Raw genomic sequence first — 52,852 nt, forward strand, 5'->3', positions numbered from 1 at the left:
AATGGTGCTCATCAATTTCTTTTTGTTGCCAACAATTACATCCACAGAAGTAGTGGCATGAACACAGTTCCCTTCACCTGTTCACTTTTCCCTTTTAAAGTCTCAGGGGGCTGAGCCATGTCTCTGTCATGGGGCAGTTTCTCCTGCCCTGCCCAGGACTAGTTGCCTTATCTTGCCCAAGACCCAAGCTCATCTTCTAGGTTGCTCTTCCTGTCTTCACTGTCTTTCTCAGCCAGCTTCCCTTCCTTTTCTTTTCCTTTCCTCTCCCTTCTTTCTTTAGTTTTATTGTTTAATACGGGGGTTCTCAACCCCCGGCCCGCGGCCCGCCATAGTATTGGGCCAGCGGCGGCCGCACCTGCCTCCCCCCCGCAGGAAGAAGCTTGCCAGGCTGCGAGCGAAGCAGCTGCGAGCGAAGCAGCCCGGCTAGCTGCTTGCTCTGAGAGGGGGGGGGGGAAGAGGCAGGTGCGGCCGCCGGCATGCCAGCGACACAAAAGCGCACGTGCGGAGCTTCCGTGCATGCGCGTTTATGCACCCTGATGGTGAAAATGCGCATGCGTGGCAACTCTGTGCATGCAAGTTTACATGCAGCTGCCATGTGTGTGTGGCGGCTGGGCCGCCGGCTCTCCCCCAACCCCGGAGGCGGTCTCCGACCACAAAATCACAAGATGTCATAGTCCCATTGTATACGGCACTGGTCAGACCACACCTGGAGTACTGTGTGCAGTTCTGGAGGCCTCACTTCAAGAAGAACGTAGATAAAATTGAAAGGGTACAGAGGAGAGTGACTATGATCTGGGGCCAAGGGACCAAGCCCTATGAAGATAGGTTGAGGGACTTGGGAATGTTCAGCCTGGAGAAAAGGAGGTTGAGAGGGGACATGATAGCCCTCTTTAAGTATTTGAAAGGTTGTCACTTGGAGGAGGGCAGGATGCAGAGGAGAGGACACGCAGTAATGGGTTTAAACTTCAAGCACAACGATATAGGCTAGACATCAGGAAAAAGTTTTTCCCAGTCAGAGTAGTTCAGCAGTGGAATAGGCTGCCTAAGGAGGTGGTGAGCTCCCCCTCACTGGCAGTCTTCAAGCAAAGGTTGGATACACACTTTTCTTGGATGCTTTAGGATGCTTAGGGCTGATCCTGCATTGAGCAGGGGGTTGGACTAGATGGCCTGTATGGCCCCTTCCAACTCTGTGATTCTATGATTCTTTGATTCTAAGAAGGTTGGGGACCGCTGATTTAATACATTATCAGGAAAGGATGAGTATTTCAGAATCCATTTTCTCTTAAATTTATCTCTCTCTGCTTCATATATTGGACAGTAAAAGAGAACATGGGGTAATGAATCAAGTTCTGCCAGTTGGCATTCCTAGTTGGTTCTGCCATTTGGCAGTTGATCTGAAGGTATCTGAAGACAACGATGGTGCATTTGAGCTGCTGGTAATGCGTTGCAGCTCACAAGGCCTTAAGACTGACGCTGCCTCTGTGTCATATGATATTAACAGAGAAATAGAATCACTTCAGTATTTCGCTCCTTCTTAGCACCTTGGATAGGATTCTCAGATCACATATTAAAATGGATCCCATAATGCTGTATGGTGAATTAGAATCCAATCTGCTTTTTCACTGACACAAAAGGGGCAGGGGAGGATCCACTTTGACCACCAAAACAGCTCTTCTGGGGGTCATGGGACCCTCATGGACAAAAGTCATATGGGGCAGGGCTGTGATAAAGTCAGTGCTGTTTCATCAGATTGGAGGGAGGTGAGCAGGGCTCAGTACTGGGTCCAGTTCTTTTCAACATTGTTTATCAATGATCTGGATGAGGAAGTGGAGGGACTAAGTAGATTTGAAAATGACACCAAACTGGGAGGAGTAGCAAACACAGCAGATGATATATTGTTGAATGAGATCTGAACATGCTGGAAAAGTGGGCAAATGAAAACAAAATGCAGTTCAATAAGGATGAGTGCAGAGTTCTACATCTGGGTCACAGAAAATGAGAAGCCTGCATGCTGGATGTGAGATACACTTATAAGTAGCAGTGTGTGCAAATGAGATCTTGGGGTACTTGGGGATTGTAAGCTAAATATGAGCAGACAGTGTGATGTGGTGGTAAATAAAAGGCAAATGCAGTCTTGAGCTAGATCAACAGAAGCATCACAAAATATCATAGTCCCACTGTATACCACATTGGTCAGACTGTACTTGAAGTACTATGTGCAATTATGGAAGTCTTACTTCAAACAGGACAGTAAATTCAATCAACTGTTGTTGAAACAGCAGTTAAACACATACGACGCAAGAACCCAGAAAAAAGATCAAAATGGCTCTCAGATGAAATTATAAGAATAACTGAATGTATAAAAGCAGCAAAAGCTGCAGGGAAAAGGGAAGAAGCGAGAAAATTAAATGTAGATTTTCAAAGGATAGCAAGAACACGCTTACTGGAATCAGAAATGCAAAAAGTTAGAAGATTACAAACAGGGACACCCGAGAAATGCTTTTGCCATTTGCTGCTCTCAAAAGCATTATCAAAGATAAACAAGGGAAGCAACTGACTGACAGAGCATCAAGAACAAATGGCGGGAATGCACAGAAGATTTGTATGCATACAGAACGGAAGTTCACTCTCTTCAAAATCAAAAAGAAATAAAAACAGAACTTGAACCAGCCATTCTTAAGGAAGAAGTTGAATGAGCCTTGAGTCCATTTCCAAACAACAAGACCCCAGGTATTGACATCAAAGCTGGGGAACTGCTGAAATGTGTACTAATCAAAACCATTACAGCTTTGTACCAGAAAATCTGGGAAACTAATAACTGGCCAGAGGAGTGGAAACGATCTGTGTTCATCCCACTACCAAAAAAAGGGCGACTCTAAAAACTGTTCCAATTACCATACAATAGTCCTCATTGCTTATGCTAATAAGATCCTGCTCAAAATCATACATTAACACATAGCAACACCTATTGAAAGACAATTACCAGCAGTTCAAGCTGGCTTTCAACGGAGGCATGGCACGCCTGATCACATAGCAAACCTGCTTTGGAAAAGTCACAGGCATATCAGAAAGATGTCTACATCTGCTTTATAGACTACAAGAAAGCTTTTGATTGTGTGGATCACAGCAAGTTGTGGAAAGTCCTGCAAAATTTGGGGGTGCCAGTGCATTTGATCAAACTGTTGCAGTCACTCTACACCAGTGGTTCTCAACCTCGGGGTTGTGACTCCATTTGGGGTCACTTGGCCCCTTCCACAGAGTTGCCCTGTTGCTGGCTGCTGCCGTGGCGGCAGCAGCAGGCAGTGGCGGGCGGAGGCAAGTGGTGGCGGGCGGAGGCGGCGTAGCCATGGCACTGTCCGCCTCCATGCCGCCTTGATTGTTGTACACCTGCATGCATGTGCGTATGCATGTGCATGCACATGCTGGACACCTGTGTGCATGCCACCACCAAAATTGGGGTCACAGCAAGAAAAAGGTTGAGAATCGCTGCTCTACACAAACCAAGAAACTACTGTATGTATACCATTTGGTGACACTGGCTGGTTCAAAATAGACAAAGAAGTAAGCTAAGGTTGTATTATTTCCTCATTCCTGTTTAATTTGTATGCTTAGATCATTAAGAGAGAGTTTGAACTCTAAGAATCACACTGGAATTAAGGTTGGAGGAAGGAATATAAGTAATGTTCAGTATGCTGATGACACTATCCTGTCAGAAACTAAGGAAGGACTAGAACAGCTGGAAGGTCAATGGAAATAAGCAAGAAATTTGGCCTTAAACACTAAAAAGACAAAAATAGTGACCACTGCAAAAAAACAGACATGTCACAATAACAATTGATGAAGAGATTAAATGTGTTCCAGAATTCATTTTTCTTGGATCACAAATTGAAGAAGAGGAAGAAGAGTTGGTTCTTATATGCCGTTTTTCTCTACCTGAAGGAGGCTCAAAGCGGCTTACAGTCGCCTTCCCTTTCCTCTCCTCACAACGGACACCCTGTGAGGTGGGTGAGGCTGATATCACTATTCGGTCAGAAGAGCTTTATTATTATTATTATTATTATTATTATTATTATTATTATTATTATTATTATTATTATTATTAGATTTATAGCCCGCCACTCCCTTGCGGCTCGTGGCGGAAAACAATATCGCAAATCCCCATTAAAACCCCATAAAACAATAATATCACTTTATCAGTGCTGTGGTGAGCCCAAGGTCACCCAGCTGGCTGCATGTGGGGGAGTGCAGAATCAAACCCGGCATGCCAGATTAGACGTCCGCACTCATAAACACTACACCAAACTGGCTCTTGATGTGAGTGGTGATTGCAATATGGAAATAAAAAATGGAATTGATCTGGGTCACTCAGCAATTATGAGCTTGAACCAAACATGGAAAAGCAAGGACATAAGCCTGACTACCATATGTAGATTAGTTAGATCTATCATATTCCCAATAACCACTAATGGCTGTGAAAAAATTAGACAAGAGAAGATTTGATTCATTTGAACTCTGGAGTTGGCGAAGACTTCTGCGGGTTCCATGGACAGCAAAAGTCACAAACAAGGAAATACCACAACGCATAAAGTCCAGTATATCATTAATAGACAAAATCACAAATCTCTGGCTCACTTACTTTGGCCCCATCATGCAATATAACTCAGTGGAGAAAGCAATTCTGCTAGGATTGGTCAGTGGAAAAAGGAAACCAGGCTGACAGAGGGCAAGGCACGATCAAAGTAGACGCCAGCCAGAACATTGCATGGCTGAAGGAGGCGATGCAGGATTGGTGATCATGTTGTGTCATGGAATCGCCGAGAGTTGGACACGACTGAATGGCTGACAACAACAACAATTTGACTGTTATAAAAGAATTTACAGAACTGACAGAACGGTTTCTTCAATCTTTAGAATGAATGAATGAATGAATGAATGAATGAATGAATGAATGAATGAATGAATGGGATGGAAGAGCAGTTGGGGAAGCTGCTTAGCGGTGGTAAGTTTGGATAAGGAAAAACAGCTGGGAACACCCAACTGCAACTCCCCCACCCTCACCACTAATCTCTCATCATTTGAGTTTGCTACTCAAAAGGGACAGCCAAGGTGTAAAGAAATTGCCCAGTCAAAACCTGATATTCCAAGGGACAAAAATATAGGGGCCAGACTCCCTCTTGGAATATCAAACATGAGGTCATTAAACATTAAACATGAGAAATTTACTCGGGGGAAGTGATATTTATCGATCCTATAGCCATAGAAGAACTTAACGACCTGAATCAGATTCGAAAGAGGATGCTTACCTGTAAGACCAAGATAATTCCATCCTTGCTCGTAACACAGAGACTGGGACTGTCTCAAAAATGAATATATCCAGCACAGGTATTTTAGAACAAAATACACCCTTTATTCCCATGCCTCTCCTTAAAGAAATGGGTGGCTAAGGAGGCTATGGGTAAAAGGAAAATAACAAGATGTTAAATCAGGATGATTTAATAAACTGGACTGAACAGCCTATAATACCTTCCAATAACGTCAATTACTTGGATAATTTAATTGAGGAGGACCTAATTCAGTCTTCTGCAATTCTACCAACTGAGAAGCAAAAGGCCATCACAGACAGATTAGATGACCTCAGAAATAAACTATTACAAATTAAAGAGGTTTCTAATGCTTCGGATCACTTGGTCCCAATGGATTTTACACAGTTATCAAATGCCATCATACCAATGGTGCCCTAAATATTGTTGGACAACATGGAAGAAGTTAGAAGTTTTTAAATTAAGGATGGAGATAATTTGAATAAACAGCTGGTGAAGTAAGCAAAAGGAATTCAGCCCCCACCTGAGGATTTACCCATCCTTGAAAAGGGAACTGTAATCAATAATGGGTGTATCTTTTATGATACAATGGGACAACTGAACCAGATTGAAGATTGACTCTCAAGGGAAACTCAAGACCTGCCCCATTGCAACATATATATATGATGTTTTATGTGAACTGTTGCAAGCCAGTTCTTGAGAGCAGCGATATACAAATATAATAAAATAAATAAATATCTTTCTAGATTTGATATAGTAATGATTCAGTAGATATGGTTATTACATCCACCTACTCTGGGTGGTTATGTTACATATGCACTGGCGGCAGTAGCCTCCACATGTGGCAGAGCAAAAGGAGGCTTGGGTATTGTCTCCACATCAATGAAGGTAGAAGTAGTTGAACTTCCCCCTTATACTCCTCTGGTAATGGCAATTACTATATACTATCAACAAATATATTACTTGCTTATAAATATCTATGCCACCAGGAAAAAACCAAAGTGCAATTGGATAATGAGTGAAAAGGTTTGATAATATATATAACTGAATTCATTAATACTTTCCCAACAGCATATGTAATTCTTGGAGGTGACTTTCACCCAAGAACGAGTCCAGCAGATAGTAAGTTATATGCCAATCATAAGACGTATAAATCAGGGAAATAAGGTTTTGCCATATGTAAGATAATCTAAGGCAGGGGTAGTCAACCTGTGGTCCTCCAGATGTCAATGGACTACAATTCCCATGAGCCCCTGCCAGCAACCACTGGCAGGGGCTCATGGGAATTGTAGTCCATGGGCATCTGGAGGACCACAGGTTGTCTACCCCTGATCTAGGGATCCTAAACATAACCATGCAGGCTCTCTTTTGATCCAGATGTTGTCTAGAACGGATTTATGTATGTTAAATGGTTCAGTAAGACCGTTTATGCACTGGAGGTTTCGTGCCAGGCTGCAGGCTGGAGTTTTAGTTGTGGCAGGTAGCCCCACCTCTTCCTGCACCCACATGGGGGAGCATTTGGCCCGGTGCACCTCAATCAACCCCAATCTGTGCTCCTGCATGGGGGGTGGGGCAGTGAAGTTCCCAGTGCATAAACGGTCTAAAAGGGGATTATCTGGCTGAATACACATTTTCGGCTGGGGACAGAAGAAATGTAATTGACTATATTATAGTATCTAATTTTTTTTTCAGTTTGTTAGCTCATTTAGAACATCTTTTCATGATAATGATCATTTCCGTCTCGATATGGAATTTAGTCTTCAGCCAACCTGCAGATAGGGGAAGTGTATGACGGAGCAACAGAAGCAGACAAAGTGACATTGTTCTAGGTGGAATGCAAAAATTAACAAGACCATGTAAGTTTTGATTTATTTTATCTGTATATATTCTGTATCCTGGTCAAGTACTGTAGCAAATCTAATCTAATAACTCCTGAATTATAGGAATATTAGTTTGTTTCCAAGGTCTGCCATACACCAACCTAGTGGTGTTTATCATATACAATATACCGTATTTGCTGGTGTATAAGACGACTGGGTGAATAAGACTACCCCCCAACATTTCCACTCAAAATACAGTACAATGGGCCATTATGGGCAGCTATGTCTATCCCAACTGAAGTGCACCCGGCGTATAGGACGACCCCCCCACTTGGAGGCATGTTTTTCAGGCGGAAAAAGTAGTCTTATACGCCAGCAAATACTGTAATCATTTGCTGATCAGCAAAGATCTCAGGTAAATAGTTCAATAATAGTATCTCTGGTTTACAGTAGATTTGTATCATTTTTACCACCTGCTTCCAGGTGGTACACAAACCCACCACATATGAAAAAGTCTGCTTCTTTTTGTGTTTATTGATTTTATGAAATAAGTTAAAGTGCTAAATACAAAAATACAAAAAGATATTGAAGCCCTGTATGGTTATTTACCCTTATTTGACTAATACATTGGTTTACCACCTATCTATATAGTCTGTGTAGTAATGCCATTGTTCTTTAAATTCTTCTGATGATCTACCATTGATCAGGCTGGTCAGCTTAGCTAGATTAGATAGGTTTGTCCAACCAGGCTATTATCTTTGGTAAGTCCTGTTGTTTGCAGTTTTTGGCTATAAGTATTCCTGCATGTAAGAAAAAAATAAGCATTTCGAGAAATATTAACTGGCATCACACTTAATAGCATATGATCAGGGTACATAGGGAATTTATTATTCAACGTTGTTTCTAAAATACTATGCATTCTTATCCAAAATTTTGTAACTTTTTTACAACTCCACATATGATAAAAGGAACCAATCTTTTCCCTGCATCTCTAGCACTTATAATCTTATTCTTTAGATATTTTACTGATTCATTTAGGTGAATATTAGGTGAATATTCACCTACCACCTATAAAGCATTTTATACCAATTCTCCCTTAACAACTGACAATTTATGTGTTTTATAGTTTTGCCCCTCGATAGTTCCTGTTCTTCCAGAGGAGCTTCTGGGGAGGGCAGTATATAAATTAAATAAATAAATAAATAAATTTATAAATAAATAAATTCTGCATCCATTTAATCATAGTCTTTAACCTGTTTACTCTCATATTTTTAACAAAAGTTTGCATATTTGCCCCTGAAGATGTGGTTTAGCATGAAATAAAATAATTCAGTTAAAATAGGTCCAATAGCTATCTGTTCCATATCTTGAAACTCATCCTTAAATCTTGTTGTAATCTGAAAATATGCAAGCCACCGCATATCTATCCCTTTTTAAGAGTGTCACTGCTTTTCAGTATTCCAGAGGTTGTCAATACATCCGTGCACATTACATTCTTTTCTGTTGAGCTTTGTCAAAATAAGCCTCTACTGGAGATTTCAACAAAGATGAATTGCGTGTTACTCTCTGTTTAAATTTTTTTCCAAATGTTCATTATATTTCTAGCCCAGTAATCTTTGACCAAAAGAAGGAAACAGGATTTCACCCTTCAGAGAAACATTTTTGTAAATAAATGAAAGTTTCACTGTGTAAAAAAAAAAGAGAGAGAGAGACAGTTTGGTGTAGTGGTTAGGAGTGCGGACTTCAAATCTGGCATGCCGGGTTCGATTCTGCGCTCCCCCACATGCAGCCAGCTGGGTGACCTTGGGCTCACCACAGCACTGATAAAGCTGTTCTGACTAAGCAGTGATATCAGGGCTCTCTCAGCCTCACCCACCCCACAGGGTGTCTGTTGTGGGGAGAGGAATGGGAAGGCGACTGTAAGCCACTTTGAGCCTCCTTTGGGTAGGGAAAAGCGGCATATAAGAACAAACTCTTCTTCTTCTTCTTCTTCTAAATTCAGACTTTCTCTTAGCCTTATCTGTGGGCCATAAAAGGCTATGTAGACCTTCTTCTATGCCGAACTTCTCAAACACCAAACCTCTTGAAATCAGATCCATTATCCAATCTGTTAACCATGTTAGCACTGCAGCGTAAAGATACAATTTTAAGTTTGGCATGCTTTGTTCTCTTTTCTTGTCCTGCAGGACTTTATACACTATTCTTGGTCTTCTGTTGTTCCATATAAATGTGTTGATAATACTTTGCCATTTGCACAGTGTCTTATCCTAAATTTCCAGCAGAATCACTTGGAATAAAAAATTCAATCTGGGTAAAATATTCATTTAACAGTTGCCATTCTTGCTGACCAGGAAAAGTTTATTTTAGAGTCTAGACTATATTTGTCTCTTCCATAACAAAGTATAATTATTTTCAAATAGGCTTTGAATATCTTTATCTAAAACAACTCTCAAATACTTGATTTTTCCTGGATTAACTTCACATTCCGTTTCTGTCTTCAAGAGTTTTTCTGACGCCCCAATCACCCTTATTTTGGTTTTTGGTATATTTATTTTGTAACCTGAATGTTGACCAAAATCTTTCAGGATATTTAATAATCGTGGAACTGATGCTTCAGGACTAGTAAAAAAAAACCCTACATCATCCACATAGCTTCTCATCTTAAACTCCTCTCCTTTAACATGCAGCCTAGAGAGTTCCGTTGTATTTTTGTTGCTATTGTTTCTAAAGCTAAATATACCATCTAGTGCAGGGGTAGTCAAACTGCGGCCCTCTAGATGTCCATGGACTACAATTCCCATGAGCCCCTGCTAGCGTTTGCTGGCAGGGGCTCATAGGAATTGTAGTCCATGGACATCTGGAGGGCCACAGTTTGACTACCCCTGATCTAGTGTTTCTGGGGAAGATGACTGAAATTTTACTTTTTCTTCTGGTCAGCTGTTACCTTCCAGTGTTAAAACACAGGCTCATTTTCATCATCTTTTGCAAAGCTTGGCAGTATTTGTATTGACAGATCCTGCCTCATTCAATTTAAACTTCTGAGACACTGATTGTCTTAGTGGCTTACTAGAAGGGAAACAAAAGTTCAAGTTACCTATCTCTTAACTTTTGCAAAGACCAGTTCGAACTCAGGTACCCATTTGGCTTATTGTTTATTTATATTTATTTATTATTATATTTATATACCGCCCTCCCCGGAGGCTTTGATTGTCTACAAGAGTGAGTGCAGATTGGTTTGAAATAGATCCTAAAACACTGTCCTCATTGCCTTTCCATGCAACAGGAGACAAACATGTTCTCTCTATGACCGTTTATGCACTGGAGGTTTTATGCTGGGCTGCAGGCTGGAGTTTTAGTCAAGGCAGGTTGCCCCACCTCTTCCTGCACCCACATGGGGGAGCATTTAGCCCAGTGTGTCTCATCTGCCCCTGATTTGCGCTCCTGCATGGGAGCTTGGGCAGTGAAGTTCCCAGTGCGTAAACGGTCTATAAGTGGTTTCCGTGTTGCTTTGTGTCCAGTGAAGGTGCCATCTCCTTCGTACAAATTGATGAGATTTCCCTTATCTCAAGGTCAGGACCCGTCACAGAAACAATTATCTAAGCCTGATTGTGCTGTCACATCCTGACCGAGTGACTCTCGTCGTTGAACCTCCAACAAACCCTGAAAGTGGCACTTTGGGATATTTAAAGGAGATTCCATTCTGAACAGCAGAACAGATTTGAGTGACTCATCGTGCCAACAAATCAATTCTGTTGGAAGTGCGTGGGCTCAACAATAATAATAATGTTGTTCTTTGGCTTGCTTCACAGATCATGACAAATGTCATCGAGGTCGGCAATTCCCCCAAACTTTACAAATCCATCGGGCTCAGATGCTGAACAGCATGCCGGTAATTGCCGCAACACAGGAAGTTTTCTTTCATCTACTTCCTTGAACTCTCTGGGTCTTGTCTGTGTATTGCAATGAAGACTATGCTGTAAGTTGAAATTTTTTTTGAAAGGCTGAAATACTTGCTGGGGGTGGGGGAAGGACGAAACGCCTTTAATGAATTCATGTATTTATTTGAGTTTTATACTGCCCCTCCCCCCAATGGGTTTGAGGCAATTTACGTAATAAAATACCACAATAAAACAGTTTAAAAACCAATTTTAAAAACTTGAATACAACTCAGAACAACCAGGAAGGGTTCCCCTGCCCCCTGCCTAAATATCATCTGCTGATTACCCTGATTGGAGATGATATAATGTTGGTGGGGGGGGCAAGAAGAGGGAACAAAGCCCATCTAATTTCAGACCATCATGGTCTCAGCCATAAGCCTGGTGGAAAAGTGCTGGAGACCTAGTGGACATTTTTAGGGACAGGGATTACCTGCAAATTCATATTGGTAGAACACAGTGTTCTTCGGGGAACGTATCAGGAAAAGCCATCCTGCAAATTCACAGGGTCCAGGCGTACAGGGCCTTGTAGGTCAATACCAAGACCTTGAATCTGATCCAGAACTCCACTAGTAGCCAGTGTAGCTGCTTGAGATCAGGGAGAACATCAGCCCTCCATAGGGTCCCTGTAAGGATACATGCAGCTGCATTCTGCACCAGCTGTAACTTCCAGTTCAGGGCCATGGTTAGCCCCACATAGAACAAGTTACAGTAATCCAGCCTGGAGATGACTGTTGCATGGATCACTGTGGCTAGATCCCCCAGGGTCAGATAAGGCACTGGTAGGTTTGCCTGGTGCAGATGGTAAAACACCTGGTGAGCTAATTTCATAACCTGCATCTCTATTGATAAGGAGGCTCACCCCAAGCTCTTGACAGTGCGCAAAGCTGTTACTTGCACTCCGTCAAGGCAGGGAAGGCACACTTCGTCTTCTGATCCCTTCTTCCCTAGCCACAAAAACCTCATTCTTCAAGGGGCTGAGTCTCAGGCAGTTCTGAAGCAGTCATCCTACCATGGCCTCCAGATATCTGGCCAGCGTTTTTTCATCTTTGCCAGGCAAGGCTACTAGCACCCCATCTGTCCTTGGATTGCTTAGCCACAGTCATCCATGCAATGGTCACCTCCAGACTGGACCTCTGTAACTCGTTGTATGCAGGCCTGCCCTTGTCTCTGACCCGGAAATTGCAGCTGATACAAAATGCTGCTGGTAGGGTCCTCACAGAAACATTTTGGGGGACCCATATCCAGCCTGTACTGAGGCAGTTGCATTGGTTGCCGGTTGCTTCCAGGATCAGTTTCATGGTTCTGGTATTAACATATTTATTTATTTATTTTATTTAGATTTCTATACTGCCCATTTCTTTGCAGCTCTGGGCAGTTAACAATGAACATTATAACTAACAAGAAACATTATGCAGACTATAGCATCAAAACAACTTTCAATAAAACATCAAAAGATTACAAAACCACAATTATAATATAATAACAATTTAACTTTGGGAGAGTCATGGGCAGGCGTCTAGGGGACCAGCAGGTGTTCTGACTTGGTTGGCCTCAAGTAAATGCCTGGTGGAAGAGCTCCCTCTTGCAGGCCCTGCGGAACACTGGATGTTCAGGCATATATAAGGCCATCTGTGGTCTGGGCACCACATATCTGTAGGATTGCCTGTATCCTTATGCCCCATCCACCGCAGGGCACTTTGCTCTGTGGGTGAAAATCTATTAGAGGTGCCTGGCCTGAGGGAGGTTCACCTGGCCTTGACCAGGACCAGGGCTTTTTTGGCCCTGGCCCCCACCTGGTGGAATGAGCTCCCAGGAGAGCTGAGGGCCCTGCGGGAGCTTTCTGCATTCTGCAGGGCCTGTAAAATGGAGCTCTTCAGGTCCTTGGCTGAGGCCAGGGCAAGTTAGAACTGGGCCCTTCCATGAAACTAGGTATGTCTTGAGCCACCAGTTCGAAGCCTGTGTAGTTGGGGGAGGTTTACTGTTGCTGCTATGAGTGGATTATACAGGGCAGAGTGGAGTGTGAAGCTGGGCCTTCAAGGCAAAGCAATCTGACAGTGGCGTTTAATCTTGAGCCTTCGGGGAGGGCGGTATATAAATCTAAATAAATAAATAAATAAATAAATAAATAAATAATTTATAGCCATCCAATCAACATCCACTCCTGCCCCAAAGATCAGACCCAGGGTGCATTCCACTTGATTGGTGGGGCCAGTAACAAACTGGGAACCCCAGTACTGTCATGGAAGGTACTAGGTTCAGACTCTGACTAGACACAGGCTCATCTGCATGGATGTTGAAGTCTCCCAGAATGAGTATTGTGTTATTACAACATCGAAGCAGCTGTTGCCTCCAGTAGATTCATCAGGGTGTCTGCTGGTGCATTAGGCAGCCAGTACACCAGCCAGATGGACACAAACATAAAGTCAACTGAATGTGAAGAGCACATTCCCTGGGAATAAAAAGGTAAAGGTATCCCCTGTGCAAGCACCGAGTCATGTCTGACCCTTGGGGTGACGCCCTCTAGTGTTTTCATGGCAGACTCAATACGGGGTGGTTTGCCAGTGCCTTCCCCAGTCATGACCGTTTACCCCCCAGCAGCAAGCTGGGTACTCATTTTACCGACCTCGGAAGGATGGAAGGCTGAGTCAACCTTGAGCCGGCTGCTGGGATCGAACTCCCAACCTCATGAGCAAAGCTTTCAGGCGGCTGCCTTACCACTCTGCGCCACAAGGGGCTCATTTCCCTGGGAATGATTAGCCTTTTTTTTAATGCACTGGTGTTTCCCCTCACTTTCACCATGCATATCCATCAGATTTCCTTTGTCGTTTTACATTGATTTTCCTTTCTTAATACTTTTGGATAGCCAGTGCTCATGATGGGTAGATGCAGTTGAGAATAAAATAAAATTCTCAACTTCTCCCTCTGACCAGTACACCATTTGGGGCGACAAATAAATACTTAAGCAATGGGATCCAGCCTCTTGCAGGGAACTTGGGCTCATGTTTATCTGGTGGTCGGGAACCACAGCCAAAACTTTGTGCAAGAAAACTATCTTTACACTTTAGAATCTCCCATATATCGCAGAGCTTTCACCTTAACCCATTTTAATGGTCTGACCTCAGTGCTACTGGAAGGGATATGCTAACATATTTCCTACGCTCAGGGCCTGTGTTCCCACCAATTGAATGCAGCTGAAACGGTGGAATATCCATTCCACATATCTTACCTCTACTCTTAAGTTCCTAGGAAGATCAGAAAAATTCTGCGCACGTCTCCTTGCAGACTGCTTCAATGAAACCACCTATAAAGTGACCAAATTCTGTGCTGACACTATTTCCATAAGAAAGCAGATGCCGTACGCTCTGCAGGTACTAATTTATTGGCCATTCCCGGCCCAAGGGAGGCTCACCTGGTGGAATTAGCTCCCGGAGGAGCTGCGGGCCCTGCGGGAGCTTTCAGCATTTCACAGGGCCTGCAAAACGGAACTCTTCTGCCAGGTCTATAGTTGAGGCCGGGCGACAAGGACTGCCACTGGACTGGCGGTACTGAATGTCATCAGCACCCTCTTTGCCCCTTTCCCCTCAGGATTAGTCGGGAGATTTTGGGTCCGGGAAGTGTTTTTTGTGCTTCAGCATCTTGTTTTATGTGCATTTTATATTGTATTTTATATTGGTTTTTAAGGTTGTTTGGGGTTTTTATATGTGTTGTAACCCGCCTCGAGCCTTTGGGGGGAGGCGGGGGGGGAAGGGGGGGGAAGGAATTAGATAATGATAATGGTAATGATAATGATAATGATAATCCAAAGTTTTAGATAATTTCTGTGTAATTACTTATAACACAATAAGGCTATGAATATTGATCTCTGTATACTAATTTTACATTTGTATGTAAAATGTGCTGTTGAACTGTTGTTGACTGATTTCCTGAATTTAATAAATGATGATGGTGATGATTGCTTTCAACAGGTTTTGGGGACACTGAAGCAGATTTTGATCCCATCCATATCCCTGGAAAAGAGAAGCATGTTGCTAGAACTTTCTTAGTTAAATCAGTGTGGCAGATGTCATGACACACCTCTGATTGTCTAAGGCAGCAGTTCTCAACTGCCCTCGTGCCGCAACCCCTACAGCATGGGCGGTGGTGGCGGCGCCCATGCGCTGGCATGCACACGTATGCATTGCCACCCGTCCTGCTTGCCCTGACACTCCTGTAGCACTGGCCTCCACGCCACCTCATTGAGCTTTGAGGTGGCGCGAAGGAGGCCAGCACCATGCTGCTTCCACCGCCATGGCCTCTGCCGCCACCACTGCTGTGGCCATGGCCACCACCAGCAACCCCCGGGAACGGGCTGAACGACCCCTCAAAGGGTCGCAACCCCAGGTTGAGAACCACTGATCTAAGGCTCTCTTCATCCTGACCTGCATGGCACAAGTTAGCATAATCTCATTAGACCTCAGCTGCTAAATACCGTCAAGCCTTGGCTAATACTTAGATAGAAGACTACCACAAAAGTCAAGGACTGCTATGCATAGTTAGGCAATAGCAAACCACCTCTGTTTGTCTCTCGCCTTGAAAATATGGATTCCAATCTGGGATTAAACCACGATGGAAATCTCAGTTTGCCAGGAGGAGATAAACACCAGTTTCCTTGCCTATCCTAAGGTGTCACAGCAAACAGAAGTGTGCCTGAAGGTTTCCCAAATGAGGACGTTTTCTTTGAGGTTCACACTTGGGGAAGGGAACTCCTGGAAATGTTTGTGTCGGTTCTGTTCATGAATTGGATTGGCTGAAACTAGATTATGTGAAAAAATGTCATCAAGCAAAATCTGCATCGACTCCCCCCTTGAACCATTAAGGGCAGACTTTTTTTGATCAGGGTTTTGTGAAACCCAGGGGTTTCTTGATGGCCCTGGAAGGGTTTCCCAAATGGGTGGGAGTTAATTATTTTAAAATATATTTTAAAATTTGTTAAACATTGATCATGTGATATGGCAGGGGTAGTCAAACTGCGGCCCTCCAGATGTCCATGGACTACAATTCCCAGGAGCCCCCTGCCAGCAAATGCTGGCAGGGGGCTCCTGGGAATTGTAGTCCATGGACATCTGGAGGGCCGCAGTTTGACTACCCCTATGGTCATGTGGAAAACCTCCCTATACACACACACACACACACACAGATACAGCAATAGGCCTGCAGGAGATGGGAAGGGGAGGAGCTCTGGGTGGGCATGTACACATCTATGTTTTCCAACCAAACTCTGCATGATTGCCCCACTTTTTGGCCTCCTCAAAGCCTGAATAATATTTCCTGGCCTTCTCAATGGTAAACAAAAGCTGAGAAAGGCTGCTTTAGGATTAAGCAATTTACAGCAACTCATCCTTGTGATAACTCTGACCTCTGCCTCAAAAAGGGTGATTGAGTTTCTCCCCTGCCCCCAGTCCAGAATCTTTGTTCATCGAGATGCTCATAAACCTTATGAAAATCCTGAGAAACAGGAAAAACATTTGTATTTGACCGGGGCACCCACTGCTGGAATAACTAGAGTATTACAATCCACTGTGAAATTATGTAGCTTTGGCTTACTGAAATGTTTACAGATATTTTTTGTTATGTAGCATCATGCATATTATTTAATGGATTGTCTATTTCAATGTATAATACATAAATGTTATGCATTAAATTGGCTAACCCATTAATACTTTTCTTAACCTGTCAATTTTAAGAAGAGTTGATCTAGTATTTCGGATTGATCCATTCAGAAGAAAATATCAATGGCAGGAAGCAGAGGAGGATACAAAGGACAGAACAAGAAAAAGGCATTTTGCGTTGATTGCTGTCCCAATTCTAGCTAGTCCTGGAAAATATTCACCTCTGTCTTATAGCTCAAACAGCTTTTTGAGTTTATTTCCTGCCACTTTTTCCTTTTATCATAAAACCTGAGATTACGTCAGAAATCATCCACTTTTCTTGCAGGCCCTTACAAAAACATTCCATATACTCAGAGGTGCCTTATTTGTGGAGCAGATGTTATGGCAGAAATTTCCCCATTATTTATTTGATTGCAGTCTATGCGCAGAAGCCATTTTATACCTTCATCGCTTTCTCTAGTTCTGCACATTTCAGTTTGATTTCCCAGTCCCAAAATTTTTTTTTGAATTGGACAATAAAAACAGGCCAATAGCAAAGACAGTAAGCAGGTCCTGTTATATGGAGGAGGGTGCTACAAGGTCAACAATATTCACATGGGCCGATTCCTCACAGAGGGTGTACTGTCAGGCTGCCTCTTGGCATTTCACCCGGGAGGAGGTGGTCAGGAACTTCTTACCGCCACACGTGGTACTGTTCCGCCAATATTTCCCATGTGGCTTGAAGCACGGCAGCCACATGAGGTTACTGTGGTAAGTCAGGAGGGTCCGTCACTGTTACTGCTGCAGAACTCTAATTGTCTGCCGACACACAGGCATGTGCTCTGGTTGCCTACTGAAACTCCAAAGACATCTGCGTTCCCTTGCCCTGTGGATTCTGGGTGCCTGGGGTCCTGGCCGGTGTTGACGTCAGCTGGAGTCGGGACTTTTCCCCACCTCCCAACGAGTGGTACATCGGGGCATCTTCCCTGTGTGGAACCGGCCATGGTAAGTTATTTGGTTTTTTAACTGGCTTAGATAGTTTTGTTTACAAACTTCAACTTAACGCTGTATTTAAATACTTTAAATGTTTGATTTGTAAGTGTTTTTATTGTTGGACAGTTGTGCATTGCCATGGTTTTCTAGATTATGACTTTGTAAATGATGTGTGTTTTGTGGCTGGCTTGGATCTGCATTACATTAAAGCTATGAATCCACCTATATTTAATTACAGGTTTGCACTTCTAATTATGCTGTGGATAGCTGCTTTGTTCTTTACCATGAAGACAACAGAACTATTTAATTGAGTACAGAATTAATTATGTACAAAGAAGCAAAAGTAAGGATTTTAGTGGAGAACCAGAAATGACAATCTTAAAAAAAAATTTAAAGTTTTTAATACAAAAAGGTAAAAATTCTATATACGAGAGGGAAAAAAAGAAAGAAAAATCAACAAATAATTATTTACAAACTGAAATATGATAAAAATATAACACTTTTTTCAGTTTCACGTGAGAAATTCAGAGTGGTAAAGAGATTCAAACAATAAGCTTTTGAGTTTTCAGTTGACCTGGACATATGCAATTACTAAATAATTCAAATTGATTAATTTATATCAGGGTTTATATCAGAATTAGTTACTTATATTAAGATTTTAATTATTCAAAAATAATTTTCTCGAGTTCTTAAAACAGCAAATCATCAGATCCCTTCCCCCTTTTAAGCAAGCAATCCAATTAGTCATTAATTGGATAAAGACTTCCAGATTCTATCACAAGCAAGGCAGATGCATCAAAAGCTGGGTTGGGTGACTCTTTTCTGCTAGCTGTGGTGGCTTTGGCTGGCTGGACCCAAGGAACTTTGCTACAGCGGAACAGGTGTGCCCCACCAGTGGAAGACTCCTGGCATGGGAAGAATGCTCTGCAATTAATGGAATAGAATAATATGATATCACCCACTGTTTTTTAAGGACACTGTATAAGTGATCATTTTTATGATTGATTGTAGAACATCTACAAGAGCCATACAAAACTTAGTATGTATAAAGAAAAACAAATGTCTGTTTGTTTGTTTATTGAATGGATTTGTTACCTGCCACTCCCAGGCAAGCTGGCTCGTGGCGGGTTATAGAGTAGAAATAAAGCCCCACAATAAAAGCCTATTTTAAAATAGTATAATTTACCATCAAAAAAACATTTATTGGTGACGAAAACTGCTATCTGCTCAATAGACCTCAACCGTAGAGTAAGTTACAGAAATCAATCCCAGAAGTGATCACTGTGGCTAGGTACTCCAAGAGTAGATAGAGTACTAGTAGCTTCGCCTGGCATAGATGGAAAAACTCCTGGCAGGCTACTCTTGTTACCTGCGCCTCCATCTACAGGGTGGCATCAAGGATCAGACCCAGATTCCTGGCAGAGGGTGAGATGTTAAGCTGCATCACCACAAGACTGGGCAAATCCCTCCATTTTAGAGGGATTAAGTTTTAGGTGACTCTGCTCAAGCCATCCAGCTACGGCTTCCAAACATCTGGTGAATGTTTCCAGGGGAGGGGGGAGTCCAGGCAGCCATCCATCAAAAGATAGAGCTGGGTGTCATACACATATTAGTAACAACCCAGCTTATAGCTCTGGACCAGCTGGGCCAGAGGGTACACATAGATGTTAAATAGCTTGGGGGAGAGAATCGCCCCTGTGGAGTTGAAAGGGGTGTGATCGCTCTTCCCCCATTGCAACCCTCTGTGTCTGGTTCCGAAGAAACGAGTCAGCACATCTTATGATGACTTGTACTGAATGAGACCATTGGTCTATCAGTCAGTATTGCCTTCTCAGACTGGCAGGGCCTCTCCAGGATCTCAGGCAGAAGTTTTTGACATCCAGTCTTCAGAGCCTGGCCTAATCCTGAGTTCTACAGATATTTGTAAGAGCCTGGCTGAAACTGAATACAGGCTGCCTCTGCTGGCTCACAACACTGTAAACCGCTGCAAAGCTACCACTGAGTGACAGCGACAGATCACACTGATTAGATTGAGTGGTTTTGATCACCTGAGATTTCCTAGGCATGATGAATGGGGATACCCATACATTGAAAGCGCTTCAGCCATTCAGATCAAATAGACTGGCAAAGTGTCCGATAGTGTATGTGTTCTCATTTTATAACGGTTCCTGTGTTTTACTTTTTCTGGATATCTCTTTTTCTCCCCCCTCCCTCCCCCCAATACTCTGTTCTCTCTGTATATTGACCTCTTCAGAGGCCAGATTGCACCATTCTGATAATTTGGAGAGGTGTAAAAAAAAAAAAAAGATTCAGAGTAATAGCATTTCCCCCGCAACATACTTTGGCTGAAGGTTGGCTCCTACGTGACACTTAACGGACACGGAAAATAAGATGATACTTTTGGCCATTATATTGCTGTGTAATGTCATAACTAGAATATCGGAATTTCTAATAATTACATACTTATAAACTTTATAGGTGCCTACCTTGAACAGGGCCTGCTTTTGAAACATTAGAGGCCTCGATTAGTTTTATCTGGCCTTCTGTTCCACAGAATTGGATAGTAAGTAAGAAGCTTGTATGTCTTTTTTTTAAGTTTCCCTAATTGATTTATATCATGCTATTATAATACAGCTTTTCTTCTTTTTTACTTTCAGAGATCCATAGTGTCCTCAGTATATAATATCACTTTATCTATAAAAGCTAAGTATATATAACAATTCTTGTATTTCTTGTGTTTTATGTATGCTGTTGTTATGTATGCTGTTGTTATGACCATTGATAAAGGTGGTAATGCCAAAACACATCTGGTCAGTGGAGGTATTGGTATGCATGGATGCACTGCTTTTATTGAGGCTATGCTATAAGCCTTGAGTTTTTAACTTTAATAAATATTAGTACTAAATTTTAAAATTGTGTTCTACCCTACAGAGCTTAAATTAATTTCCCTTATTTTGACCTTTTTAGGACCATGAGGCTGGGAGTTTGATCCCAGCAGCTGGCTCAAGGTTGACTCAGCCTTCCATCCTTCCGAGGTCGGTAAAATGAGTACCCAGCTTGCTGGGGGGTAAACGGTAAAGACTGGGGAAGGCACTGGCAAACCACCCCATATTGAGTCTGCCATGAAAACGCTAGAGGGCGTCACCCCAAGGGTCAGACATGACTCGGTGCTTGCACAGGGGATACCTTTAGGTTCTTGACTTTGATTTGGGTCAGTATATTTTCCTCTTTTTGCTTTGGAGATACCCTAAGCCAAACTTTCTCGACTTTTTTATTGTTGAGAAACTACTGAAGCATTCCTCAGGCTTTGACAAACCCCAGAAGTGTTGCCCTTGTGCAGAATATGGTTGGAGAGCACAGCAGTATACACACCCACTCAGGGCTCCTCCCTTTCCCACCCTCTCCAAGACCAATCATGGCCATTTTGGGAGGAGGGGGCAAATTGACATGATCATATGTGGTCATATCACCTAATAAATGTTTTACAAATATAAAAAATATATAAACATTAATTAACTCCCACCCATTTAGGAAACTCTTCCAGGGTCATCAAGAAACCCAGGGTTTCATGAAACGCTGGTTGAGAAAACCTGTGCTAGAGAAAAACCATCTAAGATTTTTAATATTCATTAGGTAAGGAGCAATGACGATATTTGACCATGATTTTAGGTTAAAGTCAGGAGCTGTAAATAAGAGAGTCTTATTTTGTGCCTCTTTATCCAAAAGCCGCTGTTGAATTGTGCATTTTGCTTTAGTTAGACCACCTTCTAACACTTAAACCAAGTTCAACCCAACAGACTTTATTTTACTTTCTACTTTAACTAGCCATTGAGGGACAGCTGTCAACAAAAAGGGGATTAGACCAGATGGTTTTAAATGGATTCTAATACAGTAGTAATGGATGCAGGAATTGCATGCAGGAGTTACCATCCACATCTTCTGCATTTGCTGTGTAAAATGTGTCAAAGCCTTAATACTAGGACATTTTCCTGGCTTCTGAGACATGCAGTGCAATATTCCAAAGAGTTCCAGCATCCTGCCACAGGAGGTCACCATAGTAAACTGATTAGAATTACTAGACTCATGCATTCTTGCAGGCCTGACTGGCCTCAAAGCCTACATTCAGTAGCATTCACTTTTGCCTTTATTTTAAGAATAAGAGTAGGGTCCATTACACCATACAGTAAGTGCAGTTCACAACAGCTCTGAATAATTTATGGCGAGTAAGTAATTTCCTTTGTAGAAATCCCCAGATGCAAATATCTCTTCTAGGTAAAGACAGAATTGTAATCTGCAACTTCACCTGAAATAAAACATGCTCATGCAATGATACAAGTCTACAAGACTAAACGTTTTAACTGTTAAACCCTTAAATGGACCAGCATACCTGTGGGACCACCTTTCCCTTTATAATCCCCCAAGAGCGCTGAGATCTTTGCAATAACATCTGCTCAGGGGCCCAGGCCTGAAAGAGGTGAATTTGGCCTTGACCAGCCTGATGGAATGAACTCCCAGAACAGAACAGGGCTCTGTGCAACCTAAATCAGTTCTGCAGGGCCTGTAAAATGGAGCTATTCCACCAGGCATACAGTTGAGGCCAAAACTAACATGCAGAATGGAAGCTGGCCTCACCGCTAAGAGAGGAAGGAGATAGAAGATCAGCATCTGCCAAAGGGATTTTAATTGCATCTGGGATTTTTAAAAAATTTTAATCTTTGTGTTTGTTCTAAAGCTAATTATTATTATTAGCCTTAAACATATTATTATGAAATTATAAAATATTATTTTTATTATTTTCCCTAAACAACGTCACACCCTTCTGAGACTCCAGTGGTTTTAAAAGGGTGTCGTTGTTAGGAGATGACCTTTCTACTGGCCCCATCCTGCCCCAGAATAAAGAAGATACTGTGAAGGATTTGCTCTGAACCTCCTCTTTCTATGTTTCTGCCTACCCATTCAATGCAATACAGTCCAGATATGACTGTACACAGGGTTGCCAACTCTGTGTTGGGAAATTCCTGGAGATTTGGGAGGTGGAGCTTGGGAAGGGGAGAGAGCTTGGCAGGGTATAATGCCTTCAGCCTCCAAGGTAGCCACTTTCTCCAGGGGAAAGGCCTGCAGATCAGTTGTAATTCCAGGAGGTCTCCAGGCCCCTCCTGGAGGTTGGCAACCTTATCCAAGTTGTAAACCTACCTCCATCTGCTTGCTGTTTACCTTTTACTCCCATTTCCTGAACAGACAGACATTGATCACCAAGAAGTTTCAGTTCAGAGATGGAAAATGAAGCAAGCGAGCTTTGTTCAGTTTAGGCAAGAATTGCGTGTAAGAAAACTAGAAAAAATAAAATATTCCACCTGTGAAGATATTCTTCCCCTCCTCTTGTAATCTTCAGCCTCTCTTTCCTCTTTACACGCCATTTTGGGAGAGCGTTTTTCTGACCCAGTTGCTCCTTTTAACCTAGGTAACAAGTAGTGCAAATTTAAAAATAATATAAATAATAACTCCCACTCATTCAGGAAACCTTCTCAGGGCCATCAAAAAAGCCCAGGGTTTCACAAAACCCTAGTTGAGATAGCCTGCTTTAGTGAATAAAGTGGCCTTGCAGTGCCTCTTTTAAAATTTAAGGTCGTGCCCCCCCCTTACTTCATTCCAGAGCTGGTTCCATTGTGTGGCCGCTAGCGTAGGACTTCTTCTGACTCAGACATTAGACTTTGTTCAATCTGGATTAAGTAATTTGGTTTTGAAGTTTCATTTGTGACAAAAAGCATGATAACCTGATACACAAGATCAATGCGAAAAATCATTATTTACAAATTGAAATGTGGTGATAAAAATGTAATTCTTTTTCCACTTCCAGTTGAGAAATTCAGTGGTAAAGAGGTGTCTTGATTCAAGCATGTTATTTCACAGCCTTCCCTATTGTTAATATTTGCTTTAAATATTATACCGAAAGAACTGTTGGCAGATTTGGAACATGCAAAGAGGATCAAAACACCAGGCTGCTAAAGAGAATAAAATAGTTTTATTTAGAAGAGAAATAACTTTGTATAGCAAGAGAGAGAGAGAGAGAGAGAGAGAGAGAGAGAGAGAGAGAGAGAGAGAGAGAGATTCCAGTCTAGTTGCCCTGTTCTGCTGATTCAGTCTATTCTGAAGGCAAGCAGGAAGGAAGTATGCTCAAAGGAACAGGAAGTCCCCAATTGAGCCAATCAGGAGGAGATCATTTGAAAAATACCAGGAAGTTCCTGACCTAACTATGCTAACTACACATCTCCTCCAATGTTCCCTGTAGGATATTCTTCAGAGAATCATAAAATCATGGAGTTGGAAGGGACCACCAGGGTTATCTGGAGCCTCAGAGGAGAGCGGGATATAAATGTAAATCAATAAATACATCTAGTCCAACCCCCTATACAATGCAGAAAACTCACAACTACCTGCCCACCGGCTATGACTCTAATTTCATGCCCAGAAATCCAGAATTCTTGGCCAATCTGGCCTGGAGGAAATTTGCCTCCCGACCCCAAAGTTGTGATCGGCATTTCCCTGGGCGTGCAAGAAAGAGCCACAAAAACCAAGCACTGACACAGTCCTTTTGCCCACCCACTCACAATCTGCCTAAATTCACAGAATCAACATTTCTGTGAGGTGGCTATCTAGTCTGTGGTTAAAAATGTCTGAAGAAGAACTCACCACCTCCCAAGGAAGCCTGTTCCACTGATGAACTTATCTGTCAGGAACTTCTTCCAGATGTTTAGCCAAAATTATTTTGAATTAATTTCAACCCAATCTGGTCTGATCTTCTGGGACGACAGAAAACAACTCTGCTCCATGCTCTATGTGACAGCCCTTCAAGTACTTGAAGATGGCTATCATATCACCTCTTAGTCGCCATCTCTCCAGGCTAAACAGACCAAGCTCCCTCAACCTTTCCTCATACGTCTTGGTCTCCAAATCCCTCACCATATATGCTGTTGAATCATGCACATGACAGATGTTGCATAATCCAACAAGCACAGAGGACAGCTGGCTACATTGTCTGTTATCTTTTCTACTTTTGATAGTTTTACCCCCCAAAAAAACCCCCAACAACTCCAAAACACTAATGAAGATTGATTTTTGAAGTGTAGCTATTAACAAAACTCTGCAGGAAAGATATGAGTGTGTGTTTTCTTTTTTCCCAGACTTCTTTTTCTAATTTAAAAAATTAACTGTGGGAGGTAGGATTCACAAATCACAACTGCTTGTAGAAAGGTAAAAAAAAGTCCTGTTCCTAGCAGAAGCTTCAACAAGATGTTATTTACCGTATGCTACAGTTTAGGTATAAGCTACAAATGGCTTCAGCTTCCTATTACAATACATTTTTTTCCAGGCCTGCTGGGAACTTCAATTATTCTCTAAAGTCTTCTCTTAATTTTTTACTCTCCATTTCTTTTCAGCTAATAGGGTTTTTTTAAATTGGGGTCTGTGTGCTTTTTTTTTTAGCAAATATTAAAATTAATGGTTCAAATGTTAATGGTTCTTTTATATTAAAATTGAGTGGAGACTGCAGGGTTTAGTATTTATAGAAGGGTTACCAGGCCCTTCCGGGCCAACAACGGGGGGTGGGTGGTGGGTGGTGGGTGGGACGAGGTGGGTTGCTAGCTCCAGGCTGTGAAACTCCTGGAGATTTGGGAATGGAGCCTGGGGAGGGCAGGGACCTCAACGGGGTACAATGTTACCCTACAGCAGTGGTCCCCAACCTTTCTGAGGTTGGGGACCGGCAGGGCATCGGGGCGCGGCCCGCGGCCCGCGCGTGGGCCACGCCCACGCACCGGCCGCGCCCGCGCATTGGGCCGCGCCCGCGGGTCGCGCCCACGCATCGGGCCGCACCCGCGGTCCGCGCCCACACGGGCGCGGCCGGTCCTGATTCCCTCTCCCCGCCCTCCCACAGTAAGAAGCTTCCCGGGCCGCAAGCTTGCGGCCTGGGAAGTTTTTTACTGCGGGGGGGGGGCGGGGAGAGGGAGCCGCGGCCCGGCGCCATGGCCTTCGCGGCCCGGTACCGGTCCGCGGCCCGCAGGTTGGGGACCACTGCCCTACAGAGTCTCCATTCTTTCCAGGGGAACTGATCTCTGTAGTTTGGAAATGAGCTATAATTTCATGGTCTGACCTGGAAGGCGCAAACAGGAACGGCCTGTCAGGATAGCTTGAAAGCCAAATGATGAAGATGCTGGACGTGGAATCACAAAATCAAATCTCCTTTAATTCAGGTGGTTTTTTAGAATCCCCCAAGGGCCCTGCTCAAGGTCATCTGCTCAAGGTCCCCAGTCCAAAAGAGGTGAAATCAGCCTCTAAAGGTAAAGGTATCCCCTGTGCAAGTACCGAGTCATGTCTGACCCTTGGGGTGATGCCCTCTAGCGTTTTCATGGGGTGGTTTGCCAGTGCCTTCCCCAGTCATTACCATTTACCCCCCAGCAAGCTGGGTACTCATTTTACCGACCTCGGAAGGATGGAAGGCTGAGTCAACCTTGAGCCGGCTGCTGGAATCGAACTCCCAGCCTCATGGGCAGAGCTTTCAGATTGCATGTCTGCTGCCTTACCACTCTGCGCCCTTTTCAGCCCTCACCCCAGGCTGGTGGAATGAGCTCCCAAAAGATATCAGGGCGCTGCAGGACTTAAGCCAGTTCCACAAGGCCTATAAAGTGGAGCTATTCTACCAGGCTTATGGTCGAGAACAAAAATAGCATCTACCATAGGGCTGGCCTCTCCACTAAGGTAGGAGAGAAGGAATGTTGAAGATCGACTCCTGCCAAACACCATCCCTGTTTGGGATTTTTAATATTTCTTCATTATATTTGTATAACGCCCTCCCCTGAGGCTCATGGAATGTACAGTACATAGGACTTTGTTTCAGCATAACATATAAGATGAACTGCAACCATGATAACAATAACAACCACAACCGAAAATAACAGTCTAATCAGGATAACGATTGAACAAGTCCATGGTTCAGATCGGGTGTAAGGATTCCAGGGGAAAAGGCTCAGGAGCCCTGCGGGTGTTGCTGATTCCCAATGCCTCAACCAAATGCCTGGCGAAAGAGCTCCCTTTTGCAGGTCTTGTGGAACTGTTTTATTTCAATACAGATTCTAGTAAGGGGCACAAATTACAGCAAATTATAAATTGTAATTTGTTTCAATGTTGTTAACTTCCCTGAGCGTTGGAAGGTTTGGGTATAAATCTAAAATGTGTTGTTGTTGTTGTTGTTAACAACTGGGCAATTACAGCTGAGGTTGGGTTAAACGGGTTGTTAAGATCTATGAATAGTACTAAATTAGCATACAAATACAAGAGCTAATGAACAGATGTGACAACTGAGTTTGAATCCAGGGGCACCTCCAAGACCTGCAAAGTTCAATTCTTAGCATGTGTTGATGCCCACTTCTTGGATACATTGGAACAAATTACCTCAAATTTTAGATACACATGTTTTTTGGGGGGCGTTAGTTGCCAGGAATGGCTACTTAAGACCAAGGTAATGGAGGAATGGCTACTTAAGACCAAGGTAAGACCTGTGTATAGCAGGAAATTGGCATAGAGATAAAAGACTTAACAGATGTGAGAACATCTGTAAGACCAACAAAGTTTAATTCTGGGTATAAGCAAGAATTGAGTGACTTAGCATGTGTGGCAAGATAAAAAGCCGGTATTTCTGTTAAGGCCCGAGAATTCCATTTTCCTGAGGGTTGTCATAATTTGTAATTCAACCGTCTCCCATTCCAGTCTTTTCTGAAAATCCTTTGCAATAAAACAGCTATTTTGGAGCCTCTCACTGAGTGTCCTGGGAGGTTGAAATGTTCTCCAACAGGTTACTCAGTCACGTGATTCTTAATGTCAGATTTGTGTCCATTTATCCTTTGGTGTAGGGTTTGATCTGTTTACCCTTGTACAGGACTGAAGGTCATTGTTTGCATTTAATGGCATATACCATGTTAGAAGATGAGCAAATGAATAAGCCTGAGATGATGTGATGGATGTCCTATGATTGTGTTTTCTGGGGGTATGTGGCAGCAAAGCTGTCAGCTGGGTTTGTTGCAAGCTCTGGTACTAGTGTCCATGTTCAAATTAAAGGTAAAGGTATCCCCTGTGCAAGCACCGAGTCATGTCTGACCCTTGGGGTGACGCCCTCCAGCGTTTTCATGGCAGACTCAATACGGGGTGGCCTTGCCAGTGCCTTCCCCAGTCATTACCGTTTACCCCCCCAGCAAGCAAGCTGGGTACTCATTTTACCGACCTCGGAAGGATGGAAGGCTGAGTCAACCTTGAGCCGGCTGCTGGGATCGAACTCCCAGCCTCATGGGCAAAGCTGTCAGACGGCTGCCTTACCAATCTGCGCCACAAGAGGCTCTGTATGCTCAAATTAGATGTATTATTGTGGGCGAGGAGCTGTTTGAGATTGAGTAGCTGCCTGTGGGCAAGAAAAAGGTTTTCCCCCCAATACTTGTATGAGAGTGCTGTCATTATCAAGTAGAGCTTGCAAGCTGCTGCTGATGCTTTGAACTGATCCTAAGGGTTCTTTCCTGGGAGTAAGCCCCATTGTGTACCATGGGTTTTACATCAGAGTAGACCTCCCATGTTTGTTCCCAATGTTAGGGGAAGACCATGGCCTCCATGTTCAGTCTGCTGGCAAAACAGGATGCTGCATTAGATGGACTACAAGTATCATGTACAAATACACATCATGACCAAACGAAGGAGTCGGTTTTTATACCCCAATTTTGACTACTCTAAAGAATCTCAAAATGCCTCACAATCGTCTTCCCTTTCTCTCTCCACAACAGACACCCTGTGAGCCCTGACAGGACTGCTCTATGAGAACAGCACTATCAGGGCTGTGACGAGCACAAGGTCACCCAGCTGGCCTCCTGCGGAGGAGCAGAAAATCAAACCCGGCTCCCCAGAGTAGAAACCACCACTCTTAACCAATATGCAACACCGGCTTAAAATGTAAGTAATGTCTACCTATATTAAAATTCTGTTAACATATATATATATTTCTTTTATGACTGTATCCAAGTACCGACGCATGTGTACATGTAAAGATTGCACAGGAACCATTCCCATTCTAAGATACAGCTTGGTACTGATACAAATCTGTCCACATTATCAAATCACCGCATTTCCCCTGACTCATATTTTGCCTCAGTGTCTGGACAGCATTTTTTTTCTGCAGTCTCTTTGTCTTTTGCATGGAAATTATCCAAAATGCCTTGGACTGAGCTGACCTTTCTTGCTGGCAAAAGTATATACACCAATCAATACAGCCAGCAAGAGCTAAGAATACCTACTTGGTAACCAGCTCCAACCCTCTCTAAAGCCAGACTTCAGTACTGCAGTCCTGGCAGGTATATCCAAGAGGACCACCTGGAGAATAAGACGAGGACAGTAGAAACAGCACCCTGCTGGGACTGTGCCGGAGGGACTCCAATAACAAGGAGGAAGCTGCTACTGAGCATCACAAAATCTGGAGCTTTTTTTTCAAAAACCCACCAACCACGTGGACATCATTACAGGTAGAGACCCTGCAGGTACAAAGAGACTCTCCTGTAATGCTGCCAATTTGCCTGCTCTCACATACATCAACAGAAAAACAAGGAACCTTTCCAAGGCAATATACTTGTGATAATGTATGTATTGAATTCCAATACAATTTCTTTTGCCATTTCTTTTATATACAAGGAGAAACAACCATAACGGTTTCTAGATAATTTCCATTTTCAGTGACTTCTTCAGTGGTTGAGTCCTAAATTCAAAATGTACAAATTACTATCCATACCATATTAGTCAAATTAAACAATGCAGCAATGAATTACTACAAATACACATACCTCCAATATCAATTTGTTGTAACAAAAGTGGAAAAATCCTACTGCCTTTCCTACAAAATTAATAAGATGAATATGTAATTTTCTATATATCAATACTTAAATCCATATTGTCAAACCACAGTGAATATTAAAGTCTTATCGTATATTACTGTTTTAGTATCAGTAGGCCATTGGCTCAAAGGTACCGTGGAATGTTAGTCAAAGACCATTCCCAAAAGTTTACGGCTGCTATCTGAATATCCTTATCCATGTTTCCTCTATATATTTGTGAAACAGCCTGGGGGGTGGAATGTGTCCAGCTGTCCAAGTTGGAATAGGGCCAATCAGGGTGCAGCCAGCTAGCTGGCTGCACCCTGATTGACCCTGCCCCTGCAGCTCCCGCCCTCTGTCCCTGGACTCTAGCCTCTTTGCTCTCAGACACACCTCAGTGCCTGGAGCCAGCAGCAGGTAAGGCGAGAGGGCCCTGGGCAAAGGGCTGTGGTGGAGGGCCTGCTAACAAGGGCCTCCCAGCCTGGTAGGCTGGGCCTGCTAATGAGCTGGCCAGTCCCTGCCCGCCCCACTTGTTCTGGCTGCAAGCTGCAGCCCAAAGCCACTTTAAGCAGCCTGGCCGGGGACCAGGAGAAGGGGCTCTTTCAAGGCCCATTCTTAGGAATGAGCTTTGAAGCTAGTAAATCAATAATCTTACCAGACCCCACTTACAGAAACATTCTTAACGGTACATTACTATTATAAGGAGGTTTTATATATAAGGCTCCAAAATCTAGGCAAATAATATAGGGATGCCAGCATCCAGGTGAAATCAGCTCATCTTTGGACTACAGACATCAGTTCCCCTGGATAAAATGGATACTTTAGGGTGGTTTCTATGGCATTGCACCCCACTCAGTTCCCGGTCCTGCCCAGCCTCAATCCCCAAATCTCCAGGAGTTTCTCAGCCTAGATCAGCAACCCAACTACCCCCTCGCCTGACAGTGGGGAGGCCACCCAAAACCAATCTGCAAATCTGGTGAGCTAAGTACATAAATGTAATCTATTAGAATGCCTAAAGTAAGTATTTCCTAGCAATTACTCCATCTTTCCTGGGCCCCACGCATTGTAGAGACCAATGGAAGAGGAATCTCATCCTCATCAGTTCCTTCATTTTACTCTGACCCCTAACACTGGGATACCAGTTGCTTTCTGATTGAGGAATACTTGCTGGACTCTTCTGGCTCTACAAAGGCCTGGGTGTGTCAGGGCAAAAGGAAATAACCCTCTTCCTCAGATCAGGTCTCCCATACTTGAGGGGTGCGGCCTGTGAAATAGTCAAGCATGAATTTATCATAATAATTGCCACTGATGCATAAGTCAAGAAAGTATTAAGAAGAGAACATCATGTTCAGCCACAACTACAGAAAGAAGAACAAGGTTTCTTCCCTTAGTTTGCCCTGCCAGTTGGCATCTAGACACTCCCCTCTTGGACTACATCAGTGGCTAATCACTCCAGAGGAGAAGGAAGGAGAGGCAGTGAAGCTTCTCCCTTGGATTTGATATCAGCATTTATTAATCACTTGGGTGTACGTCCTATCATACACGGACATCCCCTCTTCCAGCCCCCTGAGAGATTTTTCTGGGGGGAGGGGAGGGTCAATGGACCTCTGGGAACACCCAAAGGGACAATGTGGGGATCTGCAGCAAGAGGGGAGAATTGGTAGGAATCACCACCCCTTCTGCTGCAAAGAGAATAGCTATACCGTTGGAGAAACTGGACAGTTTAGATCAGCTTTTCTCAACCTTTTTACTGTTGAGAACCTCATGAAACATTTTTCAGGTTTCAAGAAACCCATAAAGTAGCATGATTGTGCAGAATACAGTTGAGAAGCATAGCTGTTTGCATGCCCACCTGTGGGGAGAGGAAAGGGAAAGCGACTGGAAGCCGCCTTGAGACTCCTTCGGGTAGAGAAAAGTGGCATATGAGAGCCAACTCTTCTTCTTCCTCCTCTTCTTCCTCTTTCTCTTCCTCCTCGGTTAGCTCACAGGTGTTCATGCTTTGGGTATGCCTGCAGATACCATCTTTGCCTCTTTCAAGGCTAAACTCAGGAGTGTGGTAATATATGGAGATTCTCTTTGGCCTCATGGCTAGTAGTCATTGATAGACCTATCTTCCATCCATCTATAATATAATATATTCATGGTGCAAATGCAAATGCATCTCAACTTGAACTGGTATAAGAGACTGAATATATTGTATAGATAGGTGGATGCCTCTGCTAACGGCCAGGGTGCTGTGTCAGTGCGGGTGTGGGAGAAGAGCGAACTAGGTGTCCTCTACTTTAGTTCTCTTCCAAAATTATGGGATCCCAAACCCTGCTGCTCATATGGAAAGGGAGAGCTGCAGTTTAAATACAGGGACATCCTTAAAATAATTCTATATACAAATATTTTGAATAGTTTCCAAGTAAAAAGTGTAACCACGTGAAGCATCCTTTACCATGAGAGATGAAGTGAATCAAGGAGTTCCGCTCATGAATGTATTTAAGGCGTCGTTTCCAGATGCCTTTTGATTATTTCCAACAGTTTTCACAAGCAGTTACGAGACTTGCAAAACACGCAGACAAGTACATGAATCCCACTGATCAATGGACTCCTGCTCGGGATGTGATATTAAAAGCCGTAACAGTGTTAAGTCCCATATAATGAAGAATGTTAGAAGACATTAATTCCCTTGGCTGATGTCTCATTAAAAAGTATCACTGCATCTATATTGTGAGCGACTGAAGACACGCAGGTGGTTATCGCTTTACACGCTCTCCATTTCTCACAGATGGGGGATTTCATTAAGACACCGTTGTAAAATAGATAACAGTTTGAGCTACATCAACTAATTGAATCCAATTGCTTTGCTAAGGGGATATGGGTGCAGCCTGAGAAAACTAATAATGCTTCAATTCAAATCAATAGCGGCTGGCTAAAAAGGATTGATTATGAATGCTTGGCACAGCCCAGGGAGACCAAATAACATTCTCAGCACTCTGACTGAATAGGAAAGAGATGTTCAGCACAGTTCTGTTTGGTTGAGCAAAGACATCTTTCCAACTCCTGAAGAAATGTCGCAAAGAGGAGGACTTCACATTTACTGGGGACACTAGAATTAAAGCCCGTTGTAGCTGATACAACAAGCGTTAGCAGGGGGAAGGCGGGAAATAGCAAATAGAGAGGAAGGTAGAAAGGAATAGAGTGATTAAGATAGAGAGAGCTTGGCTTTGGGAAGAGTAAGGGGAGGAGTTGTCCAGTCTGTAAGGGCATGAGGTTGAATATGTGTGTTGTGGGGGTGGGTTGTGGTGGCGTGGTGACAAATGAGGGCATGGGTGTGGAGAGATGGGTGTCAAGAACCTGTGGTTTGGAATGTTCGTTGAGTGTGGGAGAGGACTGACCTTTGGGAATTGTGGCATAGTGGTTACAGATGAGGTCTCCAGAGGCACGTCTTCAGATATGTGAAGGGAAAATCAGACTGGAGACTCTTCTTAGGGAGAGAATACATGGCAACCAATTACTCCCAGTTCTATGTTTAGCCTAATTTCCCTTCTTGTGTGAATTAGGCCACAGACACTGAAATGCCCCCCTGCCCTAATCCACATGTTGTAGTCACACCCTGCTCCTTCTGTCTCCATTTTTTTTATTATTGATATAATGTTATGTGCCCCTCATGCTTCTTTCACTATTGTCTCTTAGAAGAAGAAGAGCTGGATTTTTGTACCCTGCTGTTTACTATCAAAAGGAGTTTCAAAGTGGTTTACAAACACCTTTTCCCTTCATCTCCCCACAATAGACAACCTGTGAGGGCTGTGGGGCTGTGACAGGTCTGAGAGAATGGGCCACAGTGATCCAGCAGGCCTCAAGTGTCTCAAAGCAGTTCCCAGTTGCCTTCCCTTCCTCTCCCCATAATAGGCACCCTGTGAGGGAGGTAGGGTAGAGAGAGCTCCGAGAGAACTGGGAATGGTCCACAGTCACCCAGCAGGCCTCAGGTGTCTCTAAGCAGTTTAAAATTGCCTCCTTTCCTCTCCCCATAATAGGCACCCTTGTGAGGGAGGCTGCTAGGGAGGGCGGTGAGCGTAGGGGCCAGCCCAATCAGGGTGCAGCCTGATTGGCTCGTATTCAAGTTTGGACAACCCGGACATGCTCCTCCCACAGGGGTGTTTCACAAATATATAGACAAACCATGGATTATATGCGGCGCGCTGAATGTTTCAGAAACCAAAGTATGGGGGGGGGGCATTTTATATGTGCTGGTATCTATCACAAATAAATGGAAACAACTACTTATAGCTTAGTGTAGTGGTTAAGAGCAGCAGCCTCTAATCTGGAGAGCCGGGTCTGATTCCCCACTCCTCGACATGCAGTCAGCCATTTGTCTTTTTAGCCACCAAGTCACACTGCTGACTCATGTTCAGTGTATGGTCTACTAAGACCCTCAGATTCTTTTCACATGTACTACTGCTAGGATAAGTCTCACCCATCCTATAGTGATTCATATGAATTTTCCAACCTAAATGAAGAACTTAAAATTTAGCACTATTGAAATTCATTTTATTCATTCTCGTCCAGTTTTCTAGCCTTTCAAGATCATCCTGTATTCTGATTCTGTCTTCTGGTATGTTTGCTACCCCTCCCAGTTTAGTGTCATCTGCAAATTTAATAAGGACCCCCCTCTACTCCTTCATCCAAATAATTTATAAATTATTTGGGCCCAGGAAAGATCCCTAAGACACTCCACTTGGCACTCCTCTCCAAGAAGATGGTAAACCATTTACAAGCACCCTTTGGGTGCGATCTGTCAACCAGTTCTCAATACACCTAAAAGTAATAGGATCCACACCACATTTTACCAACTGATTGGTAAAATCATGCATGATAAAAGGTATTTCTGAATGAGCATTCTATAAGGGCAAAGGGGTGCTAGTTCCTGGGCTTTCTTGAAGCATTTCATGTGCCAATAAAGACATGGGGATGCTGGGATTGGCTCTTTGTTTGGGGGAAAATGTGCTTGGGGGACCCATTATGCACGGGGGTTTTAGCGCACATTCGGGGTGGAATGGCGGCGACTAAAATCACGGATAACGCACGGAGCCGGCTGCAACCGGCTGCCGCTTCGGTGCATGCCACCGAAAAAGCCGCGTCAGTGAAACGCGGAAGAAAGCGCAGCTTCCGGGTGAGCGGGGCGCAACCAGAAGCGGCGCCCGGATCGGCGCGTGCATAATCGGTTACTCTGGGTTTTGCCGCCGTCGCGCCCCGCCCCATGTATAACCGGTATGCGTCGCGTCTTCCCCCTCCGCGTTTTCCATGTGACCCGAAATCGCCATTTCGGCGGCCGTGCATAATGGGCCTCGAAGAAGAAAGTGGCGCCAGACGATAAACTGCTGCCTGTGGGCAACACATTGGGGATCACTGCTTAGCAGAAGACAACAAAGGTGCTATGGTAAGGAAACAAGTTTGGGAACTCCTGGTAGAATTTTTTTTTTTGGGGGGGGGCACTGTACCACTCCCTGAGTCTTGATTAATTTGCCCTCCTGTGTATAAAATGCAGCCCTTCCCTGTGGAATATCTGTGCCATCTTCCATTTGATGCTGACCCCCTCCCATGCATATTATAATTGTGTTTTTAAAAGATCAAGAGGTTTATACTTTTTTGTACTTTTAATGTCTATTTTAGATGATGCTTATATAAAGCACAATTGCAGAGTTTCCCCAAATATCGCAAGAATTGACCTGAATTAGTGAAGGTGATATAAAACCTCCAGACTAGATTTCTGTAACTTGCTCTATGCAGGCCTACCCTTGTCCTTTATCCGGAAACTTCAGGTAGTGCAAAACGCAGATGATAGGGTCCTCACTGGTACATCTTGAAGGGCCCACATCCAGCCTGTGCTGAGGCAGCTGCACTGGTTGCCAGTTGCTGCCCGGATCCGGTTCAAGGTTTTGGTATTAACCTTTAAGGCTTTACACGAGTTGGGACCCACATACTTGCGGGACCACCTATCGCCCTATGTCCCCTGCAGGACGCTACGCTCTGCGGGGAGAAATCTATTGGTTGTTCCCAGCCCTAGAGAAGCATGCCTAGTCTCAACCAGGGCCAGGGCTTTTTCAGTCCTGGCCCCCACCTGGTGGAATGAGCTCCTGGGTGAGCTGCGGGCCCTGTGGGATTTGTCAGCTTTCCACAGGGCCTGTAAAACGGAGCTCTTCCGCCAGGTTTATGGTTGAGGCTGGGGTCTGAGAGGTAGAGCGTTGCCCCCCCCCCCGGGGAGTCTGAAGTATACATCACCTCCCCCTATTCTCTATCGCCTTGATAGGTGGGAGTAGATTGTGATTGGCTCCCGCCATGTTATGTTATGATTTTTAATGTCTTTTAATGGGGTTTTAAATTGGGGTTTTTAAGACAACTGTCACCGGCCACAAGCCTTCCTAGGGAGTGGTGGGAAATAAATCAAATAATAATAATATAATAATAATAATAAAAGTGCAGTTGTTTATTATGACCTGATCATTTAGTTGTTTTCATTTGTGGAATTGGCTTGCCAAAGCTAATTACAGCCTATAAATCAATCATTTTCTGTATAAGAGCAGTTTGTCGTATGATGTCTAGCTTATGAAGAATAGGAGTATAAAAAATTACCATTCCTCCTTACTGCTATTCATATAATGGTCTTTAATCGGTCAATATTTTACTCCATACAATAAATGTATGACACGATGTTAATCTATACACAGTCAGTGCAAACAGCAGTCTTCAAGTCCCCCTTTCTTTTTCTTTGGTACATTATGAAGCAGCCAATAAATATCATGTGGAAGTATTATAAATCCTACTTATTTGAGTATATGCCAAACAGCAAGGAGAGAATAATCCATAATCCTAGAATTAGTACGTAGCACAAGAAACGGGGCAGGCACCAAAAGGCATTTGTTTGACATTAGAAATTTAGGAACAAATCTTATTTTAAAGTTGGGGTCTTGCATAAAATGGTACTGAGTCCTTTACTCAGTTACAAGACATGGTTGTTTATGACCCTTTTACTGCAGCCATGCTCCCGTGTGCACTGGGAAAACCTGGTGTTAAGTGGAGCTCTAGAAAACATCTGAAGGGATGTAATAGGAAGTGAACCAATCATAGAAAGCAAATACCAGTTACTAAGCTGCTGGATTTTCAAGCACAAAAGCCTCTTTATGGTGTAGATGGGCTCCGTAAACATGAATAAAAACTCCCGAAGAATTGCTATGTTAGTTTGTTACAGAAAAATAGAGTCCTTGTGGATGGCCTCTTTCTTGATTTACATTCCAGTGCATAGTTCAGGCTATCTCTACCAGTTCTTCATGAAACCCCTGGGGTTTCACGATGGCCCTGGAAGGGGCTCCCAAATGGGTGTGAGTTAATTAATTTTTACATATTTTAAAAATGGTTAAACATTTATCACGTATGGTCATGTCAAAAGCCCCAATGGTCCAATGATGGGCCTGGAGAGGGAGAAAGGGGAAGGTCCCCAAGTGGGCATGTACCCAGCTAGTCTTCCCAACCACATTCTGCATCACACCACTTCTAGAGCTGCTCAATGCCTGGCGAATGTTTCAGGGGTTTCTCAATGGTAAAAAAGTTGAGAAAGGCTGGCATAGTTAGATGTGATCCAGATTAGGAAATTATAGTCAATTCTCTCCCTCTAAATCAATGGTTCTCAACCTGGGGATTGGGATCCCTTTGGGGGTTGAACGACCCTTTCACAGGGCGAGCAGCTTGGCCAGAGGGGATGCTGTCACTGTTTCCGCTTCCCCTTCCAGGTGCCTGCGCTTGGCCGCCAGCCGTTTCAACAGTGCCTGCAGTGTGGTCTCCCGCTGGGTGCTCCAGGTGGTGGCGCAGCTTGGCATGACAAGAGGCATGTCAGGAATCAAACTGAACCCAGCTAACAGAGTCCATGATAAAGACACATCCGAGATCCAACAGGTAGTTGAAAATCAAAAGAAGAGCTTTATTAAACAGAGTCTACATACAGCTAAAGCAGGTCAAGATCTCCAAAGCAAAGATCTTGATAGTAACAGGGAACAATAGTAATTTCAGAACGGATATAGGGTTCTCTCGATAAGGGAGGGGTTACAAAGGCATTTCGGCGGGAGACCAGGGGGGCACCAAAGGTGCTAAGGTTTACAGGCTTGCCAGATGGCTGGAATATAATCTCTACGGTTACAGCTCTGTTGAGACTAGGCAAGGTCGCGGAAACAGATTGATAAAGCCACAGAAGACAACTCCCGTTGGGAAAGTTGGGGTGTCTTGGAGCCTGGCTTACAACACCCGACCTTGTCAGGCTTCAGAAAACGAAACTAAGCAGGCATGAATCAAGGTTCATGACAAGGCAGAACTGAACAGATTCCCCGAAAAAAAACCCCAATTTATATACAATCATGAACAATGGATCTTCACGCCATTGGTCAGTTTTGGTTGAATTTCTATGAAAGAACACTTGCCAAATTTTATGGTTGGGGGTCACCACAACATGAGGAACTGCATTAAAGGGTCATGGCATTAGGAAGGTTGAGAACCACTGCTCTAAATCAAACATGGAATCTTCTTCAAATGATGATTTCTCATCTTGGTTTGGAGAGGAATTGTTAAGTGGCCAAATGAAAACCAAAAGGAGGGCCGAGAGAAAGGAAGGTGCTCGTGAACTTTTCACTTATTTTTGATTCTTGATTTATTTCTGACCATGGGTTGGAGGATCTCCTGAACTAAGCCACACTGTTAAAAGAAGACTCCAGGTCTTTCGGAACCACAAGTCTCAGAGAAGTATTGTTGCCAGAGAGAAAAAGAAGAGCTGGGTTTTTTTGGATCCTACTTTTTACTACCTGAAAGAGTCTCAAAGTGGGTTACAATTGCCTACCTCTCGTTTCCCCTCAATAGACACCTTATGAGATAGGTGAGGCTGCAAGAACAGCTCTAAGGCCCATTATGCACGGGGGGGAATAACGCACATTCGGGGTGGAATGGCGGCGACTAAAATCACCGATAATGCACGGTGCCGGCTGCAACCGGCCACAGTTTCGGTGCATGCCGCCGAAAAAGCTGTGTTCACGAAACGCGGAAGAAAGCGCAGCTTCTGGGTGACCAGGGCGCAACCAGAAGCAGCGCCGGGATCGCCGCGTGCATAATCGGTTACTATTGGTTTTGCCGCCGTCACGCACTGCCCCGTGCATAACTGGTGTGTGTTGCGTCTTCCCCCTCCGCGTTTTCCATATGACCCGAAATTGCCGTTTCGGCGGCCATGCATAATGGGCCTAACAGGAGAACAGCTGGCTGTATGTGGAGTAAGGTGACCAGATTTTAACATTGGTAAAGCGGGACACCATTGACCGGGGGAGGGGGGTGTTGATTTAAAATTTGGTCTATGTGGAGCAACAAAAAGTTTCATAGAATGCATAGAACACAAAAATAGTATTGTAATATATATATTTTTAGATTTCAACATAAGTACAATTTGCCAGGTACCCCAGATGTCCCTCCAAAAGTGGGACAATCTGGTCACCTTAATGTGGAGGAATGGAGAATCAAAACTGGTACTCCAGATGAAAGGCCAGTGCTCTTAACTGCTGCACCAAGCTGTCTCTCAGCTTGTACAAGGTCACAGCCAGGTTTCCCTTGGCTACCATTGGGGCATACAGTGGGAAGCTCTGTGCTGGATTTATCTGGGGCTGTGCTGGATTTATCTGGGGGTGGATTTATCTGGGGACACAGCAAAGCTCCATTAAACTTCATTGGGAACATGGAAGAACTTCATAGACCATGGGAATTGAATGTATTTCCATAATTTAGAAACCTTTGGTAAACAAACAAGGTCAATCTAAACAGTGTTACATCATCATCTGCACAATAGTGTTTTCTTTTTATACACCTGAATGAAGATGGAGTAGCTGGCTGGTGTCCACCAAACAGAGAGTAACCCAGTTTTTTCTACTGATTGATTGCCTTGCTCTCTAGTTGTCTTGTGTATTTTCCCCCAGGCAATCGTTGACAGAGAAGTACTTTTTGCTAACAATGACAGAGGGTGTCCTTCCTGTGACCTTGTACAATATGATATCAGTTGGAATTCTGTGAATTCGTACAGCCTTTGCTTCCAACAAAGTGAAGGCCACCAAATTAAATTGGAATTTATTCTTCTGTGTATGTGCATAGAATTGTTTCTATAGGCTTTTGTTAAATTGTGGCGACAGTATTCATGTGTTAAAATGTTTTATTACAGTGTAAAGTAAGTATATTAATAGGGGAAATCTTCTGGCCATTACAGTGTGGATCAAAAAATTCACAAAACGGTGCCTGTTGCAGACAGGAAATTTCACTACAAACCTGAAAGAAGTCTCAGGTTTGCACAAACCTGAGAAATTTAAAAATAAAAAAACAATGATAATAGAATCACATGTAGTTTTAAGAAAAGAATTCCCACTGAGAATAGATTCTGAGATCTCAGGGTCATTTGGGGGAGTTGCTAGGCAACCACAACTCTAGTCTTCTAGTACTTGGATTCTGTGAAACAAAGCTGTGAAGGGGAGGAGGGATGGACATGAAGGCCAAACTAGTAATGGAAAAGATCCCATCCTCTTGCTGTGTCACATCCTCTGATGGAGGAATCATCATTGATGACCAACCTGGCAGCCGCCACCAAAAATTAGTATGAACAAAACTCAGAAAGGCCCAGCAGAGGCTACCACAAACAATTCAGCCAGGTCCAGTGATGGTGGCAGCCACTGTACAACTCATCCAGAGTTCTCCCTTGGGGAGGCTCCTGGGGGAGGAAAGGAAGAAACACAGAACACAGGGGGGACCGATACAAGTAGACAAGCGGGGGGGGGGTGGGAACGAGAGAAGGAAGCAGAAAAAGGAATGGGAACAAGCAGGCAAGCAAAATATTGTTGGGATTAACTTTGCTTATAAATTATTGAAACAGTGATTACTGTAGTTATTATTGCTTATAATCTTTTATTATTGTTGGAACATTTTCTCACAATGCATTAACACTATGACCTGTGCTATTTCACTTGCGATGTGACATTCTACTAATATTGTGGGCTGTACTTTTTATAATTAATATACTAGATTTATGATCATTGGCATTGTAAACCTCTGTTTACCAATGGAATGATTTTCATTATTTAAAGGGTGACTATTGCAACCAACCATCTTCCTTTAGATGTGAACTGAAATTAACTTTAGCTTCGGCATTCTTATTTGTAGGGTACTGAGCACAGGATTGCCGCTGTTACCAAGGTTTTGCATATATTATTTTATTTATACTGTCTTAGTAGTCTTCAATGACCATAAACACACTTTAGTCACGTGTATGCATTATAGAAGAGCCACTTGTGGCGCAGAGTGGTAAGGCAGCAGACATGCAGTCTGAAAGCTCTGCCCATGAGGCTGGGAGTTTGATCCAAGCAGCCGGCTCAAGGTTGGCTCAGCCTTCCATCCTTCTGAGGTCCGTACCTAGCTTGCTGCAGGGGGTAAACGGTAATGACTGGGGAAGGCACTGGCAAACCACCCCGTATTGAGTCTGCCATGAAAACACTAGAGGGCATCACCCCAAGGGTCAGACATGACCTGATGCTTGCACAGGGGATACCTTTACCTTTACCTATGCATTATAAATCTGTCGGATCTACAGAACCACCAGTGGTAAGAGGCGCTATGAAATAACAGGAAGCAAGAAAGATCAGGAAATGAGTACTGTAATAGATTTAGGGACATCTCATCATTGAAATTAAACGCTTTAAATGAAAACATATATTAAAGATTTGATATATTTGAACAACGTAGAGGGGAAATTACTGCGCAAGGACTTTGAATTATTAGTTAAAGCCAAAGTTGAGAATCACGATTACTGTACAGGAATTATGTTTGAACAGCTGAAAACTCATTTTTAAGATAAATTTAGCTAGGTCAGTATAAAAATTAGAGTCTGTGGAAGGTGACAGGTTACTTGTATTTCTGCAGGAATGGCTAATTTCAACAGCAAGTTCTTATTTTACCAGAATAACAGAAATTGAGATAGCTTAGCGTAGGCCTTATCAACCAGCGTTTTGTAAAACCCTGGGGTTTCTTGATAGCCATGGAAGGGTTTTCCAAATGGGTGGGAGTTAATGAATTTTTAATTTTTAAAAAATTGTTAAACATTTATTGGGTGATATTTATTATTATTTATTTATTATTATATTTATATACCGCCCTCCCCGAGGGCTCAGGGCGGTTTACAGAAAACAGTAAAGGATGCAATTAACATATGGTAACAGGTAACAGTAACAGTAATAACATTATAACAATATTAACTTAACAAGATCATAAGAATAACTTTATAAAATAGAAATTGTGAGAGCCTCAGCTCAATTCTTACTGGACCCAGTGTTTAGAGGATAGCTTTCAATCTAGCTGGCTAGTGGCGGTTAGACATAAGATTAAATGTCTTGGCTTTTCCTCATGTGCTTTACTATTGGCAGGTATGGACTCAGCTAAAAAAAATGATAAAACAAATAATTCAGGATACTGAGCGGCAAGCGGACCTTTCTAGTTCCCCCATCTTTAGGCCACTGCTCAGTAACAGACATATTCTTTTTCCCACCCCATATCTTTTTACTCTGGAAAGTAACACTCACAGAAGAGCCTTTACCCTGGCTAGGTGCATGGCACTTCCCTCAGCATTATTGGAAGGGAGATATAAAAGGATCCCCTTCCCCGAGAGAACATGCCCCTGTAATTCTGGCCAGGTAGAAGATCTTGAACACGTTTTTCTGTACTGTCCTTTCTATGCCGAGGCCCGAGCTCAGTTCATCCATCCCTTTGTAAAGCAAAAGTTAAGACGAACTGTAACACATAACACAGACATTATCAATAAATTACTGTCTGATGAATCCCCCCAAATCACTAAACCTGTTGCTAAATTTTGTTCAGCTCTGGCCACCTGGCACCACTCGTGAGCACACAGACATAGCTGCTTAAACAGGTAAACAACAGCCCTTCAAGGCTGACTTCACCAAATTACTTGTTGGTTGCAGTTCCAACACCCACTCTACTATGGAAGCTTGCTGGGTGACCTTGAGAGAGTAACACACTCTCTGCTTAACTTAGCTCACAAGGTTGCTGTGTGGATAAAAGGGACGAAAGAAGAACAATGTGAGCCACTTTGGGTTCTGATTGAGAAAAAAAGCAAGGCAGAAATGAAATAAGTAAATAAGATCAAAGAGTTGTCCTTATGACTAAAACTGATCCAACATGATGATAATGAATTACTTCACAAGATTGCACCCAAAAGCAGAAGCTTCTAGAAGGAGCACAAACAAAGCACCTTCAGATTCATACTAGAAGATGTGGTTCTTCAGGTATTATGACCATGAAGCATTTTAAAGTATAAGGGGAAAGGAGTTGCAATACATTGAGAAACTGAAAGCAATTTATTAAGGATATATAATGTTGGAATCCTGTGGCGCAGGGTGGTAAGGCAGCAGACATGCTGTCTGAAACTCTGACTATGAGGCTGGGAATTCGATCCCAGCAGCCGGCTCAAGGTTGACTCAGCCTTCCATCCTTCTGAGGTTGGTAAAATGAGTACCCAGCTTGCTGGGGGGTAAAACGGCAATGACTGGGGAAGGCACTGGCAAACCACCCTGTATTGAGTCTGCCAAGAAAACACTAGAGGACGTCACCCCAAGAGTCAGACATGACTCGGTGCTTGCACAGGGGATACCTTTACTTTTAATGTTGGAAAGGGAAAGGGTACCTAAAAGTCAATGGGAACTGCATAGCACAATAAAAACCCACAACATTTCAACTATGAATTTTTGCTCTTAGCTTATTAATTAATAAATATAACGCATCTTACCATTAACAATGGATTTGAAATGTTAAGGGATTCAATAGTTCATTAAAAAGAATTCTGTAGAACTATTAAAAGGAACATATATATTTCATCAAGACATCCATTTTTAAAAGGAACCTGAAAAGTATAAGAAATTAGTGAATAAAGGATAGTTTTTTGGGTTTTTTTTTTTAAAGCTTTGGCAAAGACAAAAGGTATCACTGCAATTATCTCTGAAAGAATGGTATTTAAAATTAAGGAAGGATTACATGATGAAGGAAGTAGGGCATTATTATTTAAAAGATTAATAGGCGATGAGCAATGGGTATTAAAATGATAATATATTCTTATAGAATGTAATTATGAAACATCAAGAACAAAACAGTTATCACTGGAGAGTTTGATAGTGTGGCAAACCATTCTTTAGGTAGAGCAAAATGGATGCCACTAAAGAAAGATGAACGAATTCAACTTGACCTTTTTACACGAATTAGATTTATTACAAAAAAAAGATTCCAGGATTTTTGTATCCTAGATTTTGGTGCTTACTTCACAGCATCCTCATTCTACAATAGACACTTAAAAAGACCCATTAAGTGTATAATTTTTAAAAAAAATTTATACTGGAAGTAAGACTGTGCTAGATCATGCATCGACAGACCACAGGACCACCCATAAATACACAGCACAACCAATCTTGGGTCAAACTAGCTTATTTAAATAGCTGATCTATGTGACAAGCTGCTGCTGCTGCTGCTGATGTCATCCGTTCAGTCGTGTCCGACCCTTGGCGATTCTATAGGAAAGTCTTTGCCATGTGCCCCTGGCTCTGACTGCTTCTTTGAGTTGGTTCATGGTCATCCCTGTAACAAGCTAGTGACTTCTTTTAGGGGTAGTTTGTGTTAAGTCATTCATGCCTACCACCATTCGGGCAATGGCTCATTTTCTTTATAGCCACCTGCACATGAATTGTGCCAAGAAGTGCTTATGACTGCACAGAGAAGCCTCTTCTAAGGCTTTCCCGTGGCCATTCCAGATTGGCTGGACAATCATAGAATCATAGAATAATAGAGTTGGAAGGGACCTTATGGGTCATCTAGTCCAACCCCCTGCACTCACAACCCTATCGCTCATCCACTGTAACCCACCACCTCCTTAAGCTTTCACAGAATCAATATTAAGCAGGTGCAGGAAAACCAGCTGTGGCCACCATGGGTCAGGCCTTAATTTGGCTGCATGTACTGGTATACAAATTCAACAGATAAGAGTCCAAACCAGCTCCTTTAGAAGTTCAAACTGGGGATCATGAAACAGAAGTCTGAGCTTCTGTAGAACATCTTGTTCAGCCGGATATCCCAGGTCGAAAATTTATCTTGCTGATTTAACCTTCATGTCCTTGGTTTTTCAGAAGAGCCTGATAAGATGGGCTGGCTAAAGCAACTATAATTTAAAGAAAAGTTTTTTAATGAGCTTTTGTAGCTTCCATCTGATATTAATTTGCAGATTGAACAAGCTTATTGGATCCCTCATGTACCTAGCAACACAAATAAGCCAACTCCAGTGACTGTGCAGTTCTTGATAGTGAGCGTAAAAGATCACATTCTCTACCATGGAAGACAGAAACAAGATGTTTGTTGGGGCTCTAATAAAAACAAACCAAAACAGATCTCGCTCTAATCAGATTGCACTAAAGTAGTATCAGTGCAATACCACCAACTTACAAAAGAAGAGATGTATTGCAAGAGATGTGACTCTGCGCTATTATAATAGATCTTCTGCCATTTTCTGCATGCCCAGATCAAAAAGTTTCAGATTCCAGTGGCTGTAGAATAATTTATTTTGTGACTATATGATTTATGCCCTGCTGCTCCAAACCTTTAAGACTTTCCTGAAGAGCCTGTTGTGATCTTCTGAATAAAACTTCTAGTTGTGATTATTTAAAGAAAATAAGATTCTCTACACCTATAATAATGAGTAGACTAAAAAATATTTTGTCACTGGTAAGGTAAAGGTAAAGGTATCCCCTGTGCAAGCACTGAGTCATGTCTGACCCTTGGGGTGACGCCCTCTAGCGTTTTCATGGCAGACTCAATACGGGGTGGTTTGCCAGTGCCTTCCCCAGTCATTACCGTTTACCCCCCAGCAAGCTGGGTACTCATTTGACCAACCTCGGAAGGATGGAAGGCTGAGTCAACCTTGAGCCGGCTGCTGGGATTGAACTCCCAACCTCGTGGGCAAAGCTTTCAGACGGCTGCCTTAACACTCTGCGCCACAAGAGGCTCTTATTTATTTTGTCACTGGTATTGTGTGTTAACTGTCCAGGTTTACTGCCTGTTTATAGATCTCTCTCTTTTCCTATCGAGTATCTTTAAACAGCCCCGTGGCGCGGAGCGCCACGGACTGAATAAAGCAGTAAGGGCACAGTGGGAGGAGTTAGGGCGGGCCCTGTCCAGGATAAAAACTCGGAGGGGACAATCAGGAGCCGCGAAGCGGCTCCTGATTGGCCCCTCCAAGTGTCCATCCCGCCCCAAGCAGCCAATGGGGAGCCGTGCGAAGTGCGGCTCCCCATTGTCTGCTTCAGCCGAGCCGCGCAGACAGCCACGGGTGAGCGGTCGGCCACGCAGCCTTCTCCCGGCCGGCGGAGCGGCGGAGCGGCGTCGTAGACGCCGCGAGGCCGCTCCGCCGGCCGGGAGAAGGCTGCGCGGCCGACCGCTCACCCGCTCCGCCGGCCGGGAGGAGGCTTGGAAGAGCCTCGGGGCGGCGGGTGGGCCTGGCCGCCTCCTCCCGGCCGGCGGAGCGGCCTCGTGGCGTCGTAGACGCCGCCAGGCTGCTCCGCCGGCCGGGAGGAGGCTTGGGATGGCCTCGGGGGGCGGGGGGGCCTGGCCGCCTCCTCCCGGCCGGCGGAGCGGCGTCTTCCCCGGAGCGCCTTCCCCGGGGCCTGGGGAGCTTTTTTCCAAATCGGGGGGGGGGAAGGGAGAAAACACCTCCCCAGGCCCCTAGCAGCCCGGCACACGCCGCCTCCGTAAAGAAAATGGCCGCCAGCCAGAAGACGCCACCAGGGAGCCCACCCGCTCAACGGTAAGCCACCTTTTATTCTGCTCCTGTCTGCTAGCGCCCATTTTATTCAGACATAAAATGGGCTTAATTTCTAGTATTTGAATAATAATTTTAGGTGGGGGCTAAGACAACAGCATCTAAGGATGCCAGCCTGCAGGGACCTGGAGATGCTCTTGAATTGCAGCTAATTTCCAAACTACAGAGGTCAGTTCCACTGGAGAAAATAGATGCTTTGGACAGTTGATTCTAAGGCATAGTACTCCACTGACATCCCTGTCCTCCCCAGGCACCATCCCAAAATCTTCAGGAGTTTCCTAACCTCCAAACCCGCCCCCAACAACAAATACCCATGGCTCCAAGCATCATAAATGAATTAATTTTAACATGTGAGTGTATTAGATTTGATAAATGTAGAAATTAAAGGATGTATTATCTGATAAAAGTTTCATTTAAGAAAAAAATTAAACATTTTCTTTGAATTAATATCACCCCAGATGGTGTATATTTAGTCTGGGCCTCTTTCAAACTGCTAGATATGTTTCAATATGGTTTCAGGCTGATTTTAAGCACAGTCAGGATGAGTCTTTAATTACAGATGGACAAAAGTTTCCTTTGATACTGCAAAGATGGACAAAAGTTGCCTTTTTTACTGATCCATTTTCTATAGTTAATTTATTTTTATTTATTACTATTGTCTCACTCTCTTTTGATGCCTTATTTTCTTTTCATATTTCATCACTTTTTATTTTCATTAGGCTATGGGCCTCAAAGAATGTAATTTTTGTAATAATCTCCACTGCAAAGTTCACTTTGGAACTTTATCATCATTGTTGATGTTTAGGCACCAGGGCAAAATCCTGACCTTATAGCATTTAGTCGTTGGGATATTGTGCTGTCCTGCCGGGCTGCACCTGCACAGCTGGGTGGTTATGCTGGTGTAGAGAGTTTAGCAAAGTCCAGTAAACGAGGCTGGGAACCAAGGGTGTCAGAGTTCACAGCAAGCGGGGTGGGGAGTGAAGTCAAGCCAAGCCAGGGTCAGGAGCCAGAGAAACAGTCAAAGCCAAACCGTAGTCAGAAGCCAGGGATGAAGTCAGAAGCCAAGCCGTAAGTCTAAAGCTGAGAGCATAGGAACCAAAGCCTAGAGTCTGGAGCCAGGAGTGTAGTCAAGAGTCAGGCAGGCAGAGCTTCGCCGAAGCACACTGGAACAAGTTGTTGTCTGGGAAGACAGGCAGGGAACGCACATGTTGCACCCATGATGGACCTTGCCTCAAGGCCCTTCTGATGTAGCCAGAAGCCAGATAGGACAGCCCTCAGCCAGAGGGCCTGCAGATGGAGCTAAACCTCATCAGCGGAAAGAAGTGCAGCTGGGCCCCATCTACTTTGACAGTGAGCTGCCAAGTGTGTTCATCTCCTGATAACTGTTGCCTCCTGCAGGTTTACTGGGGTCTTGGCCTGGGTCAGGCTGTGTTGCTACTCCGATGAGTCGTCCAAGCTGAGAGGTGACGTATCCCGAGGCCCAACATACCCTGGAATGTAGAGCTGGGTCTCAGCATAGCTGGACTGCTACTACTTGTGCTCTGCCAGGGCTCCAGGCCATGCCCAGGCAGGGGATCTGGGCCCAGGCAGGGGATCTGGATCGGGAGTCTCAACTGGGAGTGCGGGGTCAGGAGTGCCCTCGAGGGGCTCAGTGGGAGTGGCAGCATCTGGCTGTGGCAAGACAGATAGATCTTGTTCTAATTTCTGCTATTTTTATTTTGGTTCCAGCTCTCTCTCAGCTCAGATCAATGGGTGGTTGTAATGAGGGTTTTTTTTCTCTTTTAATTGTTGTGCTTGGCACTTTTAATGTTAGTTCACTGGTATGTTTTGAGTTTTGTTAGCTGCCTTGAACAATATTTTTGTGGGGGCAAGCAACAGAATGGAAACCAACCATGAACACCATCTACTTGGTAAACTGACATTCCTTCCCTGAACTTTGAAAAACCAGAGTTCTGAGGTCTGCTGTACTTGGTCTACAGGGCCCTTATGGCCGGGAGGTACACTCTTATGATAAATGTTACTGAAATCCTGAAGACTCATGTCTCTATGAACCCTGGAATGTTTCAAGGAGAATGAAGACACTCAAAGGGCAGAGGTTAACTGTTTCTCCTGAGTCAGGCCTGGTACACCTAATAACTGCATGACAGATAGGAACCCAACTAATCTACTTGGTAGGATTGTTGTCTGAAAGGTGTTTTAATGGGCTAATTATTTTTAACTGTCTATACTAGAGATCTCCAACATGGTTCTTCGGGAGCCCTGGCACCCATGAAAATCTTCCCAGTTGCCTACCAAGTGTTTTGAGAAAGTGGGTGGGTCTTTTTTCCAAGCAGAGTTCCTGATTGGCCACTGGGGATCTCCTTGGTTGCACAGATTTTTTTTTAAAGTTGTTTCCACAGCAGTTGGCGCCATGATTGGAAGTGTAGGTAAGAGAGAATTTTCAACAATGTTTGTTTTACAAAGCACTGTGTTAAACAGTTTCTGTCTGAAATGCAGAAGAAGAAGAAGAAGAAGAGTTGGTTCTTATATGCCGCTTTTCCCTACCCGAAGGAGGCTCAAAGCGGCTTACAGTCGCCTTCCCTTTCCTCTCCCCACAACAGACACCCTGTGGGGTGGGTGAGGCTGAGAGAGCCCTGATATCACTGCCCGGTCAGAACAGTTTTATCAGGGCTGTGGGGAGCCCAAGGTCACCCAGCTGGTTGCATGTGGGGGAGCACAGAATCGAACCTGGCATGCCAGATTAGAAGTCCGCACTCCTAACCACTACACCAAACTGGCTCTCCAGAAGCGTTACTATTAGCGTTATGAACAGCATAACCTCCCTCCTTGACATTTTGTAGCTAGCTCTGCCACTTTTGACAGCCATTTTGTGGCTGTGCCCGTAGGCCTGAATCTGAATGCAAAAAAATCATGCAGGCTCAAAAAAGGTTGGGGAACCTCTAGTCCAGTCTTTTCAACTTTTTTATCATTGAGAAACCTCTGAAACATTCTTCAGGCTTCAAAAAACAAACAAACCCAGAAGTGGTGCGATTGTACAGAACCATAGCTATGTACATGCCCACTTGGAGCCCTTCCCCTTCCTTCCAAGCCGGTCACTGGCCAGGTGGGAGGGAAGGTCAACATGACCATATAGTCATATCACCCAATAAATGTTTAAGAAATCTAAGATATATATATAAAAAAATTAATTAACTCCCACCCATTTAGGAAACCCTTATAGGGTCACCAGGAAACCCTGGCCGAGAAAGCCTGCTCTGCTCCCTTAGGGTGGCATCCCCACCCCCACTTTCTAAACCTTTTAAACAAGATTATGTTTTGCTGATCACATAGGTGATACAGGCAGAGACTAATCTCCAACAAAGTATAAAACACAGAAACAAGCTATATCAGTGTGCAAAACCACACAGGATGTGGGCTGGTGGTACCAAGCTAAGGTCCTTTTGTGCCGACAGAAGCAAGTTGAGAAACGTTTTTTCCAAAAAGTGTCACATATAAAGCGGCATTTCATCTGAAAACTACAAAGTTGTACTCTGCCTAAAAACTCTTGGTTATAAAACCTTGACAGATTAACATGGCAATGTCAATTTTTCCTGTCAGGTCATTAATCTTCCATGGGCTCTTCTGTAGCAGGCCCCTTGCTATGTATGAACTGATTTATTAGTAACCAGGATTCTATTATCATTTGTCCCCATCAGTGCACGAGTCTCCTGATCTCTCGAGAAGATCCCGAGTTATTTTGACATAACCTTCAAAAATCTGTTAGCAATAAGGAAAATTAAAACATTTGTCTTTCACTATGTATTACATTTTTTAATTAATATACAACTGTGAACAAGTACAAGTCAATAAAGGCCGACATTTAGAAATACAGGGTTGCATTCAGCTAGCTTTTCAGCTGGCGGGGGGAAAAAGAGACCCAAGAAAAGCGAGCTGTTTTTTTTTTTTCCCCTGCTTTTTACTATCTGAAGGACTCTCAAAGTGACTTACAATTGTCTGCCCTTCCTCTCCCAACAACCAACACCCTATGAGGTAGGCAAGGGTGAGAAAGCTCTGAGAGAACTCTAACTGGCCTAAGGTCACTTATCCAAGTGCATGTGGAGGAGTGGCAAATCAAACCCGGTTCTCCATATTAGAGGCCACTGCTCAAGCTGGCTGTGTTATGGATAATGGGGCATGCATGGACACAAGCCAAGTGATATGCAAGGTGAAATAAGGAAGGGATATAGGTGAAATTGAACAAAAAGCTGGTTGGATCACACCCACAGTGAGGAACTTTAATAAAACCACTACGTTTATTTCCAGCTTTCAGTAGCTTCGTAAAGCAATGGAGATGAAAATTGTGTTTCTGACAGATAATACTGGGGTGGATCCAATTAGCATCCCCAAGTAGCATCCTTCCAACTTAACTGTTTCTTTTGCCGATGGAAAACCAACTTGATTTGGAGGAACATTCCTTATATTGGAGGAGGGCTTCAAACTTGAGCCCAAAAGAAAAGTGGGTTATAGTTTAATAAACAAAAAAATAACTTTGCTCAGTAGGAGCAAACTTAGTGTTAGTGGAAACTTAAGTGTTATGAAAAAGGAGAGCAAAAAGTTGACATACCGAAGAACATAATTGGCAACTCAGAACAGAAATCTGATAATGCAAAGCCAATGCTGGGGGTTTTTTTGTACCTCACTTTTTAATATCTGAAGAAGTCTCAAAGTGGCTTATAGTCACCTACCTTCCTCTCCCCACAACAGACACCTGGTGAGATAGGTGAATCTGAGAGAGCTCTGAGAAAACTGTGACCCAAGGTCATCCAGCTGGCTGCATGTGGAAGAGTGAGGAAACAAACCCATTTCTCCAAATTAGAGGCCGCCACTCTTAACTACTCTAAGCTGGCTCTCTTGATAATGGATGCTTTTTAATGGTATTTGCCACGTCTTCATTCAACTGGAGAAATGAAAAAACAGATTGCAGGCTCCTCCCCTTCCTACCCCCTGCAGGCCCATCATTGGCTACATATGGTCATATCACCTGCAATATTTTAAATATTTAATATATAAAACATTAATTCCCACCCATTCGGGAAACCCTTCCAGGGCAATCAAGAAACCCCAATGTGTCACAAAACTCTCGCTGAGAAAGCCTGGCCTAGACACTGGCCAAGCCCCTACCCCTAAGACTTCTAACTATAAGGAAGAGGCAGCTTTTAACCTTATTAATTCTATCACTGAGGTTGATTTTATTATTTAGTTTATAGACCTCCCCTTTTTGTGACCAGACTCAGGGCAGTTTGCAAGATATTAATATTCAGTTTAAAATACAATAAAAAGAATAAAACCATGAATGTGCCATTCTCTATTCTTCTCCATGTATTCAGTGGTGGCATGTTCCAGCGAGGGAAGCACTGCACCGGGCTTGTTTACCCAGTCCCAATTCAAATGAATCCCTCCTGTCTACACTGAATTCAATTTGCATTTTGATTTGGTGCACTTTAAATTTTCCCTCGGCAACATTCATGATTGATTTGTAGTGACCCTACCGTTCCTCCACGATATCCTGGAGTGGATATAAGCTTTGATATTTCAAAAAAACACCATGAGTAAATGTGCAACTCTCTACTCTTTGCAAGTTAACTTGCTGCCTCCTGCCTCCAACGCTGTAGCAAAGCAGTCTTCCCTGATTAGCCAGAATATCAGTTCAGAGTCTTCCAGGTACCTGTTTGCAAGGCTTGTCTTAAAGTGTCTGCACTCCAGAAGCCTGACCTTCTCTCAGCAGAGATTTGCTTCTTCCCCTCGCCCTGCCCCTTCAAGAAAAGAGACTCCTGCTGTGCTTGGCTCCCTCCCCCCTTCTGAGCTTCCCCAATCAGTGCAGAACACTTTGTTTCAGTTGGGGAAGGGGGACATACAGGAAGACTGGAGTTCAAATCTATCTCAATTCAGCAGGATCCACAATGGAAAAAAGAAAGTAAGTGCAGAATCAGTCCATGTCTGCAGTCTATACATGCTTAATTAAGAGTAAGCTCTACCAAACTCAAGGGGACTCACTACCAAATAAACACACACAGGACTGTAATGCATGGGTTGCTGGAACAGGTGACCTAAGTGCAATCTCTTGCATTCCCAAGCAGAACAACCAACCCTTGATATCCAGACACCAGGCTCCTGCTCAAATTTACTGTGGGGAAAGTGGTGCTACTCTTTCAGGTCCTCTTAACAGGCCAAGCAAGAGTTGGTTTTTATCCTCCTCAGTATAGAATCAAGGGTGGGTTGATACAAAACGTATTTCCGCACCAATGTGTCCCGTGGCAGTACAATCCCATTTTATTGGTCTTAAGGGGGCCACAAGATTCCTGTTT

General features: G+C 43.6%; 1 long non-coding RNA gene across 1 annotated transcript; it reads right to left on the bottom strand.

Moving 5' to 3' along the window:
* Positions 1-18,131: 18,131 nt before the first annotated feature.
* On the bottom strand, positions 18,132-52,280 carry LOC143829263 (uncharacterized). Its single transcript, XR_013228043.1, has 3 exons — positions 52,037-52,280; positions 23,054-23,156; positions 18,132-18,623 (listed from the first exon to the last, which is right to left on the bottom strand). It is a non-coding gene; the product is annotated as an uncharacterized LOC143829263 (long non-coding RNA).
* Positions 52,281-52,852: the final 572 nt, after the last annotated feature.

The sequence above is a fragment of the Paroedura picta genome, chromosome 2, assembly GCF_049243985.1.
Source record: "Paroedura picta isolate Pp20150507F chromosome 2, Ppicta_v3.0, whole genome shotgun sequence".
In the NCBI taxonomy this organism is placed as follows: domain Eukaryota; kingdom Metazoa; phylum Chordata; class Lepidosauria; order Squamata; family Gekkonidae; genus Paroedura; species Paroedura picta.